This window comes from Haliotis cracherodii, unplaced genomic scaffold, assembly GCF_022045235.1.
Source record: "Haliotis cracherodii isolate W230 unplaced genomic scaffold, xgHalCrac1.p SCAF_7, whole genome shotgun sequence".
Taxonomy (NCBI): Eukaryota; Metazoa; Mollusca; class Gastropoda; order Lepetellida; family Haliotidae; genus Haliotis; species Haliotis cracherodii.
Window position 1 is genome coordinate 35236470 of NW_027266330.1, and position 72089 is coordinate 35308558.

The following is a 72089-nucleotide window of genomic DNA, read 5'->3' on the forward strand; positions in this document are numbered from 1 at the left end:
CACAATTGGATTTTGTTGTTTACATGTCAAAATAATTCTTGCTGCTTGTGTTTAGAACGTTTAAAATTATTCATATCAAGATCTGTTAAGGTCAAAATTTGAAAATGACAATCTGTTTGGATATTTAGCATATTCAAGATGTTTCCCGTCGTCAATCATGCCACCTGTTAATGTGAACTTAAAGATCAGTCTCCTTTGGTGTTCACCTAGAATACGAAAAACTTACAAAACTGCCTTATTTTAATTTTAGCTAAGGTGGGGTATAACAAAGGTGTCCGACATTTTACAAACGCATTTTGTTGGAGTGTCAATCAGCATTTGAAACGTACATTATCAGTAGCTTCTAAATCTGTATTTTTGACTAGTCACCCAAATATTGTACACGTATTTAGTAGCAGGAAAGTGCAACTGTATCTGTGTCTTGAGTAACACAAAGAAAAATATAAAATATAAATGCCCACTCACAGAGTGTACTATCATAGTAAGTAACATCAGTGCTCCTATATTTTGGCACAACTATATCATCACTGTTTCATACTGTCATGACTTCCCGGCTGTGGTGTGCTCCTGGTAATGTTCATGGTTTGATTTCCTGTCATGATAGCTGAAATGACGTCATGATGGCCTACATGTACCAACTATGTTTTTCGCTCGAGATAAAAAGACCCAGCAGCATGTGACTCCAGCACTTCTGCATCTACTCACCGGACAATTCCAGAAGCTCTATATATGCTGTTGTTGTCTTGCAGGTTTCCCTACTGAAGGCTGTGTTCACCTGATGAAGACAGGTGTAGCGGACAGATGCATGGTTCTGCATTGTGAGTACCTCAATAACTCCGTTCAGGAGATATATACACACGTTTAATCTGCTGAACAACTGCACCTGATGAGTAAAGACAAGTATGTACAGGATCTTCCATGTGTCGAGTGAAACAAAGATGAGAGAAACATGGTATTTCATGAGACACAGAGAATATCCTATATATTATACACTTTCTTGTGGAGATGACTACCTGACAATTTACATTTTCATTACAATATAAAACCTTGAAACTTCACAAGCAGGGACGTTTCAATACCTTTCCTTATTGCAGCTTGAAAAGTATTTCCGCATTCGCAAAATCTTTAAAAAAAAACATGCACAAAAGTAACAAATAATATTTTTAAGTCAATGAAACATAACCCATACATTTGAATATGGCTACATACAAAATAAAGTCGAACAAAACATATTCTTGGAATCTTGGAGACCGCAAGGTGTTCGCGAAAGCATGTCCTGCCCTACCGATAGTACACGTCACTCACAAAATGGGCATAAAAGGTTGTTCTTGACTCACTCGCATATCAATACTCCTGCCATGCATTGGCGGCCTGTAAACAAACCAGACAAGTGATGGACCAGACAGAGAATCCACTGACACGACAGCGCATATACTGGTTTTCTTGAAGCTGAAAACGACATGTTAATTTGAATTACGTCTGCTGTGTAAAAGAGCAGACTTATAAGACTTACATAAGACTTGATGGATTAGGCCTTAGTTTTATATGGAACCAACAATTCATGCCAAATATAGACGTATTAAAATGCGTTATTAAACAGCGTATCTTTGATAAGTTTAGCCAGACTTGGACAAGTTGGATAAACAACTCTCCCAAGGCAGTATTTTACCGAATATTTAAACATAAAATCCAGTTAGAAAATCATCTGCTGTCGCTACCCTTAAGACTAATTATCCCGATTACTAAAATAAGATCCACAAACCATAGATTACCAATAGAAAAGCGGCGTTGGGAAAATATACCACGGGAAGACAGAATTTGAAGTCACTGTAACAAACATGACTTAGCTGACGAATACGACTATCTACTAATATGTCCTTTTCTGCATAACTTGCGTAAGCAATATATTCAAAAGAATTACTTTACAAGACCTAGTATGATAACACTTGATATGTTACTAAATACTGAAAGTTTATTAGAACAAAGAAAACTAGCACAGATTGTAAAAGAAATGCTCAAGATGTGTATTACATTTATGAGTCTGTTGTATTTAAACGTATAGTTGACGCACGTCTGTCTCATGCCTCGTGTCACCATAAATCTCCATTTGTACCTTCAATATGTCAAGATAGACACAATTTTATGGATAACAACTTCTTTAATACTGTGAAAAAGGCGACGTTTCGGTATAGATCCTCATACCGTTGTCAAGCAAGACTGAATGAGGGACTGACTGACTGATATAGGAGATTTAACGTGCGCTTTCCGACTGTAGCGTATTTCGCACACGGGTTTGGCCGGGCCATTAAGTGTATTGCAAAAAGGGTGAAAGTGGTGTGTGCAATCCAAGAGGGGGCTTTTAGGGGTTGCTTATATTGAACTTTTGGATTTTTTAAATTTGGAATAAATGCCGAAGTGGGTGGAGGAGGGAACTAAGGGAGCCGGGTGAGGTGGGTGTTTGTATGTTTATTGGATTTTGGATTGGTAGATTAATGAGTTTTTAGATGCGCTTAATTAGATCTGTTTTGATTAGGAATACGCCTAGGGCCTTGAAGTTTTCTAGTTTATTTTAAGGGTTTAGTATTTCATCTAGAGTAGGAGCCTTATTTAGATTGAGGGTGGTTTGTAGTGTGGTTCTGTGTGTTTGATAGTGGGAGCAGTGGATGAGTGCGTGTTCTGTGGTTTCGGGTTGTTTGCAGTGGGGACATTTTCCTGTGGTGTGCCTTTTAAGTTTTTTAAGGTGGTTATTTAGGTTCGTGTGTCCTGTTTGGAGTTTTGTAATTAATCTGTCAATTATTTTAGAGAGATGTAGGATTTTAGGTTTGGCTAGTGGTTTTCTGAGTACTTTTTTTATTTGGCTATTTAAGTTTTCATATTGATTATGCCATTTTTTGGTAATATTTTGTTTGTTTACACTTTTAATTTCTGATTTTGAGATTGGTAGGTTTAGGCTTATTTCTGGTATTTTGAGAGATAATTTAGCTGCTTTATCGGCGCTTTCGTTGCCGTAAATTCCTACGTGGGCGGGGATCCACAAGAAGGTTATTTGTTTGCCTGCTTTTGTTAGGTCGTTGGAGCTTTTAAGTATTTGGTTTATTAATTTAGGTCGGTTTTTTGGTATTTTTGTTTTGGAGGGCTTGTAGTCCACTAAGGGAGTCGGTTAGAATTAGGATTTTATTGTTGTTTTTAGATTTTTGGTTATGCAGGGCTGAGGCCATTGCTAGGGTTGCTAGGGAGTCGGTAAGATTGTGTGGATTGAACTGGTTGTGTGGTATGGACTCCGAAGCCTGTGTGGTTGGAGATCGGGTCTGAAGATCCGTCCGTGTATATGTGACACCAATTTGTCCAATTTTCGTGTATGTCTGCAAGTGTGGTGGTTTTAGCTATGTTTGGGTTGGTGTGCTTATTTATTTGGTTAGCTAGCGTTGTGTCTATTTTGAGTTTAGGGGTGAAGATATTTGATTTTTTGCAGTTTTGTTTAAGATTTTGAGTTTGGTGTTCATTGAGGTAGATGGTTATTCTTTGGGATATTGGGGTGAGTAAGGGGTGTTTGCGAGCCACAGCTTGGTTTCTTGGGCTAATGTTTTGGTTAATTTAATTTTGGATGAGAGGGTTTGTTTGGGACGCGGACCAGAAATTAAGGCTTAGATGTTCCCTGCGTAGATTTAGTGGCATTTCCCCTGTAATGGCCTGAAGTGAGGTGTAGGAGGTGCCATGTTGGGTGCGTGTAATTAGTTTAAGGGCTTGGTATTGTCTTGAGTCAAGTTTTTTAGATAGAGAGTTGTTTATGGTATTGTATATGGCACAGCCGTAGTCTAGTTTTGATCTAATTAGTGCTGTATAGTGTGAGAGGAGGGTATCTTCGGAGGCTCCCCAGTTAGAGCCGGTGAGACATCTTAGTTTGTTAAGGTCTTTGCTGCATCTAGTTTTTAGGTTTTGGACGTGAGTCTCCCAGGTGAGGTGTTGATCGAAAATGAGTCCTAAGAATTTGGTTTGTTTTTGGAATTTGATTGTTTGGTTGTTTAGCTGGAGGATTGGGTAGGTAGGTTTCATGTTTTTATGTTTGAATACTACTCCTGTTGTTTTATCTGAGTTAAGGGAGAAGCCCCATTTGTCTGCCCATTGTTGTATTTTATTTAGAGATTTTTGGATAAGTTTGCTGCCATTTTAATGCTTTTAGTGCGGATCCATCCTCGATTTTTGAAGTGTTAAGTTTAGGGGATAAGCCCTCGAATAGATCATTTATCATTATATTGAAGAGGGTTAATGAGGGACATAGTGCAGAATATATATAGTAGGTGGAGGATTAACAGTACAGTATTAACAGTAACAACAATTGCATACATGAGTGGGATGACATTGGTAGGTGTGACAACAAAGGGATGATGCTGTCACAACACGATGGACAGAGAACACATAGGTGGAAGCCAACAGGGTTAGTGATTATTGTTTGATGAGTTCATAGTAGGCGTGTGGGATGAAATAGCCTTGATCTCTGTTGACTGATGGCTTGTGGCGGCGAATGTGGACTGCTTCTGTTAGTTTTCTTTTAGTGAAATCATGGAGGTTGTTGGCGAGGATTTGGACGTTGTCACAGTTGATGATGTGATTGGGACAGTTGCTGATATGGTCTGAGATGGCTGATTTGCTGTCGGATTTGATGGTGGAGGTTTTCTGCTCTTTCATTCTGGTGTTGATTGGGCGGGATGTTTCACCTACGTAAGATTGTCCACAGTTGCAGTCAATTTGGTCTTGCTTGGCAACGGTATAAGGATCTATACCGAAACGTCACCTTTTTCACAGTTTTAAAGAAGTTGTTATCCATAAAATTGTGTCTATCTTGTCATCCGTCAACTTCTAAGTAATGCCTATCAAACAATTTATCTTCAATATGTCAAAGCTATGACCTTGAAGCGAAATACACGATTATTGTTGTTGTTGAACTGTATCCGATTTTAATAGATTGAGGTAATCTAGGCATGTGATTAATCCTGTTTTGTTTATTTCAAGCAATAATTGTTTATTGTTCAGCAAGTTTATCTGTGCAGCCGCTGAAATATGCAGCTACTCGACGATTCGTCTTAGACTGACTGTGTACTCGTGGGTAAATGACCATGGAGTACGCTGATCACTGTGTCGGATTAACGAGACTGATTAATGAGTGATTTCGGTAATTTGTTGCAAGTTAGGTGTGTCGGAGTCGGAGTGCGAGACTGTCGGATTAACGGGTCTAAATACCACTGATTTAATCGGTTCCCATCATTAATGTCGGATAAAGCCGACTGTCGGATTAACGAGTGTCGGATTAACGAGACTTGTCTGTAGAATGAAATTTGCAACAATTGGTCGTCTGCTCGCATCTGCTTCCTGAACTAAGGGCAGTGTCGCCACGAGTTGCACGTGCTTGACCGGCGGCGAATCTATTTCGCACGCGAAGCGCGATGTTCCTTGTCACAACAACAAGCTCGAAGTTTTGTTCTGTTCATTTGTGTGTTTGTTTAACGCGTCAGTCAGCAATGTTTCAGCTATATGAGGGCGGTCTGTAAATAATCGAGTCTGGACCAGACAATCCAGTGATTGACATCATGAGCATCGATCCACGCAATTAGGATACGATGACATGCATAACCAAAGCCAACGATTTGGGTGGGTGAGTTGGGTTTAACGCCGCTTTTAACAGTATTCCAGTTATATCGAGGCGTGTCAGCTTAATGTGGGAGGAAAGCCCGAAGTGATGCAGGTCTCAGACGTTTACCACTTCGGTGAAACCCACGAGAACGGGCATGGTGCTGACAAACCTAGAAACATAATCGGTGCGAACCGGGATTTGAACCCACAATCATAGGTTTCTGGCTAGCCAACGAAACTGACAACCCGATCCCGTTTGTCGCCTGTTACGGCAAGCAAGATTTATTATCAAGATGGATTTTCACGGGTCTGCGGGAAGGTTGTCCGAATAATATTTGTATTTTTTCATTCTATTTAGCTGCTTTTAGTCTCAACAAGTTCTTCATAAAGAAACCAGAAGGACATTATAACATACATCTACTCCAAATTTCAATCTACCAGAATATTCCAGAAATATATCAAAATAATGTGGTTTATTGTTTATTGTGTTATTTATTGTTTGTGTCCTCTACTGACAATGCTGTCTTACCAAACTATAATCCATCGTCAACCCACGTGCGTCCTGCAACGTGCCACACAATACTTCACCAGCTTCTAGATGACGTCACCAGGTCACGTGACACTGTGATCTCAACACTGACATGCAATCTGCATGTTCCTCATTATACCACGCACTAGACCTGTCACTTACTAATTCTACACTCCACTGTGATTATATTATACTGTTTGTATATGAGAACATTGTGAATTTCTTTCATTTGAATATCATTATAGAACTTGACTATCACTATTTGTCTTATGTTTTATTCACAAGTAAACTACATATGTTGTAGGTATACATCTGAAGTATGACAAAGACAGAGTCAATCTCGACACAGTCCACATCAACACAGAAGGAGACCTGGTCAACAGGAAGTCTGGCACCAGACCTGCAGGGGAGGGGAGACTGAAGAGGTACTGGGGCACATGTAGCACTGCCCCTCTCCCCCGGGCTGGCTGTCCCCAGTACTGGGAGATGGAGTCGAGGGTCAGTCTGGACAAACCACTCACAGGGAACTGGCTCATCCTGGAAGTGGGTGTATGCAGGGAGGAGCAGAGGGACGTGTCTCATTATATAGGTGAAGCACCAAGCTCCTGCAGCATGCTGGTCGTCCACTGTACTACACACGGCGGGATATGCAGGAGGACATATAAGGAGGGGAAGTATGTGCTGTGTCTGCCTGACACTCTCCCCAACACAGCAGGGCCATCACACACACTACATTACGGTGTTGTCTATGATGACGCCAGGAAGAAGATTGTTTTCATTGATGTGAAGGAGAATAGAGTGATGTCGACGTTAGACAATGTAGACTCCAGTCAGCCACTGTGGCCGATGTTCGGGGTGTATATGCCCTCATTGGGTAATGTCAGCATGTCACTTGTAGTTGGCAGCGACATCAACATGACAGAGGAGAAGAAAGCAATGATTGTCAAGGCGCTGTCGTGATGGTGACAATGATTGTCAAGGCGCTGTGGTGATGGTGACAATGATTGTCAAGACACTGTCGTGATAGTGACAATGATTGTCAAGGGGTTGTCGTGATGGGGACACTGATTGTTAAGGCCCTGTCGTGATGGTGACAATGATTGTTAAGGCGCTGTCGTGATGGTGACAATGATTGTCAAGGCGCTTTGGTGATGGTGACAATGATTGTCAAGGAGCTGTCGTGATGGTGACAATGATGGTGATATGAACACACAGATTTGTAGTAGACACTCACTCCTCAGGAACAACTGCGGACTGTGGTAAATACAAGCATTATCAACTTGTTGTATCAAATTGTGTATATCTTTTGGTTTAACGTGAAATATGTTGTATGCAATGAGTATATTTAGCACAAAATATCAAATATATATTTAAATACACTCTCAAGCATTTCTATAAGACATTTTGCTACAACAATTCCTTTGGATCATTTCTTACGACAAAATTCCAGAACGTGTTTTACACCCGCTTCAGTGGGACGCAAAAAAACCACATGCACCCCGAGTGATACTCCAACAACGAAATTATCTTACCGACATGTTTTAAACTCATTGCAAAAGAATTAAAACAAATCCAAAATTGATGGAAAACAGCTGTTCGAGTGAGCTGAGGTTAAATTTAGCTATGTCACGCGACGTTGCGTGACTCGAAAAAAATATATTTTGGGGTTTTTTTGCTTCGAAGCGTGGAATAAGGGACTTGTTCGTTCCCACAGAAATCACGTACAGCTTGTCTTGTTCGAGGCGGAGCAATCAGATCTCATCACTCTGACATGCTGTTGTGAGGTGAAATGAGGTTTAACGTCGCGTTCAATTATATTTAGATAGTGGACTAGCCTCTGAAATAACTGACTCGGATTTTCTGTCATTTCTTTCAAACATTATAGTTGTTTGGAATAACAGAAACATGGTTTCAGGTTAGCTTGGGCAGCAAACCACGGAAGACTCTCAGGGGGGATTACCCCCAGTTCGAGAAAATCATCATTCAAACATAGTTATACCTTTACAGGAGTGAACGCTATTTTCTTAGTGCTGCACAAGTCTTTGTTTGATTTAAAAAAGGGTGTCTTTAGAGTGTTCTTATATCAATCCTGTGATTGCGTCTCCACCATTGCTTACACAATGCTCTGCATTCGATGTCATGTCGAGGTCAGACTCGTTACACCTGCCACTAACTTATAGATCTTGGTCCAGAAAATGAACTCTCAGACAGACAATAGTTTATTAACGTCTCACTCCTGTACATACATAAAACAGCTTCATACAACTTGACATAGATAAAATGTACAGAACCATTCAATAGAATTATGAGAGACGAATTATCACAGAATTTATACATAAATGATATAAAGATGATATAGTAAAAAGTTATCCATATAAAAGATGTTTTCTACGATTAAGAATTAAAAAGCAGACTTTGGCAAGTATAAAACACACACTGGAGTCACTGAAAATAAAACAAAGTTTGTCGACATCAGGCATATCTAAAACATTATAAGACTTAGCAATACATTCATTAAAAAGAGTTGCCCTGATATCATCATATAATGCGCAGTGACTCGCATTTTCAGTCATTTATTTCAAACATTATGTTTGTTTGGAATAACAGATACATGGTTTCACATTGCTTACACAATGCTCTGCATTCGATGTCATGTCGAGGTCAGACTCGTTACACGTGCCACCAACTTACAGATTTTGGTCCAGAAACTGAACTCTCATCTGATGGAAAACAACCAACCTCACCACACACTGACGATCCTTTCGCTCAAACAGAAGCTTGAATGTCGAGTTGATTACAGATTTTACGAACACTTCCAGACTCTTCCAGACTTCCTGATTTTTTAGATACAGACTTGAGAGAACACGATTGACCGTAGCCTTACTACAAGTTGTGACCACAAAATAATTTAATGGTCTCTGCTACAATGTTGCCCTGTGTGTTTAGTAAGTCTGCCCTTACAAAAGGCAAGTCTAGATAAGTGAACTGTACGCCAGTCTTACAGGGACAACTTGTTCTTATTATTTATATAATCTAGAAATTAGCAAATAAGTCTGAACACATGAAATGAGCTTCATGTATTTTACTCACTCACTCACCCACTGATTCACTCACCACTCACTCTGATTCACTCGCTCACTCACTCACCCACTCACCAATTCGCTTACTCACCAAACCACTCATCAACTCACTCTCATTCACTCGTTCATCTTTGATCAATATATGTCGACTGTAATTATTTCCCATTAAACACAGTTACGCGACGAAAGATGTTTTTTTTATGGAATAATAATCACTGACCTAACTAGAAATACCAGTTTTGTAATATTTCATGTCCGAATAAAAATATGTTCTTTATTGTAATCAGTGGTTATTTTGTAACCGTGAGACATGTGGAATAGATCTTCAGCAACCCATGCTTGCCTCAAAAGGTGACTATGCTTGTCGTCAGGCTCGCTGACTTGGTTTGATGCATGTCATCGTATCCCAATTGCTCGGATCGATGCTCATGATGTCAATCACTGGATTGTCTGGATTATTGCTGAGTGCGGTGTTAAACAACACACACACACACACAGACACTCACAAATAACGCATAACAAATTTACGCAGAGTTGCGTCCCTTGGGCACGCCAGAAACCTGATCGTGGGTTCCAATCCCGACTCGCACCGATTATGTTTCTAGGCTTGTCAGCACCATAACTGTGCTCGTAGGTTTAAACAAAGAAGTAAGTGTCTAAGGCAGGCAGAACTTCTGGCTTTCCACATTAAGCTGACACGTGAGACAACTGGAATACAGTAAAATGCAGCGTTATACAACTCACTCACTCTGATCAAATTTGTAATGAGCACTGGTGGATATCCTGTGACGCCAAACATCACCTTACACCCACTGGTTTATGAATATTTGTATATTCGTCAGCCTAAGATGTGATCACTGGTGGATAGCCATATGACGCCCAACATCACCTTACACCCACTAGTTTATATGTATATTTGTATATTTGTCAGCCTAAGATGTGATCACTGATGGATATCACGTGTCGCCCAGCATCACCTTACACCCACTAGTTTATATGTATATTTGTATATTCGTCAGCCTAAGATATGAGCACTGATGGATAGCCTGTGACGCCCAACATCACCTTACACCCACTAGTTTATATGTATATTTGTATATTCGTCAGCCTAAGATGTGATCACTGATGGGTATCCTGTGACGTGAAACACACATGTCACATTGATACAACATTAAGTCTGAGGTGAGGTATGCAAGGCGTGAAACAGACGTCACATTGATACAACATTGATTGGTCAAGTTTGCTCATACTATCAGTCACTGGTTTGTATGGTCAAGACTCAGTTATATAAAGGTCACGGCCTCATAGATGAAATATTGCCGAGTGTGACGTTAAACAACCAATATAAACGCATCTTTTAGGTCTACTGTAAAACCCCACAGCGAACAAGACTGGGGATGACGAACGGTAAGGGGAACAACTCTTGTTGGCTTAATATTACTCAGACCTGTCAGAACAGGTACATTCACTAGAGTGAGCGTCTCTCCAATGAAAGCGCATGTCCGCATGTGTGTGTGTGTGTGTGTGTCCCTGTGTGTGTGTCCCTGTGTGTGTGTGTGTGTGTGTGTGTGTGTGTGTGTGTGTGTGCGCGCGCGCGCTCTTGTATGTACGAGACTGGACTCGCGAATAAGTGTTTTTTGTCAAAACAGACTGAACTTATAAAGCTATGTTATTGGCTGGCCTTATTAAATACTGTCTGTAAGGGCTTATTTGAGTGTATGTGTATGTAAACAATATGTTCGTGGGAGTAGAAACAGCTGATCGCCATGCTAGATGATCTGGCCACAGAGCACATCCCACATGGGATGGATACCGGCTGTTGTCAGACAGAGGAAAGGTGTAGCAAGACTATGGTGTCGCCTTGAGAATATGTCTAGTAGGTTAAACAAACATGTGTTTAACTGGGCTGATAGATACGCTGTAAATGATTGTAAAAAATGGAATGGTAGGGTAAGAAAGAAGTTTACTAATATGGACTTAGGACATCTATTAAACGCTACAGGTTTTATTGATACATTTTCTGTTTGTACACAGGTGGAACAATGGTGTAAGAATGAATATGTTACCCGTTGGAGTGATATGTTAAGAAAGGAAGAGGGGCGAAATGGGCTTAATAAATTGAGAATCTACCGATGTTACAAACAAGTATATGGGACAGAATACTATGTTTCAAATAAGATGCCCAGAAACTATAGATCGGCACTAGCCAAGTTAAGATGTGGCGTGGCTCCTATTCAAAGTCTGCTTTTTAATTCTTAATCGTAGAAACCATCTTTTATATGGATAACTTCTTACTATATCATCTTTATATCATTTATGTATAAATTCTGTGATAATTTGTCTCTCATAATTCTATTGAATGGTTCTGTACATTCTATCTATGTGAAGTTGTACAAAGCTGTTTTATGTATGTACAGAAGTGAGACGTTAATAAGCTATTGTCTGTCAGTCTGTCCCACGTCCATCGGACCAGAAGGACTGATGATGACGTTTGTTTAACAACACCCGACTACCCAGGGGTCAGGCGGCCGGGAGACGTACATACTTACTTCAAATATACGTCTTTACTGATTAAATACTATATGTATCCAGATGCCAAGAAGTGATGTTCATCGTTAGTCAAGTCACACCATGATGCGCCCAGCAATTCCCTTGTCAAGTACACGATGTAAAGGTTACAAACAGGATTAAATCGAAATCAAAACCAATCGTCACAGCAGCACCAGTGCCTGGTTGGACAGGGGCGCGTTCTCCCGTGTTGGTTGTGCACAATGTACGACTTGGGGAACGTACAATGACTATGTGAGTACTTAGACTGTCAGTAAAATACTCTTCAGATTTGTCAGGCGCCTTCCACAGCAATGAGCTTCGATGTCCTTTCTTTCTAGTTTAACAAAATAATCATGGGCTTGACGCTTACAGCAATTGACAATTCTGACAGCGGTAAATATGCATATAAAACTATAGATTTTCCGCTACTGTGTTGAGAAAGAGTTCATTAAATGCAAATCGCGGACTCCTGATGTAAGCGACCACTTAAGTAACATAATCGCTCCCAATGAAATCCCCCACTTGACTTAATATTTTATCGAACGTAATGCTTATGGAAAATAAGCCACAATATGAATCAATGCTCTCGTCTGTGTGTGAGCAGTTTCACCCGAGTGTACCGTCATTAACATTGTTGCCGGAATCGAGTACTCTTCATTGTAAAACACAAGTCATATTGACTGTAGCAGATATATCTCCGTTATTCATATTGACTGTAGCAGATATATCTCCGTTATTTATACAGGGCAATACAGTTCATATTGACTATAGCAGATATATTTCCGTTAATTATACAGGGCAATACAATTCATATTGACTGTAGCAGATATATTTCCGTTATTCATACAGGGCAATACAATTCATATTGACTGTAGCAGATATATTTCCGTTATTCATACAGGGCAATACAATTCATATTGACTGTAGCAGATATATTTCCGTTATTCATACAGGGCAAAACAATTCTTATTGACTGTAGCAGATAACATCTCCGTTATTCATACAGGGCAAAACAAGTCATTTTCACTGTAGCAGATAACGTCCCCGTTATTCATACAGGGCAATACAAGTCGTATTGAATGTAGCAGATATATCCCCGTTGCTCAATACAGGGCAATACAATTCATATTGACTGTAGCAGATATATCTCCGTTGCTCTTTACAGGGCAATTCAAGTCATACTGACTCTAGCAGATAATATCTCCGTTGCTCAATACAGGGCAATACAAGTCATATTGAATGTAGCAGATATATATCTACGTTGCACAGTACAGAGATATACAAGTCATATTGGCTGTAGCAGATATATCTCCGTTATTAATACAGGGCAATACAATTCTTATTGACTGTAGCAGATATATTTCCGTTATTCATACAGGGCAAAACAATTCTTATTGACTGTAGCAGATAACATCTCCGTTATTCATACAGGGCAAAACAAGTCATTTTCACTGTGGCAGATAACATCCCCGTTATTCATACAGGGCAATACAAGTCATATTGAATGTAGCAGATATATATCTACGTTGCGCAGTACAGAGATATACAAGTCATATTGGCTGTAGCAGATATATCTCCGTTATTAATACAGGGCAATACAATTCTTATTGACTGTAGCAGATAACATCTCCGTTATTCATACACGGCAATACAAGTCATTTTCACTGTAGCAGATAACATCTCGGTTATTCAAACAGGGCAATACAATTCATATTGAATGTAGCAGATATATCTCCGTTGCTCAATACAGGGCAATAAAATTCATATTGACTGTAGCAGATATATCTCCGTTGCTCTTTACAGGGCAATCCAATTCATACTGACTGTAGCAGATAATATCTCCGTTGCTCAATACAGGGCAATACAAGTCATATTGAATGTGGCAGATATATCTCCGTTGCACAGTACAGAGATATACAAGTCATATTGGCTGTAGCAGATATATCTCCGTTGCTTTGTAGAGGGCAATACAATTCATATTGATTTTAGCAGATATATCTCCGTTGCTCAGTACAGGGCAATACAAGACTAGTCATATGGACTGTAGAAGATATATCTCCGTTATCCAGTACAGGGAATACGGGTGGACGCATTTGACACATCAGCATGGGTGGATGTATTGACCATGACGACATGGGTGGATGTATTGACCATAACTGCATGGGTGGATGTATTGATCATAACAGCATGTATGGATGTATTTACCATAACTGCATGGGTGGATGTATTGACCATAACAGCATGGGTGGATGTATTGACCATAACGCCCTTTGGTGTATGTATTGACCATAACGGCATGGGTGGATGTATTGACCATAACGGCATGGGTGGATGTATTTACCATAACGGGATGGATGGATGTATTTATCATAACTGCCTGGATGGATGTATTGACCATAACAGCATGGATGGATGTATTGACCAAAACGACATGGATGGATGTATTGACCATAACTGCATGGGTGGATGTATTGACCATAACGGCATGGGTGTATGTATTGACCATAACAGCATGGCTGGATGAATTGACCATAACTGCATGGGTGGATGTATTGACCATAACGGCATCGGTGGGTGTATTGACCATAACGGCATGGATGGATGTATTTATCATAACTGCATGGATGGATGTATTGATCATAACAGCATGGATGGATGTATTGACCAAAACGGCATGGATGGATGTATTGACCATAACTGCATGGGTGGATGTATTGACCATAACAGCATGGATGGATGTATTGACCAAAACGGCATGGATGAATGTATTGACCGTAACTCCATGAGTGGATGTATTGACCATAACGTTTCATACGTTTCAACTTTTGACGTGTTTGAAATATTATTCTGTTAAACTCAATTGGACTATGCCGTGGATCGTGTAGGTGTCAGCCTATTCATACTCAACAGTATAATTAAAATTCGTTATAAATGGCAAGTAATAAATAAAATACTAAACGAGCTCCTGTGTAAAATTGGTATTACACGGGAGCTCGTTAAGCATTTTATATGTATCTGTATATACATAAGCATGTTTCTTACCTGCAAGTCATTTGCACCGAGATCACTTTGAGGAACTGGTCAGTCAGTCTCTTAGGACAGAATAACAAATGATTAAACATACATCACAGATTTTTTGGATTGGGCGATAACTTTCAGCTGTAGGTAGTTAGTGTTGTTTGGTTTGGTGCTGGTAAATTCTCAGTTACATAGTTCTGGCATTCTTGTTAGAGACTGAATATTTTGTCGGTAAATGCTTCAATACAACATTAAATCTGAGGTGAGGTATGCAAGGCGTGAAACACACATGTCACATTGATACAACATTGACTGATCGGGTTTGCTCATACTATCAGTCACTGGTTTGTATGATCAAGACTCAGTTATATAAAGGTCACGGCCACATAGAAATATTGCTGAGTGTGACGTTAAACAACCAATATAGACGCATCTTATAGGTCTACTATTCTTCGACTGTAAAACCCTACAGCGAACAAGAGAGGGGACGACGAACGGTAAGGGGAACAACTCTTGTTGGCTTAATATTATTCAGATCTGTCAGAACAGGTTCATTCACTAGAGTGAGCGTCTCTCATGTCCGTGAGTAACTGAATACTACACACTGTTTGTCTGTGAGAGTGAGTGAGTGAGTGAGTGAGTGAGTGAGTTGGGTTTAACGCCACTTTTAACAGTATTCCAGTTATGTCACGGCGTGTCAGATTAATGTGTCTTAGACACTTACTTCTTTGGTGAAACCCACGAGCACGGGTATGGTGCTGACAAAACCTAGAAACATAATCAGGGCGAACCGGGATTCGAATCCACAATCATAGGTTTCTGGTGTGGCCAAGGGAAGCAACTCTGCACAACGAATCGCGGCGCCTTAGACGACTGGGCCACCCGTGCCCCTGCATACATTAAGACAGGTATGTGATGGATGCGACAAATACATAGCTTTCATTTAATGTAAGGGACTGGAATTATAGGTGGAATTATAGAATATGTCTAGTAGGTTAAACAAACACGTGTTAAACTGGGCTGATAGATACGCTGTAAATGGTTGTAAAAATTGGAATGGTAGGGTAAGAAAAAAGTTTACTTATATGGATTTAGGACATCTATTAAACGCTACAGGTTTTATTGATAAATTTTCTGTTTGTACAAAGGTGGAACAATGGTATAAGAATGAATATGTTACCCGTTGGAGTGATATATCTGTCTGTCTGTCTGTCTGTCTGTCCCACGTCCATCGGACCAGAAGCGCGCTCTTGTATGAGACTGGACTCACGAATAAGTGTTTTTTGTTTTTTGTTTTTATAAAGCTATGTTATTGGCTGGGCTTATTCAATACTGTCTGTAAGGGCTTATTTGAGTGTATGCTTATGTAAACAATATGTTGGTGGGTGTATAAACAGCTCATCGCCATGCTAGATGAACTGGCCATCGAGCACAGCCCACGTCCATCAGACGGACTGATAATGACTTTGTTTAACAACACCCGGTTACCCGGGGGTCAGGCGGCCGGGAGACGTACATACTTACTTCAAATATACGTCTTTACTGATTAAATACTACATGTATCCAGATGCCAAGAAGTGATGTTCATCGTTAGTCAAGTCACACCATGATGCGTCCAGCAATTCCCTTCTCAAGTCACGAAGTAAAGGTTACAAACAGGATTAAATCGAAATCAAAACCAATCGTCACAGCAGGACCAGTGCATGTGTCTCCCGTGTTGGTTGTGTACTATGTACGTGGGGAATGTATAATGACTATATAAGAACTTCAAATTGTATCTATCGTGTCAATGAGTTATCGCTCCTGATATGGGGCCTCAAGTGAATTGTTTTTAATGAAAATGGTGTCATTTCGAAATCATTTGTTGTTTATATTTCCCGAGGAGAGAATTACTGCTTTTTGAACGGTTCATTTATGTAAAGAATATTGATAGCATTCTATGTACCAATTCTTAATTAAAAATTAAGAAATCATTTTTAGTATATTTTAAAAATCAGTAAATGGGTGTTAGTACTTGTGTGACTGGCACAGTGTCCGAGATCGACTCACGTGATGCAGATGTCATTGTATATAATAACTGATCGACATGAGTGTTATGCAACTGGAACAAAAAACTGCTGTCGTTTTACCAATGTTTCCCTGAGTGACATGACACACTTCGTTCGAAGTGTGAAGAGAGACTTGAGTAGTGTGGTATAATATTCACAGTGTGTTGTGTACCTTGACGACCATCTTTCTTTCATTTCAGTCAGTTGAGATGTGAGTACAGTGAGTCGCGTGTCAACATTTGGATAAGTGAACAGCGAGACGTCGTTTATCTTGCGGTCAGAGGCAACATGTGCAGTAATGGGTGGATGGGGATGCGCAGGTGTACATGCAGTTGTAGAGCGAAGACACGCTGTTTATTAAATAAAGATCAAAGCAGCCTCCTCCAGTCGTATCTAACAAATAAAGGTCATACGATGACACCCTTCGTCAACCCCATTCCCTCGATCTCCTCACTAACACATATTTACCAAAATATAGCCTCGTGGAATCTCACTGAATGAACTACATGTTACGTTCAAATTATAGTTTCGTCTCAGGTTACGCTGAGGGGTAAACCCCACAGCAACAGTGACTGCATGTGCATAAACACACTACACTGTTATATTTATACACTGTAACAACAGCCATATGTACTGGACATGTGATCACTCACATTGTCACAGTGTTGAACACATCTGCAAAATCATCATTCCAAGAATTATCATTATTACATCATTGTATGTGCTACAAGATTACCCATATTATTTTAAATATAATATATAAATATATCACATATCTATATATGGGAATAGAGACAGTCGTTGTTATTGTGAACGTATGTATATGTCTCGGTTATAATACACTTGTAACAACACGTCATCTCCCGGAAATGACGTGTGTGTCACAGAGAAGGAAGTTAAATGTCGAGGTAGGTGTGTTGTGTCTCGTCTCTCACTTTGTTCCCCTACACACAAGATATTCAGAGTTAAAACTTGCATGTGTATGTGAAGATACTATCAGGAAGCTGAAGGTGGTGCCTATACCTTGATTCGTACTGCGTATATCCTGAATGTTAGTGCTAGTTGACTGCCACACATTCCTACTTCCGGTTTACAGTGTGGCCGGGCTTCATGTTCATAAGTAATGACCCACTTTTACTGTTAAAGTGTATAATAGAAAACCCTCGGCCGTGTCGCCGTGTTTAACAGAGGAAGGGTGTGTACTCGCTAATCTATATTGAAAATATTTAGACGACAAATACCTATAGACACTGCAAACACGATATGGTAAATGGACGGAAAAACGACTAAAAACTCATTAAAATTGATTAATTGGTTAGCGTTTAGAAAGTGTCCGGAAAAGCGTCGAGTATCTCAAGCATAAAATGGACAGAAAAACGATGCTTTTTGCTCCGCCTTGTACAACTGTTAACGGCCAATCAGATGGCGCTGGTCCCCTGACGCACGTGATGCACAAGGCTTCCTTTCGGAAGCATTAGGTTTCGTATTTCTGGCATGCCTTGCTCTAGTATCTTTCGCGCGCAGTGCAGCGAGATTTGCTGATAAGTCAGTTTTAGGATATGTAACATGTTAATGGAATTCAGACACGCGCATAGAAGTTAAACCAAACCATGTTACCAAGTTTATTGAGATAACATATCCCTCCGCTATGCAAAGTTACCTCTATCGGATAATGGGTTGTGTTTCATTTGGTTATAACATTAACTAATTTGTAATGTGACGTTTACACGATATACGGCTTTTCCATAGGACGAGAGGTGGGTCACATGACGTTTTTCAGGTTACTGTATTCTTGAAATGACGTAACTACTGACTACTTCCACATTCCTGGAGAAAACCCTGGGAGTTCCTTGGTACGAATTCATACAGAAGCGTTGTTTCACATCATTATGACCCTTTAATTTTGAATGCAGCGTCTTAGCAGCGTCTTAGCATACTCTGGGATAAGTCATAGAGTTTGGTTGCATGCCCGTTCAAGGATACCCTCGCTTCAACCCATCCTAGAGAAAAAAACGACAAAACAAAACCCAAGAAAATCCAAACTGTCGTAGTGACAATCTACAACAATCTATAAATTTACCTTTGTATCTATTTGATACATCTTTACAATCACCTTTCAATGATCGACCAATTGATCAGTGATGACAAAGGCTTGAAATCGCCACAGGTTAATAAACAACTTCGGAAATATCTTCCGTCACGTTTATCGTGTCGGCCATTTTGACGTTCTGTAAATGTATTACGAACCTCTGTCATTGTGATTGACTTGCTGAGGTAGTTCTTAACAGACCTTCTCATCTAATGAGGATATGTGTTTTGGAATACATTTCTTGTAAACAAACAAAAACAGATGTTCCTCGCTTTTGGGGAATGGCCTGCTAAAGCTAATAGTCCAAGGCACCAAGCGTGTATATGATCTGTTATTACATGTGTTTAACAAATACGGGTTTGGGCGATAATAAAATACACTGACGCAAGTATATTCTAACCATATCAATTGGATAATTAAATATGCTTTTTTTTACATATAACATAACATCACTACACAAATTTGGACAGTTGCATTAACACACTACGGTGATCGTATTAAACACCACTTTGAACAGTATTTCAGTTATATCACGGCGTATCAGACTGATGTGGGATAAAAATCCGAAGTAGTTCAGGCCATCCAACGGGTGTTCGCGAAAAGGTGAGCGTATCCTGCCACACAGGTGGCACCAGTCACAAACACATGCAAGGACAAGTCAATTGGTCACCTGAACAAAGCACGGAAACACACAATGATGCCCGTATTCACTATTACCGAGCATGCAAATTTATTGTCCGTCAAAAACATGGACGAGTATAAACAATATGTTCCTACAGGTAATACATGTCATACATTTGACAAAATGTATTGGCTCAGAGCATTATTGTTAATCAAAGCGTATAGACTCGGCATTCAGATGAACTCATCACCCATCACATTATTGATAGTCCCTTTGAAGAGCTATGAAATCAGAAGCTGCTGTAGCGTATTTTTTACACTTTATCTTTAAATTGGCATGTTAGACTTCTATTTCACAAGTCATTTATATTTGCACAGATCACTATGGAATCGTGGAAGAGACATTTTAGCGTTGTCTTATTGTCGCATTGACGCCCTTACAAAAACAAGCAAAACGTGTCAAAATTAACCAAAGCGCTACAATTCGACAACGCGACATTTTGGCCATTTGTCACATTGTCGCGTTGTCGCATTGTCGCTCTTTGAATATTCTTTTTCTCTATTTAATAAAAGGGCGACCATGCCGTCCGCGAGTCCATAACGTTTTATTGTGAGCTCTTCTCTATAAGTGCTTAGTGTTCAACTCCCTGTTCCAAACACGTTGTACCTCATCAACAATCCACATACCTCTAGTGCAGTGATCGTCCGGAAGATCTGACTCTTGACTCTTGACGAGTGCACACCTGACCTGTGACCTCGTTACACACAACCCCATCACCCCACCACCCCCCACCCCCCCCCCCCCCCCCCCCCATGTGGTGTTTGCCGAAGGGGAAATGGTAGGAAATGTGTGCACCAGCCCAGCGCGAAGCTCGCGACACACTGTTTACTGCATGTTATATACAGTAAATTGCAGTTGACATACTGTATACTGCATGTGGTACGGATTTGCGGAAAAGTTACAACTTTCAAGATTCAAGATTTAATTTGTATTTACAACAGACCCCCGTCATATATCGCTGGAATGCTGCTGAGAGCGGCGTTGAAACAATTTGTTTTCATAACGGCGCGCTGCAGTCATTTAAAATAGAACCGTATACATGTGTAGTACCAACTCACTCACTCTGTTTCGAGTATTCAGCAGCACAAATATATTTACCAGCTGTGAGGAGAGATATCAGATTTTTATAAGCAGTCAAATAGGGATGATAAAGGACCCCTCTCTGAATAGGTTCTTGTTTACTTAAGAGCAGAGTTGGCCATGTTAGATGATATAACCAAAATCCAGGAGCTCCGGCGGGGGGCAAACTGGTCTTGTTATTGTGTGGTATCTGCTGTGACATAAAGTAAAATATGAGACCAACGCAAGGCTACAATGATTGGTAAAGTCTAGATTTCCACAGCTCTAGCCTGAAATTAAGAATTGTTCTGTCCTCCTTTTTAATTTTATTATTTATATTTTGTACACATGGATAGACCAACCAGGAAAGAAATGGAATATTAATATCACATGTCACCAATGATCCAGTTAAATTCATCACACAATGACATATTAGTATTTGTACTATCTTAGTATATTAGGAAAGGCATGATCCGGTTCATGTCCACTGCAGTAATGTACATACTAGTCAACTTGATTAAAATCTATATTATAGTGTAGCCCGGCATCAACAATTACTATACGATATCCTCACTTCTCATCGATGTATTGACATCGAACAATGGACGATAATTCGAAATTCTTATTCGAGCTATAAATAGCTTCAACAGGGACAGTACCGGTGTCAGTAAAATTTTCGTAGTAAAAAATATGTAGCTACAAAATATAATCTAAAGGAGCTTTACTTCCATGGATAGAATTGAGGCAATCAAGGCTTGCCAAATCGTTCTAGACTTGAGCTAGATTCCTTTTAAATTTAGCTGGGGCCAGCTTGGGTCAGTGTAATCGGATATATTGTGGAGTTTCGTGTTTGGGCTGTTTGCTGAATAGAACAAGGACTCACGAATAAGGGCACAATGTAGAGATTAAAGCATTACCACCTCTGTTTATATCAGGTATGTTATTGTGATTTGAATTCTCTTTTTGAACAATTGAGTTATTGTGTACTCCGTATTCTTTCATCATGGTAGCATATATATTTTCTATGTAGCTTTTTTAATTATCCACAAATAATGAGAACTACAATGTAAACATCTATCTGGAGATATACAATAATACTACTGAAGGGCATATCTGAAAAATGGGACTAATCGACTAATATTTCTTTCTTAAACACTTTATGTTACAGGAATTCTAATCATTATAGTATACTTTGTATAGTTTAAAAGTTGAGAAATATTGCATTTTAAATAATGGCAAATTGTGTATCTTTCTACATTTTGATTTTATTATAATTTCTGCAATATAACCTTAAAATCAGACAGTGATAAATGATAAATCGTATTATGAATTAAATAAATTGAAATATGATAGTACAAACAAATTATTTTAATCTATTCGTATGAGTAGGTAACGAAAGATGAGTCAACTTACTAACTTAACCATTTGTGAAAAATCAAATATTTAGGGGTTTGACCACGTGCATTGAATAACAGACAAGAGAGCAACGCACTGATTAAATTATGAATCAAGTTATTTCATAAATAAAACTAAATATATAGAAAATAAAAGTTTAATTTCTCATTGTTGGAAGGTGTTTAATAATAGTTTTTGTTTGATTATCTGTACAAGTCAGCGAGTCTGACCGCCCGATTACGATAGTCGCCTTCGTGCAAGCATGGGTTGTTGAAGGCCTATTCTAACCCGGATCTTCACGGGTATTTGTTTTAATAATAGGGTTCAATGAAATTCAATGAAGTGTGTATAAGTAAATGGATAATATATCCATACATGCCAGTTAAATGGGTTAGACTGGTTCATATGGTTTAATGATGTCCATATTTCAAGACATGTATTTGATATTCATAATAACTCCACAAAAGCTACACAACGGCGACAAAACGGTACCAGCATCACAGATACGTATAATACATTTTTGGACATGAGATGCATACAATAACTTTAAAGTTTACCCATGTATCTAAATAGTAAATTAGAAGGATTAAAAATATACACTGCCGATATTTTTCGTATTTTTGTTCGTTTGGAGAGAGAAGTAGTGACAGTAGTGACTGGTATCTGATGGGTGCAAACAGGTGTCGAGTCGCTGTCTCAAATGGCTCTTATTTTGTAGCTCTAAAGATCACGACGGCGATACAGACCCTGAAGTAGTTTGTCTCACAGTCCCTGAACCATATTATTTTCCCTTCCGCCCAGGCCTTACTGCAATGTTAAGCCCCAAATGAAATAAGTCTAGATGTTCAACAGGTTCAGGCTGAAATTTCCATCTCACTTGGGCTCATTTTAAATTTAAATATAGTTTCTCGTTTTAACCAAAATAATATATTTTCAGAGACTAAGCGTTAGTCTAACCGTGAAATACAACTATCCAAAAGATCCCATGCATGTCTATACTTCTTCAGACAGAGTCTCCATGCTCTTATTGATATGTATCAAAAGACAAATGACTTAAATATTACAGCACTGGTGAATATATTATGTGCGCATATCAGCGTCGATCCTACAATATCCTTTTGCGCAAATAAAATATGTACTGATGAATTAACGTAGTAATACTACGCAAATAAATGTCCAGATGTACACACCAGTTTAATCTCAATATCTTTATTCGTGCTTTTAGCTCTTTTTGTACAGGAGATTATGGTGTGTTACATCACACCAGAAAGCACCACACCAAATTCAAGTCATAATTTCATGGTCCGTCTTGTATGTTGGAAACCAAAATCGCAGTATGGCTGAATATTGCTTAACGTGGTATTTACCCGATTACTCAGATAATTATTCCATTTTCTTCATGCACGTTCTACAATCATCTACGATCACTTTCTATAAAGAGGTAAATCTATCTTCATCCAAATATCCATAACATACATGTCCACATATGTATGTATTAAGCAAGTCCCACATTCTTCCTTACAAGATAAATGCTGAGCATTTGCTCTGTATGTATTTATATATGTAAATATCATTTTTATGTCAACGCTGATGCACTGAACGTACCACAGACCTGATTCTAGAATAACATCTAATCTCTGAAATGAACATATTTTACAGAAAAAAAACAGTTGTTAAACAATAGTTTAGAATATAATAAAAAGGAGCCAGGACTTGCTTCATTTTGCAAAATTTTGTGCTGTATTGGACATACAGTAAACTACGGTTATAACGAACTCAAAGGGACTACTAAATTTAGTTCGTTATAACCGTAGTTCGTTATAAGCACATTTACAGCATGATTACAGCAAGTAGTCGGGACCAAAAAGTAAGTTCGTTATATTCGTCAGTTCGTTATAAGCGTTTTCGTTATAGCCGTAGTTTATTATTTCTGTTTCGGAGTCTGTATGAAAAATATTGAAGGATGAGAGGTAACTATTTATGTCATTAATTAAAATTAGAATGAAAGCACATCAGGAAAGCATGGCACTTTAATATACGTATCTACTTAGTCCAATAGTGTTTTCAGAGCAACATGTATATCGAGGGTATAGGTTTGGTGCAAGACTTATCACACATTACTGTCAGAAAGTGTGCATATTCTGTTTATCGGCAATAAATGACATAAGGCGATTCATGCGGGTAAATACGATTTACTTTAGAACTAGTATAGATTACTTTAGGTAAGGGGGAAATGTATGTAATTAACAGAACTTTGGATTTCGGAAACCTTCGTGCTCAGGGGATTGTTTGGGCGGGTTTAATGCCAATGACATTTACACCAACTGGCCTCGTGGTGTACCATTCGGTGTCGTCGACGTGGACTCATCTCTTGGAAGCCTGGTAAAAAGCACCATTGTTGGGATTGAGGAGAGACATGTATTTTTTTAATGAAAGTACAGGACAGAATTGGTCCGATATTGCATAAATGCGTTTGTTGGGCCCATTTGAGTCTTTGAGGTCCCCCTGTGATTTTTTGTGACTTCGAAGTGAGTCATTTCAATGAACTCAAACCCCTGTTCATCGGTGGATACACGAAAGGAAGATGCAGTTAATTCCCTTTGGTTTTCTTTACCACGACGAGCGAAACCGAGTTTAACGTCGAACCACACTTTACGAAGCAAGCCGGAAGGAGTTTCAGTATCCAAACTTTCACGAATTTTCTTTTAATCATTCTCGGGGATAGCAGCATGATGTGTTGTCTGGTCAAGGCCATCGCGCTTGAGTTTTTTTATCATGGACTGAAAAACATTGTTTGCAGTGTGAAATTCCCGGTCTTGGATAATGTTTATGCTGCGCTCAAATGGCGGTCCCCTGATGTGCCTGTGTATGGCAGCAGGCAACCCAACTCGATTTTGAGTAAAGATCTCCCTCAGCATTTCTGACTTCGGCATAAAAGAACCTCAGTCTCTCATTCAGTTGAGAAGCAGGAAGCTCTTCGAACTTGGGTTCAAAACCTCGGAAACCAAGCCATTCTGGAAGTGAAAAAGATTGCCTTGTTCAGGGTAAATGTGACAGTAAGTGGGAGTAATTTGTTATTAGGGCCTAGTCCTATTACGGCGTCGTGTTTAAATGAAATTTCCGTATGTCCATTTAGCATAACATATCTCAAATCTTACAAAACGAAATATTTAATTTACGTTAAGATTTTGGTCAATCTCGTTATATTATTGCCATTTTTTGCGATGACACATTGGTCACGCTTTACATTGCTATCATGGCAATGGTGTAAGGGAGGTAAGTCTCGCTGATCGAATCTGCGTAGGAATTTTAGGTATGTGTTTATGTATTCTTTTATGTTTCAATGGCTTACGTCGAAATATTTTAACTCCCCAGGAGGTATTACGCCCAGTAGATTTGGAGAAGTTCCCATCCACGATGTCCTGTACAGCATTTGCATCAAGGGACGCGAAGCGGTCACTGGACGCTTGAACTTTTGGCTCTACGGAAACGCTGGCTGTATTTCCTAGTTCAGGGGCCATCTCAGAACGGTTTTCAGCTTCAACAGCTGTTGTGAGTAATAATAATAACAAAAGTAGGTGGGTGTATGAAAGTCATAACTATTATAGCGTTGCAATAAATGTTTTTACTCTGTTAAAAAATTATTTTATTTTATTTTCCCTTTGGCCAAGCCCAAGAAAATTACATCATTTATGATTATGATTGGGTAATTAATGAAAATAGGTAAATTTCATTTACCTTCAAATTCTTGAATTATCTCAGAAAATGTCTCGTCGTCCCAATCACTCAATATTTCATCGAAATCTCCGATGTGGAAGTCAGGGTAAATTTCCATCTGTTCCTCCATGTTGATGATTTCAAAAATAGTTCCATTAATTAATGTATACATACACGGTGATGAGACCCCAAAAATTCAGCGATGTTATGCTCATTCGACAACACTTTTTAACCAATCAGATCAGAGAACATACCTACTTTTATGTTACAATGGGTGTTTCAGTAGTTGAAATTGCTGCTCTTGAAATTGTTAATTAAACTCTTATACTATGACATGCGTTCATTTGATAATTCAATTCAACAACTCTCCTTTTAAGTCTTTTTTTCCTGACTTAAACGGAAATGCAAGAACACAATCGTCCGGAATACAATGTATAATTCTGGTCCACTTCCATATGGCATTATAGTATACAATAGGCTTTCGGGTCCCGTTTGGATCGGTTTGGGTGGCAGCCTAGATAGCCATAGAATAAGTTCATCTCAGAATCTCCCACCTAACTGGGGCTCCTCTTTAATTTAAATGGAGTTACTTTTTTCTTTCAAAACTTTACAGTTTAAGAGACTAAGTATAAACCTGAATAGACATCACCAGTTTGGAATTTGAATCTAATCTGTTTACAGTTTACTGCACTTAAGTGTCATGTACACAGGGGAAAGGGGAATCCCGTCAAATAGGCGGATAAACCTTAAAACTATTTATAAAGATTAAAAAAGCAATATCGGAAAAATGGATATGCATATAATATCTGGCAATATACACCAAGATCACCTTCTTCAAAAATATGTTTTAAAAACCGGTTACTTTTCGTTTGCGTATTTGACGATTTTTTAACTTGCGAAAGTATAAATTCTTTTTCCATACACAGACGTTCCCGAATCTTGCGCTTTCCTAATTATTTTAACTAAAATTATTACCGTTCTCATTGTATTGGTTAATGGAAAATGCGTGCCGATCAAGTACGTGCCATAAATTTAATCGACATTGTATGATTCCGAACTTATCACGAGACTGTGTTTATGAATCATTGTCAAATAGTAGTGACATTAAATCTAGGAAACAATGCGCAAAGTCGCGCATGCACATAACGGAAAATTTGGACGAGGCATTAACCAATCGGCATGCGCAGAACGATTGATTTCAGTACTTCCGCTAAGCGATTCGAGTACAACGTCTAACACGCGAGAACTGACCAAAGAAATCTGAGAAGTAGAAATACAGGTAGACGCTGTTGCTTGATTGACAATGTCAGTAAAGAAAGGGAGGAGCTTGATGATATCGTTCTCTCCCAGTAAACTCCGATGTCAAATAACAACGTTATTTGGACGGAAAAACGATGGTTTGAAAACCTCCAAATAACGTCGTTTTTCCCTCCAATGACCACATACGAAAAAACGACGTTTTCGTGTTTGCAGTGAGAATAGGCAGTATAAGATTAGATTGTTAGCATATATTCTCTTTTGGTTGTACCACCATGCAGCCTGTTAGTTGTTGGCATACATAAAGCTGTTCCTGAAAAATCTATAGTTCAATGTTATGTTTGCAATAACCGTTACTTCCTGCAGGTTACATTGTTCGTGGTGTGTCTTTACTTATTGCATGTTATAGAAAGATTTGCAGCTGAATACAGTAATGTACAATGTTCTTGTGTGATACAGAGTTGTGAAAGAAACTTTCTTGAGACGTCAGAAACATATATCTTTCGTTAACTATTCCGGAAAGATGGTCCACAGGCCCAAATCATACTGATACATGAGTGACGACACATGTTACAGCGGTAATGACGACGAATACTTGTTGGTGGTTAATGGGATCTATCCCGTCTATTCAGATCGGGGAAATGGAGATCACACCACAATATTGCTATGGATGATAATTCCCTAAAATATAATATAATCAGGTTGAATTAGCAATATACAATTTAGTATTTAGTGGTTTGTTTCCTAACAAAAGAATTCTCAAAAATGTTGTAATATGAATATGATGCATTAATTTCTTGTAACAGTGAATGATATTTCTTTGTTTAATCACAAGAACACACACACGCACACACAGTAATATAAACCAAATATATATATATATATACACTACATCAGGACATATTCACTAACACTTTCGTAGAATTATGTACATACTCATCAACTAGCTCATACAAGACTTTGTGTACTAAACTACTGTACAATATATTATTACATTTATAGCTGAACGCTTCAAATTATTGCTTATGATAAATGTATTCTAACAGATACAGCTACTATAAACTATAAATTACTGAAAGCACCTTATAACAATATAGTTGCTTAACACTAATTACATTATATTCTAATTGGTTACTCTAGCAATGACTTAATATCACAATTCACATTAATGTATCATGACTTTGAAGAATAAGTAATATATTTACAACATTGCGTATCGTGTGGATCATACTGCAAATTATACTTTATAAGAAATATGCAATTAAAATGATAAAAGTGTACTTAACAAGACTAAAATATCAGATCCTAACCTCCTTATGATAAATATAATTACAAAAGAAGTCTAAATTAACCTACCCTAATCAGTGCAGTGCTGTGAATCATGCAGAGTTGAAAGGCAGCAGTGACCAGAGAAGAGAATTATTGAAGCGTTTAAGGATAAAAACCTGGTCACATGCTACAGAAACAACAGGATAGGCAATCACTGGCCAAACGTGCTCAGGTTAGTTAAAGGAGCTATTATCATGCTTAACTCAATTATTTACCGAAGTCTAAAATACCTCAGTTAAAATACACACTATTTACATTCTGCTACACACATACAAAAGTTCTTGTATTCTGACACAGGTTAGACACTGAACCGTGTTCACACATGACATGTCAACACAGCTGACTTTACAATGGTCAACATTTCTATCGTTTATGTAGCAATTGAAATGATTGGTTTCATAAATACCACAATAGTCTTTCTGCTTTCATGACACTGTTACGTGTCGATTCAAAATTGAAACAAAATGTTAGCCCATACAACATGTACATACAAAAAGTTAGTGTGGAACCAACAAACAACCAGCACATGGTATTCTTTCAAAAAATTCTTTTCAACATTTAACTAGGTTTACAAATCAATTAAGGATTGACTGTGTATTTTTTTCGGTTCATTGAGGTATGAATCGAAAAACCGATGTGCAAACTGTATGAATCCGCGTAGTCAATGCTTATAATTAAATTCGACAACGTAAAACATGTTTTATCTACAATAGTAGAAAACAGTTGCATATATCAAAACAGACAAAAATGCCGACATTGATAAACATTCCAGGTGTAGGAATACATACAGTGGCGTGACATGAATCAGGTGATCGTTTAATTTATCCACATACTTGACACGCCTACACAGTCAGTAGCCAATCAACGGAAAGTGGGATTAAAACAATGTTCATTGGACCTGTCAATTAAGGCAAGAGGCGAAAAGACTTGCAACAGTCAGACTGTAACGAACCGGAAGAAATATGTCCGAGAGAAGGCGGCTGTTTCAAATAACATGGTCATTTACTGCGTGATTCAAACATTCCTTCCCTGATTACGGTAAAACACAGTTGGGAAAATGCTAGTTAGAAATGAAACCCGAAGACATGAAAGTTGAACCGAGGCGAGCGGGAAAAAACAGGCGAGCGAGCCTTTCATTCATTCTCGGCCTTCGGTTTCAAAGGGTAGTTTGGACAATGAATAAGCATGAAAGTCACTAAATGTCCTGTGCATGACGATACACGTGAGCAGGAAGGGAATTCCCTCGGCTGTAATATTGGGATTCCCCGACATTCCGCAGTAATAAAAGTAGTGCGCCGCGGTGGGCGTGGCTTAATTTTTTACATTCATTGGGAAATGAATGCAATAACATGTGACCAATTCAGATAATCAGAATGCAGGGATTTCCATGAACACAACGAAAATTTAATTATTAGAAATTACTGCACAGCAATTACAATGGCAGTGTGCAATAGAGTGGGAGTACAATAATCAGTGACAATGTCCGGGGTTATAAGTGATCTTCACACATCCACTGGTCTTGATGTAATGTCAGGTGAAATGTCAGTAATATATAGATTATTCAGTTCATAGCGAATTAGTCACATGCCATCAATATTCTATATTTTGAATTCTGAGAATTAATCTTTATTGATTTAATTGATATTTTTTTTATTAAATTTTGATCAAATATCAAATACACCAAATGCCGTTCGAACTGTGAAATGCGTTATCTTGAGTTACATGTTCACGCAGAGTAATTGCATCGTTGGTTCTGAACGTCTGTGCGAATGAATAGCTGTATGACTAATTCTACGTAGTAATTTTGTTATCAATGGTAGCCTGGATATGGGGTTGTAACCCTGCAATGTTGGAGTGACCCAATATCAGTTTTCAATTCAGATCAGAGTGAACAATGATTTTTAAGAGATTAGTGACAAGGAATGCAGCTGTTTTGTCGCAGCTCGTCCCTTGCACCCTAGTCGTTTTGTTAAAGTGACCGAAGAATTATGAAGATATATTCCATGTTTACACATATGCATTCCTCTCCTTAAGTTACTTAAACATTACCCAGCTGAATTGTTTCCGCAAAAGGCGCTTTAAAGAGGGTGGACGATTTCAAACAGTCGGTGCGCCATTAAACAAGGGCCATTTCAAGAAATATCTTTTCAGATTTATTCCTGATAGAAAATTTGACATTGCTATGTGAAAATGTCCTGATGTTTTCAATCATACTAAGGTTAGAGCCAAAACGAATAAAAAAAATGAATATTTTCTTGAACTTCCCTGAATTACTTTGTTGAAGGTGGTTTGCGTTTCATGTGGGGAACCTTTTTAAATCGTGAAATTTGTTCAAATTGATTTTAATAATCAAATCTCCAATATCGTAATTTTAAATGAGTATAAATTTGATGTTTTCTATCAGTAAATAACAGGGCGATGTTAAATTATGAACTATTTCAGTAAATTTATTTTCCAAACGTTAAACAGAAAAGACCTCAATTTTCGAGGTCAACCTGTCAGTTGCAGAAATACGATCATTCGGCTTCATCTAACGTGTCATGTTATTTGCATGAAAAATTAATGACTCATAAATATTCACCAATTTAATTTCAAGTGTTTTGATTGAATATTTACAATATACGAAAAAACAAATCCTGTGTCATGATGCTAGTGGACGTTCGGAAATCAAACATGGCGCGCTTCGCCTAACCTCGGCATAACTTATTGCTATTTTAATATCAACAAAGTTAACATTGGCGAAAGTTGAGGATCTTCTCAATCGAAGAATGAATTATTTGTCATTTTCCGTTAAATATGACGAAAATAAAGATCGTGAATTCTGACAGCAATATTTAAGTAAGGGTAAAGGTCACCAGATGTGATATAACTGATAGGAGTAGTCTGCTGATAATCTTTTGTTACAAAACAATAAAAATAAATTTGGTAATATTTCGCCTGTCACATACAGAATAAACACAAATCACTATATAGTATCAGTAATCACCACTAATATGAAATAACAATGTGATTTCCATTACTAGTATATAATTGGGGTATTTTTTATTCCGTTTGACCTTGCATGCTCCCGTGACTGAAAATGGTAGACGATGAATCAACATACTACATTCAAAACTTTAAACTTTTGTTGATACATCAGGATTACCATTCGATGTTACGTTGAATATGAAGGGACATGATTCATGTATTTGCGATGTACACGCTGATGATTTTCTTCCCACTATAATACGTATTTCCCACGCAATACGTCTGTAGATATCGTCGATCGGCAATGATCACCCCCCACAACAGGCGCGCGTAAATGGGCGTGACAAACTGTGTTTCAAAATAACATTCATGCATTGCGGAATAGGATAAGATGTATAAAATGTTATACTACATACATCCATCGTCAGTGTTAGTTTCACATTAAGTTTGGGATAGTTAAAGGATTATTCCTTTTAAAGCAGTGAAGATTCTAGCATGATTTTAGAACAATTTCACGAAGAATTTTTAAATTTATTCCCTAAATATATAGATCGCTATATGGTTGCGTAATGATGAAAGATTTGTTAAGGTTTAATTTTTTACACCTGTTCACAGCTTTTAAAATTGTTAATTATATTGTCATAATTAGTAGTTATTTTTTCCACAATGGATATGTGTATGGATACTAAACATTTGTCAAGTCATCAGCACAGTGTTACTGATGAAACTTTAAATTATTATCTCTCACCTGTACATCAATAATGTGAATAAGTATTTATTTTGATGTCATATTACATTTTAGTATTCCATGAATAACAAATATGTAGATATGATCCTTAACATATACATACAAAACTCATGTGGACACTACTCTTGTGTATTTAGTGGTTTGTTTCCCAACAAAACAATTCTAAAAGATGTTGTAATATGAATATGATACATTATTTACTTGTAACAGTAAATGATATGTCTTTGTTTAATCACAAGAACTGCCTTTGTTTGTTTAATCACAAGAACCAGGGTGGCACTTCAGCTGGTGAGTTAGCCATATATTATGAGAGGATGTTATCGTTTGAAACAGGAATAGAGCAAATAAATATAGATTGACATGTACATATTCTTTCATTTCTGTTGAAAAAAAAGAGTAGATGGAACATATCCTACCTTATGTATTTTTTTTTCAAGTGTCTCACCAATGAAATGATGTGTAATTAGTCAAGCAGAACTTTTCAGGTTTCTTGCAGTATGCTCAGGTGTATGACAGTGACACTCATGCATGTCCCTTAAGGAACATGAACCATGAATTGTGAAGAGTGGTCAACAGATTGTGTTCTACCAGTCAATGTGATGTTTAAGAAACATCCTTAATATTCTAAGTTGTCATTCTTGCAACGACAGACCACTCACAATATTATGTTGTTATTATTGTGGCATATCTCAATATATTTTTCATTATTTGCAGTGTTTGTTCACTTTGTTCAACTAAACAAATCGCAAGTCGGGCCACACCCAAAAGTGTCACCAACGTTTGTCCGAAAGTTTATCAAATGAAATCATTTGCAAAATCTATGAAAACGAGATATTTTTTACAAAGATTTATACATCGGTGTCAATGGTTGGAAAACTAAGTTAGATGTTACAAAATGATTGTAATAGTATAAGGGGATCACAATGTATGTGGAGTTGTTTGTTTACAACCGTTGCTATGATCGCAAATGTTCCATCCAATCGATGATGTAACGATTCTGATTTTTGTTTATAATTAATTACACCGAAATTTGCTTTTTTTAAGAAATTAAGGAACTTGAGTGTTTCTTTTCGTCAGCTTACGAACAATTATGACAAAATGTGAAAAATGATAAAATTATAAAGAAAATATCGGAGTGCATGCCGTTCAACGTGAAGTGCCAAAAGTCAACAATGGCCGTTTCTGGTCATTGTGTGCCGAGAAATTTGGCAGATACTTTTTCCTTTTTGAGGTAAATAAACTACTGATAGTCTTGATTGTTTTCAAGCTGAGCATTTATGCATACCATACTTAACTTAAAATATACCCAAAGCGTACTCGTTGAACAGTTATAGCGAGTTTCATTTGTGGGTGTCCTTCGGCTATGCGCCTGTCGACTGGGTTAGCATTAAACACAGAATATAAAACAGTTGTCCTCTCTAGAGTTTGTTTCAGTGGAAGTAACCCATGATTATATACAAGAAACCATTTCTACAGTTATGCCGGTTGATTATTTTTTAAATATAAATACGGGCCTCAGAATCGTTGCCTTCCTATTCACGTCAACCTCAGTTTAGCAGGTAGTTTTCCATGCAGTAATACAGGATAATCATAAGTAATGTACTACAAAACAATATTTCACAGACAGCAGTGATTTATCTGAATATGAATAAAACGTTTTACCAAGTCGAACATTTTATTCCTGGGATGTGTCATCAAAAAGGTAGACTTGTTCACTGGGCAAAACATTAAACAATTTGGGTATTTGAATACATGTCAGAATTTCACAAACTTCACAAACTTCAACATAAGAAAAATTCATGATTGTAATTCAGTGTCTTTTTGGATTACGTTTTATGTGCCTATTATGTATTGGGTGTATACGTTTGTTTCAAGTTGTCTGCAATCCAGAAACGTCTCAGTTAATTTTCACGTTCATACCCCGTTTATCAGATACCCCAGAGATGTTAGAGAGTGGGATAGAAATGGCTTGTCAAGACCTGAGATTTACCTGTTGTGGCAATGGGCCAATCTCCATAGACTTCATCCTCTGTATAATTAAGATCAAATTTAGAAAGATGTTTGAAGTTTGTAGGTGAATAATTGATCATCTCAGATACAATAGGGTTATATATTGTTTTATTTTTTACTCGCACATGTATTTCTATATATCTATCTTTTATCATTAGATCATGACAACAGTTGAAGTTCTCACCTCAGCTTTTTAAAAACCGATAAAAAATCGGTTTTCTCAATTTACATGCTTTTACTAAAGTGTAAATATTGACAGATAGGGGTGGTGGGGTAGCCTCGTGGTAAAGCGTTCGCTCGTCACTCCGAAGACTCGGGTTCGTTTTCCAACATGGGTACAATGTGTTAAGGCCATTTCTGGTGTCCCCCGTCGTGATATTGTTGGAATATTGCTAAAAGCAGCGTAAAGCCATAAACACTCACTCACTTTTGACAGATATATCTGAAATTGTCACAAACATTACAGGTCTGCAGAAAGTTGTCGTTGCTGCATCACACAGAGGTTCGCCGCAGGTATATTTTCAACTATGAACTACATGTAGCTATTGCGATGCGGCCTCGTCCACACGCGGAACGTCTATGGCTACTGGCATCCTGAAAACTGGTAGAAGTTAGTGTGCAGTGGCAAATACGTTCAACGTGTCATCATCATTGATTAGCAGGCTATGGAAAAGATACCAACAAATCCACAATGTTGACGATCGTCTCCGTTCCACCTGGGGTCAAAAGGAGGACAGGATAGATTGATACGAAACCAGGCTCTACGAAATATAGCTCAAATTTTCAGGCTACTGGAGTTCGAGTTACGGGTCGAAATCTTTTACATGCATATCCATGCTCTGTTGAAATATGTTGTGTCGGCCTTTACAAATTGTCATATTGCCATCAGACTTCAACAGTGCACACAACGTCGAAACTGGGGTTATCGTCGCATCTATCAACGCCATAGCTATATATATCCGACCTATTTGGTTTGCCTGACTGAACCTGGCAAATGGGAGACTCGTACACAGAATGCCTCGTCGAGTGAATGAATGTTTGACAAACCGTGACGGTATCACGCACTCCTTATGCAAAAACGTAAACTTTGAAAATTTTCCATCTTACCTCTATCGTCCTTCGATTCGTTGGGGGTCATAACGTCTTCTGTTATACTTCACTATCAGACTTTTCTGTCTACCTTAATGTACAGTGATGTATAACGGATCTGCTTGGCTTCAGGTGAGTGGAGTGTTGTATAATGTGATTGTCTGTCTTCTGGGGATAAAAATGTTGTATATAGGGGATGCCTGTATTCAGTGGAATGCAGTTATGCATATAGGAGTGGAGTTTTGTATAGGGGCTGTTTGTCTTTACTTGAGTACAGTGATGTATACCGAGGGTGGCTGTCTTCCATGGAGGACTTTGTTGTATATCGAGGTTGCCTGTCTTCCGCGGAGTACAGGGGGCACGGGTGGCCCAGTGTCCGCGATTCGCTGTGCAGATATGCGACCCTTGGGCACGTCAGAAACCTATGGTTCGATTCCCGGGTCGCCCCGATTATGTTTCTAGGTTTGTCAGCATCATACCCGTGCTCATGGGTTTCATCGAAGTGGTAAAAGTCAAAGACCTGCATCACTTCGGCCTTTCCTCACACATTAAGCTGACACGCCACGATATAACTGTAATACTGTTAAAAGCGGCGCTATACCCAACTCACTCATTCACTCACTCCGTTGAGTACAATGTTGTATGTCGAGGCAGGCTGTATTCTGTAGAGTACAGTGTTGTTTATAGGGCCTGCTTGTCTTCAGATGAGCACAGTGTTGTATATCGAGCTTGTCTCTCTTCCGTGGAGTAAAGTGTTGAATATAGGGACCGATTGTCTTCACTTGAGTACAGTGTTGTATATCTAGGTCGCCTGTCTTACGTGGAGTAAAGTGTTGTACATAGGGCTGCTTGTCTTCACTTGAGAACAGTGTTGTATATGGAGCTTGCCTGCCTTGCGTGGAGTACAGTGTTGTATATATCGATTGATTGTCTTCACGTGTGTAGTGTGTTGTATATCGAGGTTGTCTCCCTTCTGTGGGCTTTTGTCTTCACTTGAGTACAGTGTTGTATATCGAGATTGTCTCTCTTCCATGGAGAAAAGTCATGTATATCGAGATTGTCTCTCTTCCGTGGAGTACAGTGTTGTATATCGAGGTTGTCTATCTTCCGTTGAGTTGTGTTGTTTTTAGAGGCTGCTTCTCTTAACTGAGTTTATGGAGGTCTGTCTTCGGCGGAGTATTCTTGTATACAGACAAGATTCCACTGGATGGAAAAGGCAAAACAGGGGTGAACATTATACAAATGGATCACCGAAATTCATTGTAAGAAACCTGGAAGTAATGCATTTCGAGATATAGATGTGTTTATGCATGGATTGATGTACATATACCGCTGTAACAATTGATAGTATATTAAATGACAGAACTTATATTATTATAAATCAACTGCATATACAATGTGCAACACTAGAGTGGATTGTGCTCGTTTGCTCTGTCACGAGTGCTAGAGCTAACTGGAGATTGTCATATTTTCCAAGCCAAGCATTATCATTATTTTTGTGTTTTTCATCCCCACATATTGCGGTTTTAATGAATACGAAATTTTGAAGTTCCTCAAGTGCAAAGGGAATCTTTCAAGAAGGGGCGATAACTCTATTCAGTTTGTACACCAAATTCTCCTTCTTACATTAATTACTTCAAAATTAAAAACTGTATCATACACAAGCACGCCCCTCGCACTCACGCACACACATTTCATATGAAATAGATCAATTATCACTATCATAATGTGTCGAAAATACACCCGGACCTGATCATATTATGATAAACATGTATGATTAATTAACATATGGAGGATATAATTATAATTATCCTGAAATGTATGAATATATCTTGATCAAATAGAGTTAGTAAACACACAGATGAAAAGGAAGGTACTTCAGTTGTCTTAATTGTTAATGGAATGAGAAAAAATCTAATATGAAATAATCAATACCTGTGCCTGAGGCTAAAGTGTGTGATATTTTATTTATGCTTTCTGATATCATTTTGAGATCCAAATTAAAATTACCTATTCTTATTTGGTATAAGTAGAAATGAATTGCATATATCTCATTGGTGAAGTTCAATATGTCAATTAAAAACTCAGTCATTAGATTATTTAAGGCAGCAATGTGGGTCCGATAAATTATTTTGTTACACCTCAGTTGAGAGTGACATATGGATAAATTTAACTTGGCTTCTGGCAAACTTTGTTCTTCTGCATGTTCTTTCTTTAGTATTGCACCTGAAGCCACCAATTGTAACACTATCCACATATAAATCCACTGGTCATCCACATAATAATTTCATATTGTTTCGATCCCTTGTATTAAAAAAAACAACTATATGTGTACAGTATTAGACATACAAGATTGATATATGTGAATAATGTTCATTACGATAATATAAGTTTAAGGCTGTTTTAAATAAATAAATTCATTGTAAAATGACACCCAAACAATAACTGATCAAGACATCTGAAAAAACCCTTTCAGCGGGCTTAGAATATCTTGAGCATGTTCATGTTGTCTACATGTACTTCTTTAGATATTACGAATATAAACAATGTTATCTAACCCTAATTTCACAAATAAAAACTTTTTGTTCAGTCATTGATAAATATAAAAAAGGTACAATTGGAAGGGAAAAAAACTATCTGACTTAACATCACCCTCCCATCTCCGCCACTCAAAAGAGGAAAAAATGTTCTGTTTCCCATACATGTAAGAAATCACATCCAGAAATCAGTCAAATTATTATTATTTTGGCACCCTGTAAACAAAATAATAAAAGTCAAGCCCAATGTGTAGAACAGGCAAACAGACATGCATTAACATTATGGTTGGGTATTAGTGACAAGTGCAGCTATATAAAACATTCTGGATTTCAAAACAGATAGTGGTATGGCATTGTGCCAGGTGTCTTTTGATCTTAACTGAAAACAGACTATTCTGTGTAAACAAAGATGCATTGATTTAATAACATTATGTTCTGTCTGCCCCATTGACCACATTGTTTTCAGAGTAATATTTCACACAAAAAAGATGTGCATTTTCCTGCTCATTTGATGAGCAAATTGTTTCTTTTTTTCTTTACTTAGACCTGGTCTTGAATGATTTATCAAATTTATTAATGATTACGTCACTTGATTTACAAAATAAAGCTGTCAAGAAATACGATGGTCAAGATAGTTAAGAATAATCAAACACTACTTATTGATGTTTTTATTTCATACACTAAGCACAAAATATCATGTAATGTATAGTAGTATGTATAGTCAGTTGCATAGAAGAAAATATTTTATTTCACAGTTTTTCAACAATATATTGTTGTACATAAAACAGGGAGTCTCACACCAGATTGGTTTCTAAAAAAAAACACATTATTTCTCCCTCAAACATTACTTACTTAACCGAATAATATGGTATCGTGCATGACAATATGAAAATATGTCAAATCTTTAAAATCTGTAGAAATTAAAGATCAAACAAAAAGGTATCAATATCATATGAAACTATCTTCCCCAGAAAAGGGAGTTAGCTGACTATAACATACCTTTCAACCCTAGGCAATAATTTTATGTCTCCTTCGTAGCGCCACCAGCCACTTTTATAAGTTATTTCCCTTCTAGGTCCCCGCTACTGACCAATCAGATTCCATCTCTCACATCCCCTACATTTGCTTTAACAAAATGTCGACGCCAAAATCAAGACGATCTGATCTATTAATCAAGCTCTTTATTTTCATAGAACGGGACTTAATTCGCGATAGCATCAACTCATTTGAGCACTTTGATTTAAGGATTATTCATTATACATGAAAGGATTTGGAAAATATCTGTCGACGCCAAGTTGATGGCACACTTGCTCTGAAAATCGTGCAATTGACTGAAATTTGCACAGCAGCCGCCATGTTCTTTATAAATCGGATGTCGATTTTGTTACACGATTTTGATTTGACTTTGCATAGACTCGTTAGTCCAGCCAAAAAGTAACTCCATAATTTCAGCCTAGTTCGGAATCTGAACTGTTATAGACAGTTAACTCCTTTGCCTCGGGAAGATGTATGAGACAGAAGATATCTGAAACAGCCTCTTGAAGAACGACCCTGAACCGATTATATGATAGATCATTAATAATAACATGGAGGATATTAATAGCATTACCCCGAACTTTATGAAAATATATTGATAAGATACAGCTAAAATATAGATGAAAAGGAATCTACTTCAGCCAGTCATCAAACCAAGAAAGAAGAAATGTATTAATTATATCCGTCGAATGAGACAAAATATAAACATGAATATTCAGTAAATCTAACCTGTAAATACTTTAATATATGTGATGTGTATTCATTACATCTCTTTGAAAGCCAAATATAAGTTCGTAGCTGGGCAATATATAATTATTATAAAGAAAACAAGGTAGCAATCTGGGTGTGTAGAAAAATCTATGAATATTTAGGTGTGTTGTGTCTCGTCTCTCGCCTAGTACGCCACTTCAGAGATAAGAAACCTATGACTGTAGGTTCGAATTCCGCTTCGCCCCGATTCCTTTCAATGTTTGTTAATGTGTTCGTGGGTTTTCCTATGTGGTAAATTGGTAAACTTCAGAGACCTGCAACACGTCCGGCTTTCCTCCCACATTAAGCTGAAACGACGTGATATAACTTGTATACTGTTCAAAGCGGCCGTGATCCATGCATAGAAACATGTCCATCTTACCATATTTCCTGTAAGTGCTGGAAGTACTAATGGCAAATGTGTAAAATTCCAGGTGCAAGCGCTCCTCGCTATTGTCAGTTGAGCAGACTATTTCTGTTATCAGTGCACAGATCCAACGAAACTGTAGCTATCACAGCAGCAAAAACTTCTGGAACTTCCCTCTCGGACTGCCAATTCCTTTCTTTACTTTTTGAAAGAAGAATTTCTCGCATTGATTCCCTCTGTGTTAGGTGTGGTAGCGCTATTATAAAAACAATAACAACGCCATCTTAATTTGTCCAGGCTCACAATTAAGACCTAAAATGTCTCATTGTGGATTGTTTCTGAGCAAATACATAATCTGTACGATTTACATTGTCCAAATATATACATTTACATTTGATGCTTAACAAATAATTCCCCATGGTCTCACTCTGCTAGCTTAAGCATACTTGGCCATAGTTTTAATACCTCATTTACGAACAGTTATCTGCCAGTGGTTTGAGCATTTTATGCATCTGTGGTACAAAACATACGGGTTTCTACTTATCTATAATGACGAACTTCTGTGCATTCCATCACGTAGATAACATTCAGGTAGTTTATGATTCTAAGTGATACTTCAGCTTCTTGTCAACTAGGATACACAACCTGGTGCAGAGAGACTCTGGAGAAAGAACATGAAGCATGCAGAAATTATCAGAAGGAACCTACCTTTACTCAAAAGGGACCTGCACCCAGAAGAGGTGCTTGACAACATGTGGTCTACCGGAGCATTCAGCGACTTGGAGTATGAGATATGTAAAGAAGAAGACAAGAAACGAGCACAGACTGAAAAACTGCTGGAAATATTGATGAAAAAGGATGAGGATGTGTATAAACAATTCTGTGTTGTGCTACACGAAAACCACAGACATCTCAAAGAGCAGTTGGACAAAAAAGAGAAACATGAAAGTAGACATTGTGAAAAAAGACCATCTCACTTTAATATGACCTTACTTGGTATGGTAGTGTGTATATCTGACAGTGCTAATGAATTAGGTAAAACCATCTTGCATGTGCCATTAATGTCATCATACCAAATGCCGATTGGAACCCTACATATCCATATGATCAATAATTAGCATTTTCGTAACGCAATGTAGAGCATGATCAATAATTGAATTATTTTGCAACTGGCTTCCTGTGTGGCTTGAAACTTTGAAAAGAGGTTAGGATGCCACTTGGGAACATGGTAATTAAACCACTTTAACTGATTGTGAATTGAAGTCGTTTAACACTCCTCCTACCCCATCCCCTTCCCTCTGTCCTCCCAAAGGTATTGAATGTTAGCGTGAGCTTGTTAGAATTGGTAGAATGGACAGACCTTATGTTGTATGGCTCATTTAGTCAAAGTGTGCATGTAACATTTTCGGTTTTGTTCAAGATTCACCAAGCCTGGTATTTGTCAGTGAGACAGAGGTACAGGAGCGGGTGTCTATAATGGAACAGAAGGTTGCTGTCTTGCAGAAGGTAGACATTAATTTTGTAATGGCCCTGGAGGTTTTGTTCTTGTAGTTATTGTTTTAATAAGTTAACAAAGGTTTATTATTTTCAATTTTTAAAAATCCTTTTTAAAGGGGATTATTAGAGTGGCTGTTAGGTGTATGTATACCACCAGTATAAGAAAAAGGACCTTACATGAGACCAGATCCTAATAATGCAACATTCTGTTCAAGGAACTAGATGATTCGAGACAAGAAGCACAACATACCAAGGCTGAATGTGAGAGGGATGTCAAAGAATTAAATGTGCAGCATGGACAGCAGGAAACATCTTTAAAGAAGGAAAATCGCATATTGTCCCAGCATCTGGAGCAGGAGAAGAACAGGACGAAAGCGGGTAAGACATCATGATACAACATACACATACAATACATTCCACTAGTTGTGTTCTGTGTATAGTGTTTGGTGTAGGCAATAGAACCTAACGTGTCTATCGGAGTCAAAATCTTTGCCATTTACTGAAAGATGAATATACAAATATAAGTTTAAATAATGCATTTAGATGGCAAGGTTTTGGAGGATGTTTGTTTTAAAATATGCCTTGATTGGATTCGTCATTTTGTTTTCATTTTTATTCAAGTTCAAGCAATGTTAGACGAGATGAAAGGCAAAAATGAAAGTTTGTCCAAGGTAAGCCTTCGTTACAGTTGGCAGGTAGTGCTTATGGTGGTTCATTATCTGTTATTAATTGGTTTCATTGGTTGGAAGGGCAAAATGCCATGTCGCTGGTCAGCGTCGGGTACCTTAAGTATGAAACAAACCTATGCGTCTTGTGAGTCATGTGGGAACATAAAGGGACATTACATGACACGCTGTGGTATACTTCAAGTACTGTTTAAAGCAACATCGAACCAAGCGCACGTGGTGATTGGAATGTACAGTTTCTTTTTGCTGCTTCAAATGTCTTTCAAATCCACATGAATTCCACAAAAATATTGACGTCATTTTGCATATAATGTGTAGTTGATGAAATCTCAATATGTCATGATAAACTTTTATTTGGTATAAAAATTATTCTTGAATATATTCTGTCTCAAAAGAGGAAAAAATGTTCTGTTTCCCATACATGTAAGAAATCACATCCAGAAATCAGTCAAATTATTATTATTTTGGCACCCTGTAAACAAAATAATAAAAGTCAAACCCAATGTGTAGAACAGGCAAACAGACATGCATTAACATTATGGTTGGGTATTAGTGACAAGTGCAGCTATATAAAACATTCTGGATTTCAAAACAGATAGTGGTATGGCATTGTGCCAGGTGTCTTTTGATCTTAACTGAAAACAGACTATTCTGTGTAAACAAAGATGCATTGATTTAATAACATTATGTTCTGTCTGCCCCATTGACCACATTGTTTTCAGAGTAATATTTCACACAAAAAAGATGTGCATTTTCCTGCTCATTTGATGAGCAAATTGTTTCTTTTTTTCTTTACTTAGACCTGGTCTTGAATGATTTATCAAATTTATTAATGATTACGTCACTTGATTTACAAAATAAAGCTGTCAAGAAATACGATGGTCAAGATAGTTAAGAATAATCAAACACTACTTATTGATGTTTTTATTTCATACACTAAGCACAAAATATCATGTAATGTATAGTAGTATGTATAGTCAGTTGCATAGAAGAAAATATTTTATTTCACAGTTTTTCAACAATATATTGTTGTACATAAAACAGGGAGTCTCACACCAGATTGGTTTCTAAAAAAAACCACATTATTTCCCCCTCAAACATTACTTACTTAACCGAATAATATGGTATCGTGCATGACAATATGAAAATATGTCAAATCTTTAAAATCTGTAGAAATTAAAGATCAAACAAAAAGGTATCAATATCATATGAAACTATCTTCCCCAGAAAAGGGAGTTAGCTGACTATAACATACCTTTCAACCCTAGGCAATAATTTTATGTCTCCTTCGTAGCGCCACCAGCCACTTTTATAAGTTATTTCCCTTCTAGGTCCCCGCTACTGACCAATCAGATTCCATCTCTCACATCCCCTACATTTGCTTTAACAAAATGTCGACGCCAAAATCAAGACGATCTGATCTATTAATCAAGCTCTTTATTTTCATAGAACGGGACTTAATTCGCGATAGCATCAACTCATTTGAGCACTTTGATTAAAGGATTATTCATTATACATGAAAGGATTTGGAAAATATCTGTCGACGCCAAGTTGATGGCACACTTGCTCTGAAAATCGTGCAATTGACTGAAATTTGCACAGCAGCCGCCATGTTCTTTATAAATCGGATGTCGATTTTGTTACACGATTTTGATTTGACTTTGCATAGACTCGTTAGTCCAGCCAAAATGTAACTCCATAATTTCAGCCTAGTTCGGAATCTGAACTGTTATAGACAGTTAACTCCTTTGCCTCGGGAAGATGTATGAGACAGAAGATATCTGAAACAGCCTCTTGAAGAACGACCCTGAACCGATTATATGATAGATCATTAATAATAACATGGAGGATATTAATAGCATTACCCCGAACTTTATGAAAATATATTGATAAGATACAGCTAAAATATAGATGAAAAGGAATCTACTTCAGCCAGTCATCAAACCAAGAAAGAAGAAATGTATTAATTATATCCGTCGAATGAGACAAAATATAAACATGAATATTCAGTAAATCTAACCTGTAAATACTTTAATATATGTGATGTGTATTCATTACATCTCTTTGAAAGCCAAATATAAGTTCGTAGCTGGGCAATATATAATTATTATAAAGAAAACAAGGTAGCAATCTGGGTGTGTAGAAAAATCTATGAATATTTAGGTGTGTTGTGTCTCGTCTCTCGCCTAGTACGCCACTTCAGAGATAAGAAACCTATGACTGTAGGTTCGAATTCCGCTTCGCCCCGATTCCTTTCAATGTTTGTTAATGTGTTCGTGGGTTTTCCTATGTGGTAAATTGGTAAACTTCAGAGACCTGCAACACGTCCGGCTTTCCTCCCACATTAAGCTGAAACGACGTGATATAACTTGTATACTGTTCAAAGCGGCCGTGATCCATGCATAGAAACATGTCCATCTTACCATATTTCCTGTAAGTGCTGGAAGTACTAATGGCAAATGTGTAAAATTCCAGGTGCAAGCGCTCCTCGCTATTGTCAGTTGAGCAGACTATTTCTGTTATCAGTGCACAGATCCAACGAAACTGTAGCTATCACAGCAGCAAAAACTTCTGGAACTTCCCTCTTGGACTGCCAATTCCTTTCTTTACTTTTTGAAAGAAGAATTTCTCGCATTGATTCCCTCTGTGTTAGGTGTGGTAGCGCTATTATAAAAACAATAACAACGCCATCTTAATTTGTCCAGGCTCACAATTAAGACCTAAAATGTCTCATTGTGGATTGTTTCTGAGCAAATACATAATCTGTACGATTTACATTGTCCAAATATATACATTTACATTTGATGCTTAACAAATAATTCCCCATGGTCTCACTCTGCTAGCTTAAGCATACTTGGCCATAGTTTTAATACCTCATTTACGAACAGTTATCTGCCAGTGGTTTGAGCATTTTATGCATCTGTGGTACAAAACATACGGGTTTCTACTTATCTATAATGACGAACTTCTGTGCATTCCATCACGTAGATAACATTCAGGTAGTTTATGATTCTAAGTGATACTTCAGCTTCTTGTCAACTAGGATACACAACCTGGTGCAGAGAGACTCTGGAGAAAGAACATGAAGCATGCAGAAATTATCAGAAGGAACCTACCTTTACTCAAAAGGGACCTGCACCCAGAAGAGGTGCTTGACAACCTGTGGTCTACCGGAGCATTCAGCGACTTGGAGTATGAGATATGTAAAGAAGAAGACAAGAAACGAGCACAGACTGAAAAACTGCTGGAAATATTGATGAAAAAGGATGAGGATGTGTATAAACAATTCTGTGTTGTGCTACACGAAAACCACAGACATCTCAAAGAGCAGTTGGACAAAAAAGCGAAACATGAAGGTAGACATTGTGAAAAAAGACCATCTCACTTTAATATGACCTTACTTGGTATGGTAGTGTGTATATCTGACAGTGCTAATGAATTAGGTAAAACCATCTTGCATGTGCCATTAATGTCATCATACCAAATGCCGATTGGAACCCTACATATCCATATGATCAATAATTAGCATTTTCGTAACGCAATGTAGAGCATGATCAATAATTGAATTATTTTGCAACTGGCTTCCTGTGTGGCTTGAAACTTTGAAAAGAGGTTAGGATGCCACTTGGGAACATGGTAATTAAACCACTTTAACTGATTGTGAATTGAAGTCGTTTAACACTCCTCCTACCCCATCCCCTTCCCTCTGTCCTCCCAAAGGTATTGAATGTTAGCGTGAGCTTGTTAGAATTGGTAGAATGGACAGACCTTATGTTGTATGGCTCATTTAGTCAAAGTGTGCATGTAACATTTTCGGTTTTGTTCAAGATTCACCAAGCCTGGTATTTGTCAGTGAGACAGAGGTACAGGAGCGGGTGTCTATAATGGAACAGAAGGTTGCTGTCTTGCAGAAGGTAGACATTAATTTTGTAATGGCCCTGGAGGTTTTGTTCTTGTAGTTATTGTTTTAATAAGTTAACAAAGGTTTATTATTTTCAATTTTTAAAAATCCTTTTTAAAGGGGATTATTAGAGTGGCTGTTAGGTGTATGTATACCACCAGTATAAGAAAAAGGACCTTACATGAGACCAGATCCTAATAATGCAACATTCTGTTCAAGGAACTAGATGATTCGAGACAAGAAGCACAACATACCAAGGCTGAATGTGAGAGGGATGTCAAAGAATTAAATGTGCAGCATGGACAGCAGGAAACATCTTTAAAGAAGGAAAATCGCATATTGTCCCAGCATCTGGAGCAGGAGAAGAACAGGACGAAAGCGGGTAAGACATCATGATACAACATACACATACAATACATTCCACTAGTTGTGTTCTGTGTATAGTGTTTGGTGTAGGCAATAGAACCTAACGTGTCTATCGGAGTCAAAATCTTTGCCATTTACTGAAAGATGAATATACAAATATAAGTTTAAATAATGCATTTAGATGGCAAGGTTTTGGAGGATGTTTGTTTTAAAATATGCCTTGATTGGATTCGTCATTTTGTTTTCATTTTTATTCAAGTTCAAGCAATGTTAGACGAGATGAAAGGCAAAGATGAAAGTATGTCCAAGGTAAGCCTTCGTTACAGTTGGCAGGTAGTGCCTATGGTGTTTCATTATCTGTTATTAATTGGTTTCATTGGTTGGAAGGGCAAAATGCCATGTCGCTGGTCAGCGTCGGGTACCTTAAGTATGAAACAAACCTATGCGTCTTGTGAGTCATGTGGGAACATAAAGGGACATTACATGACACGCTGTGGTATACTTCAAGTACTGTTTAAAGCAACATCGAACCAAGCGCACATGGTGATTGGAATGTACAGTTTCTTTTTGCTGCTTCAAATGTCTTTCAAATCTACATAAATTCCACAAAAATATTGATGTCATTTTGCATATAATGTGTAGTTGATGAAATCTCAATATGTCATGATAAACTTTTATTTGGTATAAAAATTATTCTTGAATATATTTGATGCTTAATTGCAGGATTTGAAGGACATTCAGCAAAAGTTTGAAGCCCTTACCGTCATTCACACTGACAGAGAGACAAGTGAAAAAAGAGATTCATTAACATCTGAAGGTTGGTCTATTTAACAAATAGTAATATTCTTCCTTGTAACTGTTAGGTTAGGTTTATCACTTATACACTTATATTAATGTTTTCAGCGACTCTAGTGGAGGAAACTGGCTGTGTTCTGAAAACTTCTTCAGATTGTGACACCAGACAACTGCTCCTGTTGCCATGTCTCCATGCCGCCTGTAAACCCTGCATTGACCAGCTCCACCAGAAGAACATTGTGTGTTCATGTGGGCGAGACATCAACATGGTGGAGGAAAGTGGAACAGTCGACTTCGTGAGAAGAAATGAAATCTTATTTGCAAAAGCAAAATCTGAATGTGAATACCAAACAGAACAATGCAAGGGGTAGTACATCATTGTAAGACGTGCAACATATCTATGTGTGCTAATTGCACAACGAAACACGAGACGACACGTGCCACCTCTCAACACACGGTTGTACTGGCTGAAGAGTTTAAGAAAATGCCAATTCAGGAACGACTAGGTCTCTCGACCTGTTCAACTCATCATCGTGAACTTGTCAAATATTTTGACAAACAATGCAACACATCAGTTTGCGATGTGTGTATCAGAGGAGACCACGCCGAACATGGTATTAAAGCACTGGATGTAGCATTTAAAAATACTGAAGAGAGTCTTGTAAACAAAGTTCGTCAGCACAAGGAATATCTTGAGAAGATAAAGGCCTTCTCCAGACAGCAACAGACCCGGGTTACAGAGCTGGAGGAAAGGGCAGATCAAGTGAAGAAGGAAATAGCTGATGCCCATAGCGACCTTGCTCTGAGTTTGGTTCAAAGGTTAAAGCATCACACCCAGCAAATAGAAAATCAAGTAGAGGAAAACAGAAGTATTCTCCGGAAAGATATGGAATGTCTGGAGACCAGTAGCTCAGCTGTACTGACTACATTAAGTTATGCTGAAAGAGCCATGGCATCTACAACACACGCCCAATTCATGGATCTGTCTTCTACCATTGTCAACAAGATAGACGAAGACCTTCTCCGCGTTCTTCCCGAAGATTCAGTGAAGACACAGTCCATGAGTTTCATTCGTCAAGGACATAGAGCTCTTCACGAATTGGTTGAAATGTTTGGCACCTTCAGCACCTCTGACAAGGGCGTAGATGAACTAGATACCATGCCGACCATAACAGGTAATTTTCTTTCTTTCATGTGGTATAACTTGAGTTCGTGTGTTTGAAATCATTATTTCATTCTATAAATTATTATATAAATTTACAAAACAAAATATCTTATATCCATTATAATGTGTTGAAAACCAAAACCACAAATGATATCTTTCTAGATTACACTCACCATATATATTTTTCGTTATTGTAATTTCTAGACTTGCAAAATGAGATCGTCATTTTCAAAGATCAGGAAAAGGTAAATAAGAGAACAAACAACATGTTAAACTTTTCATTTTTTGTCTCCGATGTATTTTCTCCATGAATATACAATAAATTAATTATGGATTGATAAACAAATGTAGTACACATGTTATCCCACCATTCGTACATGAAGTACATAAATGACTTCACTTTATATCAGATGTAATTTTCACACTGGCGATTTCCCAAAAGATTTTCTCCAGTACAGTTGTAGTAAATATATTAGTATAACATGCTGTGTCAGGATTTTGTATACACGCCCCTTAAAATTCGCTTCTAAACTTAACATGTAACAAGCAAAGTCTCTATGACCTATCGCAACAACCATTGGTATATTATCATTTGTTTCTGTGTTTACATTAGGTCTTCAAAATGGAGAGGAAACTTTTGATGGAAGTCTTAAAGGGCTACCTGGAATCCCTAGGTAAGATTCATTATGTTAATTTCAAGTGAAGTGACTGCTTATTATTGCTAATGGTGTTTACAATTCTTCAAGCATACTAGGTCATCTTGTTAGTTGTAATGTGTTTTTGTATTGCGATGATACTATTTTCATTTCGTGGTCCAATGTGATTTTCACATGTGAGGATAGGAGTGCCATCCCTAACACCCTAAAACCTCAACCCCCACAGGATACTCGAGATTTCTGATTTTTTTCAATAATATGTAATTTCAAGAATATAAACAGGTGTCCGTGGAATTCATTACTTGATAAGAGGAAGACGAAGAACTCCAAACAACTAATCATAACTCAGATGTTAGAATCTGTTATAAATAGTATACTTCCTCTGGAGCCAAGCTCGATGTGTCATGTCGACATGCAGTCTAGGATGCAGATGACTGCACATTGTCATGTAAAATACCTAGAGAAATATCGATACTTTGGTACTTGCCAACGTACGAGGTATTGTAGTCATGAAATGATTCCGAAACACATTGATTTTTCTCTTCTTTCAGGAATGTACTTCCTTGAGGCAGAAAAGATTGACTGGTCATATATCCTTCTGTGTAAGTACATGCAACGTATGTTCCTGTTGTTATAGCCTGTCGTATGTGGTTGAAGTTTACATGGTAACAAATATGGTAGGGCTACAATATACCCTCACTCTGTTGTAGCCTTCCTCCATTTTTTTCTTTTTTTGGGGGGGTGGGGGAGGGGTGAGAGTGGCTACTACATACACTCACACCATAACATACGGGAGCGGGGCTAGAATATTCCCCAGCTCCATTAATTAGGGGAGGCACGACTACAATATACCTTTACTCCATTAATTAGGGGAAGCAGGGCTACAGTATACCCTTATTTCATTAATCAGGGGAGGCAGGGCTGCAAGATACCCTTATTTCATTCATTATGGGAGGCATGGCTGCAAGATACCCTTATTTCATATATCAGGGGAGGCAGGGCTGCAAGATGGTGTCATGCCGGGTTAGCGAAAATCCAATTTTCCCTAGTATCAGTAAAGCGAAAACCCAAGTTGGGGTATTTGTCCTACGAAAGCGAAAAATGAGTAATTGCTATAAAAAAAAACAGTTTACCGTAGTTTAGATTAGCGCCCGTGCTGTTCAAACAGAGGAGAGGAGATTTACTAGAGAGTCTGTTTCGTAAAAAAAATAATACAGTTGGATGTTTAAACACAGGAGTAGAGATGATCAGTATCTTAACTGAACAAACAATTAGTTTCTTAGTTGATATGGGTTATGATACCGATGGGTTTAGAGGAGAGTCGTTTCTTAAGAATGCATACAGTATGTATTTGAGGGTATATATAAAGAGTGCAACTTATTTATCTATATGGTGTCACATATACACGGACGGATCTACAGATCCGACCTCCAAACACACAGGTTTCGGAGTCCATACCACACAACCAACTAAAACCACACAATCCTTCCGACTCCAAAACAACCAACCATCCCCTAAAGCCCCTCTTGGGTTGCACACACCACTTTCGCCCCTTTCGGAAACACATTAAATGGCCTGGCCGGGCCCGTGTGCAAAATACGCATCAGTCGGAAGTAAGTAAGTAAGTAAACATTTATTATAGAATGTATTTATGTATTTACCATTTTATTTTAAGATATAAGTTATTGTTGTTTTTGTAGAAATTATAATGTACATCTATGAAATATTAAAGGACTAGAGTTATCAAATTTGTTAAATGTAAAGTACTTTTGTGCAACTATACTATACTTCAGCATCTAATAAATTACTACTGTAATTACGGTATACGTATTTCTGTGTTTTTCTTGTAATTTGAGAGTCCCGGTACAGCATTATCCCGTGTTTACTGTAGCGTGACCAGTCTTACTGTAGCTTCACGAAAGCGAAGAGATTTTAGAGTTCATTATGGCTAGGTTTCGCTCTCCCGGCCCAGAACCTGCAAGATACCCTTATTCCATTAATCAGGGGAAGCAGGGCTGCAATATACCCTTATTTCATACATCAGGGGAGGCAAGGCTGCAAGATACCCTTATTTCATTCATTGGGGGAGGCATGGCTGCAAGATACCCTTATTTCATACATCCAAGTAATTTTCCTGAAAACCTCAATAAGGGTATATTGCAGCAGGGCTTCACTTCATGAGGTATTTCCAAGTCGCTCTCAACGTCATAAGCCAAAGTCGCATTGCAACCCCACCCGTTTGACTGAAAATTACACTTTTTGAAGTGCCAAACATTCGGGCAACTTAGGAATATTGACGTCTACCCTCTATCGTGTTCGCAAGTCGCCATTTGGTCTGTTCATTGATATACTGCCTATGTGGCATTCTTTAGCGCGTGTTTAGGTTAAATGCATTTTTGGCGCGGCTTCTCGTTGCAAATGCGCCTTGGTCTTACTTTCAAGACATTATAACTCTCTCCACTTGAAATATCACGTCGCAATGATTAATCAACGTCAGTTGTTGTCGATTTGTTGTTTAACGCCGCACTCAGCAATATTCCAGCTTATATGAGGGCGGTCTGTAAACAATAGAGTCTGGGCCAGACAATCCAGTGATTAATATCATGAGCATCGCTCCACGCAATTGGGATCGATGACATGCATCAACCAAGTCAGCGAGCTTGACCACCAGATCCCGTTAGTCACCTCTTACGACAAGCGTCGTCACTTGATTAATTAACGAAGAAAGCTGAATGTGTGCCAATACCTATTGAATGAAAACAAGCCTTTACGCCAATGAGAAATATTACTTACGATAATGTAACAAAATTTAAAGTGCGATTTTCAAGAAATGTTCATTTTCTTTGCAATAAACATCATCATTGGGTTTAAAAATGGGGGAAATTCTACAGTCAGGTGACTGCGAGCGTAATATTTAGCAGTGACCTTGGTCGATGGCCCTTTAAATACTTCATCTGCACGTACCCTTCTTTCAGTTCGAGCTAGTAATGTTCGTATGCTCCAAAACGCTACTAAATATATAATCGCTCGCGGTCATCTAAATACCGATCCTCAGTCACTTTCTGACAACATGACCAAAACGCAATTAATAATTTGTATTACTGTAAGTCATATTCCTTATCAGCGAAATGTCCAGTTTTCGATTTATAAGTATCAGCACTCATGCAGCTAACTTCGTTAATAAATAATCGCGATATTTCGTGACTATGTCAGGAGGCGAGGATTATAGTTCCCCTATTATTTGCCGGTAGTATATTTCACGTGCATCACAGAGGAGACTCACGGTGTGGTCCAACAAGAACTCTGATATGTCTGAAGCTGTGCGACTGTCCGCTCTTCACTTGATGGGTCAAGATAATTTATAAAGGAGCCAGCAAAAAGAAAATGCGTTAATCGTATGACGTACAGGCGGGTACAGTGAATTGTTCAACCTTCCCCTCATGTTGTTACCATCAACACTGTTTACTGTGTCGTGCCTATGTGAATCAGTTCGACTGCATTATTATTCTATTTCTGAAAAAATCGCCGACTTATTGACACTTGACAATACACACTCACAAACTTTGTTATGGTTTGTTGGTTGGTTAACGCCGCACTCAGCAATATTCCAGTTGTATGATGGCGGTCTGTTATAGATACACCAACCGTCGCTCACATGTAAATACACAACGTATCAGATGATTATCCCAATGTTGTAGAACTATCATTGCTACACGTTGAACATGCCGTAGACAATGTGTGTGGCCCAATTCTCCAAATACATGAACACCTGGGTTCAGTAATCACGATTTAAGACACTGGAACTTCCACATGTATGTCTTGTTATTACACCTACTGACCTGGAGATACGTTGAGACGTGGACCTACCAGTAACTAGGCCTGACCAAGCGATCCATGCACTCGCCTCTTGGCTGCTTGGGAAACATACTGTGGCCCAGAATCACCATGCCGTTAATTAGAAGAAAATGCATGCCAAGTTAAGTGTAATCAGCTGTAGGATGATGCATTTACACTGATGCTCCCCCTCCCCGGGGTGTACCATGGAGCCAAACAAAGGGGGGGGGGGGGGGGCTCCATGGTACACCCCGTTATAGCGCGCAAAGCAACGAAGTTGACGATCGAAATGACACGGTGGGATGACAGTGGGATGATTTAAGTTTGATGTAACTTCCATACTTTATTCAGGAAAGAAAGACAAATGACGATACGGATAATTTACAGAGAGAAAATAAGGTGAAATAGATTCCGATTATTGTAAATTGTCCAAGATGATAGCTAGATACTAGTATAGAAAACATAAGACGAATAAGTATTGATTAGATATCTCACACCATGGCCGAGGCATGAATAAAAAATGCAATGTGTGCTAATAAGTAAACCTAACATCATTTTGGTATCATTGCACCAATTTCCAAAATGAAGTAGGCAAATACTCACCTGCTATGTCATGTTATTTTATGGAAAGGGTTTTGTCGATTGTATTTACAATATTTCAATCATTTCTAACGGAAAATGTTATTTCACAACCTCTTTTTACACTTATTCAATATTCCTTACCTGCATATATTATATCGGGAAACCACAGTAAATAGCTAGCGTTATTGATTAGTATTTACAGATTCTATTTGGATAATTGTGGTTTGCGACCATTGACAGAAATTGTAAAAAATATTTCTTATTGATTATAATCAATGAAATAAATGATCCCGATTCCAGGGTCACTCGTGTGATCACAACATGGTACAGTTAGTTGGGGTTCAATTTCCACTCTTAATACCCTCTCTGTGGTATAATAGAACTTTTTCCATGCGCTGACACATGTACTAAGCTTAACATCCGAGTTTCAAATAACCAACGATAGTCATAGAGTAAACTTTGATTTGCGACTATGATTTTTGAGAAATAAATACGTAATTTCATTGGTCGGTCAAAGTTCGAGAAAGGTCGTTCTGGCGTGACCTGTAATGAGGATGTCCTCAGCGGTAGCGAGAACTCGTATCCGATTTTAAGAGATTGAGGTAATCTAGGCATGTTATTAATCCTGTTTTGTTTATTTAAAGCAGTAATTGTTTATTGTTAAGCAAGTTTATCTGTGCAGCCGTTGAAATATGCAGGTACTCGACGATTCGTCTCGCATCAAAACACGGACTGTGTACTCGCGGGCAGATGACCACGGAGTACGCTGATCACTGTGTCGGATTAACGAGACTGATTAATGAGTGATTTCGGTAATTTGCTGCAAGTTAGGTGTGTCGGAGTCGGAGTGCGAGACGGTCGGATTAACGGGTCTAAAGAGCACTGATTTAATCGGTTCCCATCATTAGCGTCGGATAAAGCCGACTGTCGGATTAACGAGTGTCGGATAAACGAGACTTGACTGTAGAATGAAATTTGCAACCAATTGGTCGTCTGCTCGCATCTGTTTTCTGAACTAAGGGCGGTGTCGCCACGAGTTGCACGTGCTTGACCGGCGGCGAATCTATTTCGCACGTGAAGCGCGATATTCCTTGTAACAACAAGAAGCTGGAAGTTTTGTTCTGTTTATTTTTGTGTTTGTTTAACGTCACACTCAGCAATATTCCAGCCATATGACGGCGGTCTGTAAATAATCGAGTTTGGACCAGACAATCCAGTGATTGACATCGATCCACGCAATTGGGATACGATGACATGCATCAACCAAGCCAACGAAACTGACCACCCGATCCAGTTTGTCGCGTGTTACGACAAGCAAAATTTATTATCAAGCTGGATTTTCACGGGTCTGCGGGAAGGTTGTTCGAATAATATTTGTATATTTACATTCAATTCAGCTGCTTTTAGTCTCAACAAGTTCTTCATAAAGAAACCAGAAGGAGTTTATAACATATATGTAACATCTACTCCAAATTACAATCTACAAGAATATTCCAGAAATATATCAAAATAGTGTGTTTTGTTGTGTTATTTATTGTTTGTGGTTGTTGCTGGTTTGTTGTTTAACGCCGCACTCAGCAATATTCCAGCTATATGACGGCGGTCTGTAAATAATCGAGTCTGGACCAGAAAATCCAGTGATTGCTATCATGAGCATCGATCCACGCAATTGGGATCGATGACATGTATCAACCAAGTCAGCCAGCCTGACCACCCGATCCCGTTAGTCACCTTTTACGGCAAGCAAGGGTTGCTGAAGACCTGTTCTATTCCGGAATCTTCACGGGTCTTATTGTTGGTGTCCTGTACTGACAATGCTGCCTAACCAAACTATCATCCATCGCCAACCCTTGTGCGTCCTGCAACGTGCCACACAATACCTCACCAGCCTCTAGATGACGTCACCAGGTCACGTGACACTGTGATCTCAACATTGACATGCAATATACATGTTCCTCATTATACCGCGTTCATCCGTGTCTCTGTTATAATAGGGTGTACACTGTGATTGCGTCTGTTCGCCCACTATGTGATTGTCGTGCCCTGTATATCCCCAAGTATTTGTAATTCAGAATCTCAACTGCAAATATTTCTGATTTGTGTGACGTAATTAATGTTGATGTCCTGTGTCTGACGTTCTGAATAATTTGACAACTGACGAGCCACGCACTAGACCTGTCACTTACTAATTCTACAGTCGGGTTAAAGGATAATCAGTGAATCCAATGTAAACACATAGATCCAAGGTATTACACAGTAGGTTTTATGTTGTTACTACCCCACTGTGATTATATTATACTGTTTGTATATCAGTACATTGTGAATTTCTTTCATTTAAATATCATTATAGAACTTGACTATCACTATTTGTCTTATGTTTTATTCACACGTAAACTACATTCATATGTTGTAGGTATACCTCTGAAGTATGACAAAGGCAGAGTCAATCTCGCCAAAGTCCACATCAACACAGAAGGAGACCTGGTCAACAGGGAGTCGGACACCAGACCTGCAGGGGAGGAGAGACTGAAGAAATACTGGGGCACATGTAGCACTGCCCCCCTCCCCCGGGCTGGCTGTCCCCAGTACTGGGAGATGGAGCCGAGGGTCAGTCTGGACGAACCACTCGCAGGGAACGTCCTCATCCTGGAGGTGGGTGTATGCAGGGAGGAGCAGAGGGACGTGTCTCATTGTATCAGTGGACAACCCAGCTCCTATAGCATGGCCGTCTCCCACTGTCCTATACACGGCGGGATATGCAGACAGACATGGAAGGAGGGGAAGGGTGTGCTGTGTCTGCCTGACACTCTCCCCAACACAGCAGGGGCATCACACACACTACATTACGGTGTTGTCTATGATGACGCCAGGAAGAAGATTGTCTTCATTGATGTGAAGGAGAACAAAGTGATGTCGACGTTAGACAATGTAGACTCTAGTCAGCCACTGTGGCCGATGTTCGGGGTGTATAACCCATCTCGCCTCACTGTCAGCATGACACTTGTAGTGGGCAGCGACATCAACATGACAGAGGAGAAGAAAGCAACGATTGTCAAGGCGCTGTCGTGATGGTGACAATGATGGTGATATGAACACACAGATTTGTAGTAGACACTCACTCCTCAGGAACACTTGCGGACTGTGGTATCATTATCAACTTGTTGTATCAAATTGTGTATATCTTTTGGTTTAACGTGAAATATGTTGTATGCAATGAGTATATTTAGCACAAAATATCAAATATATATTTAAATACACTTTCAAGCATTTCTATAAGACATTTTGCTACAACAATTCCTTTGGATCATTTCTTACGACAAAATTCCAGAACGTGTTTTACACCCGCTTCAGTGGGACGCAAAAAAAACACATGCACCCCGAGTGATACTCCAACAACAAATTTATCTTACCGACATGTTTTAAACTCATTGCAAAAGAATTAAAACAAATCCAAAATTGATGGAAAACAGCTGTTCGAGTGAGCTGAGGTTACATTTAGCTATGTCACGCGACGTTGCGTGACTCGAAAAAAATACATTGTGGGTTTTTTTTGCTTCGAAGCGTGGAATAAGGGACTTGTTCGTTCCCACAGAAATCACGTAGGGCTTGTCTTGTTCGAGGCGGAGCAATCAGATCTCATCACTCTGACATGCTGTTGTGAGGTGAAATGAGGTTTAACGTCGCGTTCAATTATATTTAGATAGTGGACTAGCCTCTGAAATAAATGACTCGGAATTTCTGTCATTTCTTTCAAACATTATATTTGTTTGGAATAACAGAAACATGGTTTCAGGTTAGCTTGGGCAGCAAACCACGGAAGACTCTCAGGGGGGATTACCCCCAGTTCGAGAAAATCATCCTTCAATCATAGTTATACCTTTACAGGAGAGAACGCTATTTTCTTAGTGCTGCACAAGTCTTTGTTTGATTTAGAAAAGGGTGTCTTTAGTGTGTTCTTATATCAATCCTGTGATTGCGTCTCCACCATTGCTTACACAATGCTCTGCATTCGATGTCATGTCGAGGTTAGACTCGTTACGCCTGCCACTAACTTATAGATTTTGGTCCAGACACTGAACTCTCATCTGATGGAAAACAACCAACCTCACCACACACTGACGATCCTTTCGCTCAAACAGAAGCTTGAATGTCGAGTTGATTACAGATTTTACGAACACTTCCAGACTGTTCCAGACTTCCTGATTTTTTAGATACAGACTTGAGAGAACACGGTTGACTGTAGCCTTACTACAAGTTGTGACCACAAAATAGTTTAATGGTCTCTGCTACAAGGTTGCCCTGTGTGTTTAGTAAGCCTGCCCTTATAAAAGGCAAGCCTAGATAAGCGAACACTACGCCAGTCTTACAGGGACAACATGTTCTTATGATTTACTTAATCTACAAATTAGCAAATAAGCTTGAGTTCAGAGTCTGTACACATGAAATGAGCTTCATGTATTTTACTCACTCACTCACCCACTGATTCACTCACCACTCACTCTGATTCACTGGCTCACTCACTCACCCACTCACCAACTCGCTAACTGACAAAACCACTCATCAACTCACTCTCATTCACTCGCTCATCTTTGATCAATATGTGTCGACTGTAATTATTTCCCATTAAACAGTTACGCGACGAAAGATGTTTTTTAAGGAATAATATTCACTGACCTAACTAGAAATACCAGTTTTGTAATATTTCATGTCCGAATAAAAATATGTTCTTTATTGTAATCAATGGTTATTTTGTAACCGTCGATGTATGGAATAGATCTTCAGCAACCCATGCTTGCCTCAAAATGTGACTATGCTTGTCGTAAGAGGCGACTAACGGAATCGGGTGGTCAGGCTCGCTGACTTGGTTGATGCATGTCATCGTATCCCAATTGCGTGGATCGATGCTCATTATGTTAATCACTAGATTGTCTGGAATATTGCTTAGTGCGGTGTTTAAAAACAACTACAACAACAACAACAACAACACACACACACACACACACACACACACACACACACACACACACACACACACGTGTGTTGTGTTCACTTGAAATGATTTTCAGAAGGATCATGTTTATTCATACAGTACGCCCAATTTTACCAGGTACAGAGAGTTGCTTAGTTTTATACTAGTGTACACAAATACTGCAGAGGGCATTGACGGGTTTAGAACCTACTTTAAGTTCATATCCATGTGATGTTATACGAAGCAGACTTCACTGGGTTAAGGGTTGCTTACTATACTAGCTACATAAAGTAACTGTGAACGGAGAAAATATATTCTGGATTGAAATACAACACATCATGAACAAAATGATGCAGACACTGTAGCAGCTGAATGATCGGACCATAAGAAAATGTCAACGGGACATGAGCAACATCTGTTACGATGACGTCAGAAGATCAAAATGGAGTAGGGGGTCAAACGACAAAGTCACAAAGTCAATAACGGGTATGACCACCCTGTGCGTGAATCACAGAAGTGCATCGGCGACGCATATAGTCCACCAAATGGGCATGAAAGCCTGGGGAATGGCCTGTCATATCTTACTCGAATCCTGTGCCAAGTCACGGACGTTATCTGGAGGATGTGGAAGACGACCACACATGCTCTATTGGGGAGAGATCTGGAGAATTTGCAGGCCATGACAGTAACATGACATTGTTATGGTGAAGGAAATCCATCGCGACCCTAGCCGTGTGAGGACGAGCGTTGTCCTATTGAAATGTCAATCCCGGGCCATGACGTTGCAGAAAGGAATGACCACAGGCCTCAGAATCTGATCTCTGTAGCCAACACTGGTGAGATTGCCCTGAACAACCATCAAAGGGGCTCGGTGCCGTGCTGTTATCCCACCCCAAATCATCACAGAGCCACCGCCAAAACGATTCCTCTCCACAATACTGTTGCGTGCATAACGCTCTCCCAAACGCCGGTAGACACGTTGGCGCCCGTCACTGTGGGAAATGTTGAACCTCGATTCATCTGTGAAGACAACATTTCTGCACAATATTCGAGGTTGGCGAACATGATTTCGACACCATCTTAGACGGTTGACTCGATGACGGTGTGTCAGGATGGGACGTATGGCAGGGCGTCGTGGTCGAATCTCGTACTGACGTACACGATTCCTGACAGTGTTGGGATGGATACGGCGCAGTCCAGGAATTGTCTGGGACGTCGTTACTGCCGTTTGGAACCTGTGTCGGAGATGTGTAACTCGAATCCATCTGTCCTGTCTTGGCGTCGCTACTCGGGGACGTCCTGAACGTGGGTGGTCGGCAACGTCATTTGTGATGTGTTCTGATAACGCCTCACCAATGCCAATATCGTATTACGATGGCATTGGAAATGTATTGCCACCTGTTGTTGCCTCATTCCCACTCGGATCATTCCAATGGCTTCATGACGCTGTGCAGCTGTCAATCTTGGCATGATTTGCTTGTGATATGCTTGTGTCTGTGCCTGAGAAGTTTTGAATTTTTGAGTGACCACAGATCATGTTTTCCAAAGTGACAGCGAATTTTGAGTTGCACATGCTGTGTACAGCTGCACAGGATGCACGTGCAGTAACACATTGTACGTCCATAGGCCCCCATCAATGACGTCATATCGCATGGCACGTGCATGAGCGTTTGAATGTCTCAAATAATTGCTGTGTTCAAACCTATATTTCATATATGGACGGTGTGCCCTTATATCTATATTTTCTCCGTGCACAGTTTCTTTATGTGGCTAGTATAGAATACTTAGTCGGCCATTGTGGCCATACTGTTACCAGTCATCACATTTGCATGAAAATAATAAATTTACGATGATCAAAGTTGTTGTTGATTATCATTAAAAAACAAAATGTGGCATGTTTAATATAAGAATTAAAGAAATAGAGAATACAAAAGGTTGTTAAATGATTTTAAAAGTATTTGTCCTTACGGTTAATATTTGACTGTATTGGTACGTTTCATAAAACAACAGTATTATCCGTACGTCAGGACATGTTCTAATGCGCTGCTATGCTCTGTGCAGAGTTGCGTCGCTTGGGCACGCCAGAAACCTATGATCGTGGGTTCCAATCCCGACACGCACCGATTATGTTTCTAGGCTTGTCAGCCCCATAACTGTGCTCGTAGGTTTCACCAAAGAAGTAAGTGTCTAAGACAAGCAGAACTTCTGGCTTTCCACATTAAGCTGACACGTGAGACAACTGGAATACAGTAAAATGCAGCTCACTCACTCTGATCAAATTCGAAATGAGCACTGATGGATTCCTGTGAGTTGCGATAGCCTGAGCCCTACGATAACTATGTGAATTCTAAAGGTGGACCGTTGTATGGTATTAAATTCATACGTTTCAACTTTTGACATGTTTGAAATATTATTCTGTTAAACTCAATTAGACTATGCCGTGGATCGTGTAGGTGTCAGTCTATTCATACCCAACAGTATAATTCAAAAAACGTTTTACATGGAAAGTAATAAATAAAATACTAAACGAGCTCCCGTGTAAAATTGGTATTACACGGGAGCTCGTTTAGTATTTTATATATATCTGTATATTCGTCTGCCTAAGATATGAGCACTGATGGCTTTCCACAAAAAGCTGACTCGTGAGACAACTGGAATACAGTAAAATGCAGCGTTATACAACTCACTCACTCTGATCAAATTTGAAATGAACACTGATGGATTCCTCTGACGCCCAACATCACCTTACATCCACTAGTTTATATGTATATTTGTATATTCGTCAGCTTAAGATATGAGCACTGATGGATGTCCTGTGACGCCCAACATCACCTTACACCCACTAGTTTATATGTATATTTGTATATTCGTCAGCTTAAGATATGAGCACTGATGGATGTCCTGTGACGCCCAACATCACCTTACACCCACTAGTTTATATGTATATTTGTATATTCGTCAGCTTAAGATATGAGCACTGATGGATGTCCTGTGACGCCCAACATCAACTTACACCCACTAGTTTATATGTATATTTGTATATTCGTCAGCCTAAGATATGAGCACTTGTGGATATCCTGTGACGCCCAACATCACCTTACACCCACTAGTTTATATGTATATCTGTATATTCGTCAGCTTAAGATATGAGCACTGATGGATGTCCTGTGACGCCCAACATCACCTTACACCCACTAGTTTATATGTATATTTGTATATTCGTCAGCTTAAGATATGAGCACTGATGGATGTCCTGTGACGCCCAACATCACCTTACGTCCACTAAATTATACGTATATTTGTATATTCGTCAGCCTAAGATATGAGCACTGATGGATGTCCTGTGACGCCCAACATCACCTTACACCCACTAGTTTATATGTATAATTGTATATTTGTCAGCCTAAGATATGAGCACTGATGGATGTCCTGTGACGCCCAACATCACCTTTTATCCACTAGTTTATATGTATATCTGTATATTTGTCAGCCTAAGATATACATAAACATGTTTCTTACATGCAAGTCATTGGCACCGAGATCACTTTGAGGAAACTGGTCAGTCAGTCTATTAGGACATAATAACAAATGATATAACATACATCACAGATTTTATGGGCACGTTTTATGGATCAGGCGATAACTTTTAGCTGCAGGTAGTTAGTGTTGTTAGATTTGGTGCTGGTAAATTCTCAGTTACATAGTTCTGGTATTCTTGTTCAATACAACATTCAGTCTGAGGTGAGGTATGCAAGGCGTGAAACACAAATGTCACATTGATACAACATTGATTGGTCAGGTTTGCTCATACTATCAGTCACTGGTTTGTATGGTCAATACTCAGTTATATAAAGGTCACGGCCACATAGATGGAATATTGCTGAGTGTGACGTTAAACAAACAATAAAAGCGCATCTGATAGGTCTACTATTCTTCGACTGTAAAACCCTACTGCGAACAAGACAGGGGATGACGAACGGTAAGGGGAACAACTCTTGTTGGCTTAATATTATTCAGATCTCTCATGTCCGTGAGTGACTGAATACTACACACTGTTTGTCTGTGAGAGACTTGGCTTTGTGGGACACTCCTTTATACATACATACATTTAGTGAGTGAGTGAGTTGGGTTTAACGCCACTTTTAACAATATTCCAGTTATGTCACGGCGTGTCAGCTTAAGGTGGAAAGCCAGAAGTTCTGCCTGTCTTAGACACTCACTTCTTTGGTGAAACCCACGAGCACGGGTATGGTGCTGATAAACCTAGAAATATAATCAGTGCGAACGGGGATTCGAACCCACAATCATAGGTTTCTGGTGTGGCCAAGGGAAGCAACTCTGCACAGCGAATCACGGCGCCTTAAACGACTGGGCCACCAGTGCCCCTACATACATTTAGACAGGTATGTGATGGACGCGACAAATACATAGCTTTCATTTAATGTATGGGACTGGAATTATAGGTGTCGGTTGAATTAAAGATGTTAGGCTTATGCACGGCGATGCTATTAGTGTAGTGTATCGCCACTCTGTTTTGATTAAAACCTGTGACGTGACGTCGCCAGCTCCATCTCTCTCATCAATAACTTAGTACCAACATCCTCCCGCTCATGAGCGTGCCATCAACGACCAATGAAAATGCCTCTTCTGAATGTGAGTTTTGCATCGGCTGCATTCAAAATTGCAGCCTCGTCCTAGCAGGCGCTGGCTTTTTATAAACGAATGGAGGGGGGCTGATTGTACCAGTCCAGACTGTGTGTGTGTGTGTCTTTCTGTGTGTGTGTGTGTGTGTGTGTGTGTGTGTGTGTCTGTCTTTCAGTGTGTGTTTGTGTGATGTGTGTCTGTCTGTGTCTCTGTGTGTGGCTGTGTGTGTCAGTGTGTGGCTGTGTGGCTGAATGCACCAGTCCAGACTGTGTGTCTGTGTGTCTGTGTCCTGTGTGTATGTGTGTGTCTGTGTGTCTGTGTCTGTGGGTTTTTTTTTTTTTTGTGTGTGTGTGTGCGCGCGCGCGCGCGCTCTTGTATGTACGAGACTGGACTCACGAATAAGTGGTTTTTTTGTCAAAACAGACTGAGCTTATAAAGCTATGTTATTGGCTGGGCTTATTAAATAATGTCTGTAAGGGCTTATTTGAGTGTATGTTTATGTAAACAATATGTTGGTCGGTGTATAAACAGCTGATCGCCATGCTAGATGGACTGGCCACCGAGCACATCCCACATGGGATGGATTCCGCCTGTTGACAGACAGTGGAAAAGTGTAGCAAGACTATGGTGTCGCCTTAAGAATATGTCTAGTAGGTTAAACAAACACGTGTTTAACAGGGCTGATAGATACACTGTAAATGGTTGTAAAAATTGGAATGGTAGGGTAAGAAAAAAGTTTACTTATATGGATTTAGGACATCTATTAAACGCTACAGGTTTTATTGATGTCCTAAATCTTCTGTTTGTACACAGGTGGAACAATGTAAGAATGAATATGTTACCCGTTTGAGTGATATGTATGTCTGTCTGTCTGTCTGTCCCACGTCCATCGGACCAGAAGCGCGCTCTTGTATGTACGAGACTGGACTCACGAATAAGTGTTTTTTTGTTTTTTGTTTTTATAAAGCTATATTATTGTCTGGTTTTGTTAAATACTGTCTGTAAGGGCTTATTTGAGTTTATGCTTATGTAAACAATATGTTGGTAGGTGTATAAACAGCTCATCGCCATGCTAGATGAACTGGCCATCGAGCACAGCCCACGTCCATCAGACGGACTGATAATGACTTTGTTTAACAACACCCGGTTACCCGGGGGTCAGGCGGCCGGGAGACGTACATACTTACTTCAAATATACGTCTTTACTGAGTGAATACTATATGTATCCAGATGCCAAGAAGTGATGTTCATCGTTAGTCAAGTCACACCATGATGCGCCCACCTATTCCCTTGTCAAGTCACGATGTAAAGGTTACAAACAGGATTAAATCGAAATCGAAACCAATCGTCACAGCAGGACCAGTGCATGTGTCTCCCGTGTTGGTTGTGTACTATGTACGTGGGGAATGTATAATGACTATGTAGAACTTCATATTGTATCTATCTTGTCAATGAGTTATCGCTCCTGATATGGGGCCTCAAGTGAATTGTTTTTAATGAAAATGGTGTCATTTCGAAATTATTTGTTGTTTATATTTCCCGAGGAGAGAATTACTGCTTTTTGAACGGTTCATTTATGTAAAGAATATTGATAGCATTCTATATACCAGTTCTAATTCAAAATTAAGAAATCATTTTTAGTATATTTTAAAAATCAGTAAATGGGTGTTAGTACTTGTGTGACTGGCAATGTGTCCGAGATCGACTCACGTGATGCAGATGTCATTATATATAATAACTGATCGACATGGGTGTTATGCGACTGGAACAAAGAACTGCTGTCGTTTTACCAATGTTTCTCTGAGTGACATGACACACTTTGTTCGAAGTGTGAAGAGAGACTTTAGTAGTGTGGTATAATATTCACAGTGTGTTGTGTACCTTGACGACCATCTTTCTTTCATTTCAGTCAGTTGAGGTGTGAGTACAGTGAGTCGCGTGTCAACATTTGGATAACTGAACAGCGAGACGTCGTTTATCTTGCGGTTAGAGGCAGCATGTGCAATAATGGGCGGATGGGGATGCGCAGGTTTAAATGCAGTTGTAGAGCGAAGACATGCTGTTTATCAACTAAAGATCAAAGCAGCCTCCTCCAGTCTTATCTAACAAATAAAGGTCTTACGATGACACCCTTCGTCAACCCCATTCTCTCGATCTCCTCACTAACACATATTTACCAAAATATAGCCTCGTGGAATCTCACTTAATGGTCTCAGGTTACGCTGAGGGGTAAACCCCACAGCAACAGTGACTGCATGTGCATAAACACACTACACTGTTATATTTATACACTGTAGCAACAGTCATATTTACTGGACATGTGATCACTCAAATTGTCACAGTGTTGAACACATCTGCAAAATCATCATTCCAAGAATTACCATTATTACATCATTCTTTTTGGTATCAGATATTATACTGTGTCCGAGATCGACATATATATAATATTGGTTATAACACACTTGTAACAACACGTCATCTCCCGGACGTGACGTGTGTGTCACAGGAGAAGGAAGTTACCTGTCCAGGTAGGTATGTTGTGTCTCGTCTCTCACTTTGTCCCCCTACACACAGATACATGGTAGATATTCAGGGTGAAAACTTGCATGTGTATGTCAAGATACTATCAGGCTGCTGAAGGTGGTGCCTATACCTTGATTCGTACTGCGTGTATCCTGAATGTTAGTGCTAGTTGACTGCCACACATTCCTACTTTCGGTTTACAGCGTGGCCGGGCTTCATGTTCATAAGTAATGACCCACTTTTACTGTTAAAGTGTATAATAGAAAACCCTCGGCTGTGTCGCCGTGTTTAACAGCGGAAGGGTGTGTACTCGCTAACACAAAAGCTATATTGAAAATATTTAGACGGCAAATACCTATAGAATAGGCAGTATAAGATTAGATTGTAAGCATATATTCTCTTTTGGTTGTACCACCATGCAGCCTGTTAGTTGTTGGCATACATAGAGCTTTCCTGCAAAATCTATAGTTCAATGTTATATTTGCAAGAACCGTTACTTCCTGCAGGTTACATTGTTTGTGGTGTGTCTTTACTTATTGCATGTTATAGAAAGATTTGCAGCTGATTACAGTAATGTTCAATGTCCTTGTGTTATACAGAGTTGTGAAAGAAACTTTCTTGAGAAGTCAGAAACATATATCTTTCGTTAACTATTCCGGAAAGATGGACCACAGGCCAAAATCGTACAGATACATGACTGACGACACACGTTACAGCGGTATCACGTCTATGTAATGACAACGAATACTTGTTTGGGGTTCATGGGATTTATTCCGTCTATTCAGATCGGGGAAATGGAGATCCCACCACAATATGGCTATGGATGATAATTCCCTAAAATATAATATAATAAGGTTAGATTAGTAATATACAATTACAAGAATCTATAATTAAACAAACATATTACATTTAATGTTTACCATGAACATGATTTTAAGCATATAATATCACTGTATTTATTACAGCTACAAATCCCATTTTTATGATGCAACACACATCAAAATATAACAATACAGACATACAACTATAAGCACATAAATACCAACCTCGTCTCAGGGACGCAGGCTCATCACGTCAATACCAACACTATGGCTTTATATGTGCCTCTAAGTCTAAAAATGAAAAGACACAATTAAGTAAAATGTATATAATACGCACACAGACATGTTTTCTCTCTCACACTCACTCGCACACGCACACACACACACACACACACACACACACAGTCATATAAACCTAATATTTGTATATGCACTACATCAGAACATATTTACTAACACTTTCATAGAACTATGTACATAATGATCAACAAACTCATACAAGACTTTATGTACTAAAATCCTGTCTAATATATTATTACATTTATAGCAGAAAGCTTCAAATTATTGCTAATGATAAATGTATTCTAACAGATACAGCTACTATAAACTATATAAATTACTGAAAAAATCTTATAACAGTATTATAGGAGCTATTATCATGCTTAACTCAATTATTTACCTAAGTCTAAAATACCTAAGTTAAAATACACACTATTCACATTCTGCTACACACATGCAAAAGTTCTTGTATTCTGACACAGGTGAGACACTGAACCGTGTTTATACCATGTTGAAGGTGGTTTGTGTTTCATGTAGTTAATAATCAAATTTCCAATATCGTAATTTTAACTGAGTATACATTTGATGTTTTCTATCAGTAAATAACAGCGCCATGTTAAATAATGAACCATTTCAGTAAATTTATTATCCAAACGTTAAACAGAAAAGACCTCAATTTTCGAGGTCATCCTGTCAGTTGCAGTAATACGGCCATTCGGGTTCATCTAACGTGTCATGTTATTTGCAGGAAAAATTTATGACTCATAAATATTCACCAATTTAATTTCAAGTGTTTTGATTGAATATTTACGATATACGAAAAAACAAATCCTGTGTCATGATGCTAGCGGACGTTCGGAAATCAAACATGGCGAGCTTTGCCCGACCTCGGCATAACTTATTGCTATTTTAATATCAACAAAGTTAACATTGCCTTCATATATATGCCTTTGTGAAAGTTGACGATCTTCTCAATCGAAGAAGGTTTCATTTGTCATTTTCCGTTTAATATGACGAAAATAAAGATCGTGAATTCTGACAGCAATATTTCAGTCAGTGCAAAGGTCACAAGATGTGATGTCACTGATAGGAGTAGTCTGCTGATAATCTTTCGTTACAAAACAATAAAAGTAAATTTGGAAATACTTCGCCTGTCACATACAGAATAAACACAAATCACTATATAGTATCAGTAATCACCACTAATATGAAATAACAACGTGATTTCCATTACTAGTTTATAATTGGCGTATTTTTTATTCCGTTTGACCTTGCATGCTCCCGTAACCGGAAACGGTAGACGATGAATCAACATGCCACGTGCAAGTTTCTTGGTATCTTTTTTATTTGAACTTTTGTTGATACATTAGGATTACCATTCGATGTTACGTTGAATATGAAGGGACGTGATTAATGTATTTGCGATGTACACGCTGATGATTTTCTTTCCACTATAATACGTATTTCCCACGCAATACGTCTGTAGATATCGTCGATCAGCAATGATCACTCCCCACAACAGGTGCGCGTAAATGGGCGTGACAAACTGTGTTTCAAAATGACATTCATGCATTGCGGAAATAGGATAAGATGTATAAAATAAAATACTACATCCATCCATCGTCAGTGTTAGTTTCACATTAAGTTTGGGATAGTTAAAGGATTATTCCTTTTAAAGCAATGTAGATTCTAGCATGATTTAAGAACAATTTCACGAAGAATTTTTAAATTTATTATCTTAATATATAGATCGCAATGGTTGCGTAATGATGACAGATTTGTTAATGTTTAATTATTTACACCCGGTCACAGCTTTTAAAATTGTTAGTTATATTGTCATATTTAGTAGTTATTTTTTTCCACAATGGATATGTGTATGGACACTAAATATTTGTCAATGCATCAGCACTGTGTTACTGATGAAACTTTAGATTATTACCTCTCATCTGTACATCAATATGTGAATAAGTAACTATTTTGATGTTATATTACATTTTAGTATTCCTTGAATAATAGATATGTAGATAAGATCCTTAACATATACATACACAACTCATGTGGACACTACTCTTGTGTATTTAGTGGTTTGTTTCCCAACAAAACAATTCTAAAAAAATGGTGTAATATGAATATGATACATTAATTACTTGTAACAGTGATATGTCTTTGTTTAATCACAAGAACCGCCTTTGTTTGTTTAATCACAAGAACCAGGGTGGCACTGCAGCTGGTGAGTTAGCCATATATTATGAGAGGATGTTATCGTTTGAAAAAGGAATAGAGCAAATACATATACATTGAAATTTTTTGCATTTCTGTTCTGTTGGAAAAAAGTAGATGGAACATATCCTACCTTATGTATTTCTTTCTGGTGTCTCACCAATGAAATAATGTGTAATTAGTCAAACAGAACTTTTCAGGTTTCTTGCAGTTTGCTCAGGTGTGTGACAGTGATACTCATGCATGTCCCTTAAGGAACATGAACCATGAATTTTGGTCAACAGATTTTGTTCTACCAGTCAATGTGATGTTTTAGAAACGTCCTCAATATTCTAAGTTGTCATTCTTGCAACGACAGACCACTCACAATATTATGTTGTTATCATTATGGCACATCTCAATATAGTTTTCCATATTTGCAGTGTTTGTTCACTTTGTTCAGCTAAACAAATTGCAAGTTGGGCCACGCCCAAAAGTGTCATTAACGTTTGTCGGCGTGAAAGTCCGAAAGTTTATCGAAAGAAATCATTCGCAAAATCTATGAAAACGAGATATTTTGTACAAAGATTTATACAACAGTGTCAATAAATCTAGAAAACTAAGTTAGATGTTACAAAATGATTGTAATAGTATAAGGGGATCACAATGTTTATAATTAATTACACCGAAATTTGCTTTTTTTTTAGAAATTAAGGGACTTGAGTGTTTCTTTTCATCAGCTTACAAACAATAAAGACAAAATGTGAAAAATTATAAAATTATAAAGAAAATATCGGAGTGCATGGCGCTCAACGTGAAGTGCCAAAAGTCAACAATGGCCGTTTCTGGTCGTTGTGTGCCGAGAAATTTGGCAGATACATTTTTTCTTTTCGAGGTAAATAAACTACTGATAGTCTTGATTGTTTTTAAGCTGAGCATTTATGCATTCCATACTTAACTTAAAAATGCAAATCGCACTCGTTGAACAGTTATAGCGAGTTTCATTTGTGGGTGTCCTTCGACTATGCGCCTGTCGAGTGGGTTAGCATTAAACACAGAATATAAAACAGTTGTCCTCTCTAGAGTTTGTTTCAGTGGAAGTAACCCATATTATGATTATATACAAGAAACCATTTCTACAGTTATGCCGTTTGATTATTTTTGAAATATAAATACGGGCCTCAGAATCGTTGCCTTCCTATTCACGTACACCTCAGTTTAGCAAGTTTTCCATGCAGTAATACAGGATAATCATAATCGTAGTGTACTACAAAATAACATTTACATAGACAGCAGGGAGTTATCTGAATATGTATAAAACGTTTTACCAAGATGAACATTTTATTCCTGGGATGTGTCACCAAATAGGTAGGCTTGTTCACTGGGCAACACATTAAACAATTTGGGTATTTGAATACATGTCAGAATTTTACAAACTTCAACATAAGAAAAATTCATGATTGTTATTTATTGTCTTTTTGTGTTACGTTTTATGTGCCTATTATGTATTCGGTGTATACGTTTGTTTCAAGTGTTTGCTTGTCCGCAATCCAGAAACGTCTTAGTTAATTTTCAGGACACTACACTCATACTCCGTTTGTCAGATACCCCAGAGATGTTAGAGAGTGGGGTAGAAATGGCTTGTCAAGACCTGAGATTTACATGTTGTGGCAATGGGCCAATCTCCATAGACTTCATCCTCTGTATAATTAAGATCAAATTTAGAAAGATGTTTGAAGTTGGTAGGTGAAATAATTGATCATCTCAGATACAATAGGATTATATATTGTTTTACTCGCTCACATTTATCTTTATATCTATCTATTATCATTAGATCATGGCAACAGTTAAAGTTCTCACCTCAGCTTTTTAAAAAACGATAAAAATTCGGTTTTCTCAATTTACATGCTTTTACTAAAGTGTAAATATTCACACATAGGGGTGGTGGGGTAGCCTAGTGGTAAAGCGCTCGCTCGTAACTCCGAAGACTCGGCTTCGATTTCCAACATGGGTACAATGTGTTAAGGCCATTTATGGAGTCCCCCGTCGTGATATTGTTGGAATATTGCTAAAAGCAGCGTAAAGCCAGAAACACTCACTCACTATTGACAGATATATCTGAAATTGTCACAAACATTACAGGTCTGCAGAAAGTTGACGTTGTTGCATCACAGATAGGTACGCCGCAGGTATATTTTTAACTATGAACTACATGTAGCTATTGCGATGCGGCCTCGTCCACGCGCGGAACGTCTGCGGCTACTGGCATCCTGAAAACTGGTAGAAGTTAGCGTGCAGTAGCAAATACGTTCAACATGACACCATTGATTAGCAGGCTATGGAAACGATACCAACAAATCCATAATGTTGAAACATGTTGTGTCGGCCTTTACAAATTGTCATTTTGCCATCAGACTTCAATAGTGCACACAATGTCGAAACTGGGGTTATCGTCGCAGCTGTCAACGACATAGCTATACTGAACCTAGTAAAAGACCGATCCAGTCCCCACCGATAAGCCCCGCCCACAAGCTGCCGTCCTCGTGTTAGGCGTTAGGGGGGACAACCGCTAAGTATTCACTATGGTGTCACAGCCGGCGAAACTTGAATGCGCGGGGGATGAATTTGGCTCAGAATGCTTTGTTACCGGTCGTGTGTCAAAAATATCGAAAGAGAGTTATACATGATCTGTTTTGGGTTCCATTTTAGTTGTCAAATTGCATATCAGAGTGAGAATGAGTCATAAGTCCGATGTAATGGTGTATTGGTCAATGAGGAAGTCACCATGGCTGAAAGTTAGAAGCATGCAATACTTCGAAGTACTCATGTCAGGCAGAGCATACTATATTGTCAATAATATATCATTCATCCAAGGGCGGAGTAACTAAATTTTGTTTTAACTTTCCATCGTAATTTAAGTGTATGGAAAGTACTGGAAACCGTAAACACAAGCACAACGAAGTTACAAATCATGTGGATATCTATAAATAGATTGTCAACAGTTACATTGCCCACGTTTTGTGTCTGATGCTCTACGTAAAACCAATATAACGGAAAAGGCTTAGAGTTAGTTGGTCTTTTTAATGAATAAACGTAAAAGAGTAGTTGATAAAATCAAAGCAGTACATTATTTCCCCTCACTGCTACATTGGTTTTTATTGTAAAATAAATGAATCATAAAATATATTTGGGCATCTGGAACATGGGGTCGGGCATGTCAGCAGGGATAAATCTAGACCTGCTCAGAGGCTGATATTCAGCCCCTAATCTGCATCAGCTGTCAGTAAA

General features: G+C 38.5%; 1 protein-coding gene and 1 pseudogene across 1 annotated transcript in view; both read left to right on the forward strand.

The window, feature by feature from the left end:
- Positions 1 to 7117, forward strand: part of LOC139447340 (uncharacterized) — a 12647-nt gene extending 5530 nt beyond the window's left edge. The window contains exons 6-7 of the mRNA XM_071228644.1: positions 750 to 818; positions 6462 to 7117. Coding sequence (XP_071084745.1) covers positions 750 to 818; positions 6462 to 7117 — 725 coding nt within the window. The remainder of the gene's footprint in view (positions 1 to 749; positions 819 to 6461) is intronic.
- A 10625-nt stretch (positions 7118 to 17742) lies between these two features.
- Positions 17743 to 56436, forward strand: LOC139447569 (uncharacterized; annotated as a pseudogene).
- Positions 56437 to 72089: the final 15653 nt, after the last annotated feature.